The sequence below is a fragment of the Ammospiza caudacuta genome, chromosome 30, assembly GCF_027887145.1.
Source record: "Ammospiza caudacuta isolate bAmmCau1 chromosome 30, bAmmCau1.pri, whole genome shotgun sequence".
Taxonomy (NCBI): domain Eukaryota; kingdom Metazoa; phylum Chordata; class Aves; order Passeriformes; family Passerellidae; genus Ammospiza; species Ammospiza caudacuta.
In genome coordinates this window covers 5,672,917-5,745,005 of record NC_080622.1, presented here as the reverse complement: position 1 = coordinate 5,745,005, position 72,089 = coordinate 5,672,917, and the positions used below count along the sequence as shown (strand labels likewise).

Here is a 72,089-nt window from a genome sequence, read left to right as displayed (position 1 = left end):
CCTACCAAATCTCTATGTTTATGCATACAGTAAACAAAACCAAAATCCCAGTAATACCTATCAGAAGTCTGTGAAAGAAACCTCTTGAAATTGATCCTACCTCAAATACAAAACAACCCAAGCAAAGTTAGCTTGACTCAATAAACAATTTACACAGAGCTAATAACACCAAGAAATAAAACAGCACACCATATACCACCAAAGAATATAATAGTGAAGAAAAAAGAAACCACTTTTTTTTTTTTTTTTTAAAGCTTTTGCCAGGACTCCAACAACAACTTCTTCTCCTTCTGAAATGTCCCTTCTCCTTCCCAAATTCCTTACAACTTCTGAGTTTACATCCAAGCAAAAAGCAAAATTCGTGCACTTGTGCGTTCGATGCTCCTGCCAGATTCTCTGTTTCCCTCCACATCTTCTTACACTTTCAGTCTTCACTCTGTCCTGCCGTGATGAGTTTGACGGACGAATTGGTAAACGTTAAGAGAGGATTTCCCTGCCTCCCTCCCCAGAGCTGGTTTCCTTAGTGCATTTCACTCAATCCCAGGCCGGCAACGATGCACGCTCACCTCAAGCGTGCAAGGCTCACAGCTGCTCGGCTAAATGCGGCTGTAATCGGCTAAACTCGGCCATTGTCATCTGCATTCGGCTGGACTCGACCCTTCGGCACGGATCGCCTCGCTTCGGCCGAACTCGGAGCCGCTCTCTGCGCCCGGCGCGGCTCGGCTCGCTTCGGCCGAACTCGGAGCCGATCAGTGCGCCCGGCGCGCCTCGGCTCGCTTCGGCCGAACTCGGAGCCTCTCTGTGCGCCCGGCGCGGCTCGGCTCGCTTCGGCCGAACTCGGAGCCGCTCTCTGCGCTCGGCGCGCCTCGGCGCTCTTCGGCCGAACTCGGAGCCGCTCTGTGCGCCCGGCGCGGCTCGGCTCGCTTCGGCCGAACTCGGAGCCGCTCTCTGCGCTCGGCGCGGCTCGGCTCGCTTCGGTCGATCTCGGAGCCGCTCTCTGCGCCCGGCGCGGCTCGGCTCGCTTCGGCCGAACTCGGAGCCGCTCTCTGCGCTCGGCGCGCCTCGGCTCGCTTCGGCCGAACTCGGAGCCGCTCTCTGCGCTCGGCGCGGCTCGGCTCGCTTCGGCCGAACTCGGAGCCGCTCTCTGTGCGCCCGGCGCGGCTCGGCTCGCTTCGGCCCAACTCGGAGCCGCTCTCTGCGCCCGGCGCGGCTCGGCTCGCTTCGGCCGAACTCGGAGCCGCTCTCTGCGCCCGGCGCGGCTCGGCTCGCTTCGGCCGAACTCGGAGCCTCTCTGTGCGCCCGGCGCGGCTCGGCTCGCTTCGGCCGAACTCGGAGCCGCTCTCTGCGCTCGGCGCGCCTCGGCTCGCCTCGGCCGAACTCGGAGCCGATCAGTGCGCCCGGCGCGGCTCGGCTCGCTTCGGCCCAACTCGGAGCCGCTCTCTGCGCTCGGCGCGGCTCGGCTCGCTTCGGTCGAACTCGGAGCCACTCTCTGCGCGGCCCGGCTCGCCTCGGCCGAACTCGGAGCCGATCAGTGCGCTCGGCGCGCCTCGGCTCTCTTCGGCCCAACTCGGAGCCGCTCTCTCCGCGTTCGGCTGAGCTCGCCTCGGCTCGGCTCCCTGACGGCGGGCAAGCGGCGCCGCCTCACGTTAAACTCGCCCGGCTCGGGGCTCTCCTGCTGCCGCGTCCCGCGGGCGGCCCGGCCATCGCACGGACACGATCGGGAGCGCGGCGTGGCACAGGAGCTCATTGGGCAGTGACCGCACTCGCGCTAATTAGCGCGCACGAGAGCAGCGGGCTCGGTTCGGCTGAGCTCGGCTCCGTTCAGGCAGCCTCGCAAGCCTGGCCTCGGTTCGCTCGAGGCCGTCAGGTTCCGCCGGTCTCGCCTTGGTTCGGCCGAAGGAGGCGTCGTTCGCTCGTGTTTTTACAAATATCTTTCTATATTGACTGTATATTTCTATATTTAATTTTATACTTCTATAATACTTCCATTATTCCAAATAAAAACCCCGTCTCTAACCAAATAAATAAAAAAACCCTTCTTTTAAAGGATACTGAAATATTTTTTATTTATACTTTGTATAATTATACATTCATATTTTAATTTATCGTTTCTTTGGATGTATTACACTAATAATGATATATTATATATATAAAATTTTAAAATAGATTTAAATCATTATTTAAATTATGTATAATATCTACTGCTACAACTAATTTTTTCTGATATTTTAAATTTTTATATTTATCTGTATGTATTTATTATATATTTCTAAACTTAGATTTCTACCTTTATATTATTTGCATTTATAATTTTTACAATCAAAACACTGCCTATTGACCAATAAAGAAAACCCGCTTTATTTAAGTATTTTAAAAATATTTTCATGTTTATAATTTTCATATTTATATTTATAATTTGTTCAATATTACATGAGAACACACCTGCTCCTGCACCGCAGTGGGGCCCCCTCTCCTGGGGACCTTGGGGTGCCCCAACGGCATCAGAGCCCCGAGTCTTCACCCCCTTCTCCTCTATTTAGAAACTACACTGGAACTTTTTTCTGGAAATAAAGACATTACCTAAATCCTCTCCCCGTGTCCTAGACAGATGGATATTCAGTTATTAGTTGGCTGGGCAGCAGTTTCTTAAATAGAATGATAAACAAGATGTGAACATTTCAGCTACAAGCAAATAGGCAAATCTGAACAAGGTACTGGTGGGCGACCACTGAAGTTATTTTGAAGGAATTTTTTAAACAATAAAATATTGATACCACAAAAATAAAGCAAAAAGCTAACTACTGGCTAAGAAAAAATTAACTTTTGACAGCAACAACATTCCAACCACACAGGCTTTTTCCCGATGTCATACCTTATAACTACCTCTCTTGGGAATTCTCATCATGTATCCCAAAAGGAATAAATACCTCAGAGCGTCCTAAAGCAAAAAGTAGCACACATGAGCTCCTCACACTCCCGGGAGGCCTGCACAGCGTGCACTGAGTCTGCAACAAATTCTGCTCAGTGAGAGTCTGCAAACAAAGGTTCAATTGATGAATTGAACTGATTGTAAAGGGAGGTTTTCTAAGCACAGAAGCACAACAAAGAACAAGCAAAAACAATTCTTAAAAAAAACCTGCAAGTTTTATTTAGCATATATGCGACTGATTTCCACCCTGTGGCTTCTCACTTTGATTCGCGTCTGTAGGTTCAGGAAGATGACAATGCACACTCTGCCCTCCCTGAGCCCCCCACAGCAGCTGAGCGCTGCTCCGTGCGCTCAGATCGTCAGGAACTGGATTGCCCGCATGGACTGGAACTGCTCTGCTGCAGATTCAGGAGAGAGAGGCTGGCTGAGGCGTCGTCCCAATTCCATTTCTGTGTGACGAGAAGCGGTTTGTTCCCAACGGGTGCAACAATCCCCAGCTCGCTTCCATGGTGAGTACCGATGGCACACAAATGGCAGCCTGAGGAAATCGTGTTCTGGGCTCTAAGTGGTCGGGACAGGGTCTGATTTTTTGTTTTGCATCTGTATGATGATTAGTACGACAGGGCCCTGATCGATGACATGGCAGCACAGAATTAAAAACTCCTCAATAGGATTACATCGACTTCTAGGAAAAGACAAAAGCCTAGGACCCTTCTGAAATCTATTTTTAATGCGAAGCACACGGATTGTCACTATGCTGTGCCTTCCAGCTTTTCAAAGCAGCTTACCTCTGAAGACCAGAAAACATTTATTTCTACAGAAACAATGGGCAACCCCCAGGCTAATCTCAGCGCTACTGTTTAATAGGGGATCTGCCAGCGTGCCAGTCCAGCTTCAAGTGTGCTTTATTTCAGTCTAACATCCCCTCAAAATTCTTCTCACATCTCCCAACCCTGACATCTTATTTTTCCCTAAAGCTTCTCATCATTAGCAATTTCCAAGTAACATGGTATTTTTACAACATTCAAAAATGTCATGCTGGACTGTGCTAGAGAGTAATTTGCAAATATAAGCTTAGCAAAGTTTGAATTGCCTTGTCCAGAGAAAAAACCTACAAGTGAACACCTACACCTGCCTACAAAGAGCTAACAAGCCCCTGGCAGCTGCCAGCATCAAAGCACAGCGAATGTTTCTAATACAGGGTAAGGATAACAATATCACCTTTTGTTCTCTCCAGCTTGTTTTCCCTGCAGTCATATTTTGCTTCTTATGATTTTTTTAGTCTCTGCATCTTCTTGGACAGCACCGAGCCCGACGACAAGGATACGAGAGTCTTTCCCTGCCGTAGGGAGAGAACCAGGAAAACAGTTAAAATAAGAACAGGGTAGTTTGAAATTCATACTTCCAATGAGAAGCAGCGCCTAACAAACAGAACAAAAGTAAACAAAGCATGGTACCTCCCTGGGGACAGAAGACTTACAAACTCTCCAGGATTTACAATTCTAGCGACCAACCCCTTCAGGACGGCAGCCAAGTGTCCCATGAGGTGGTGCTGCACCAAAGAACCATCTGAGAGGTTCCAAAGAGTGAAACGCACAATATTTTGCAAAGCCGTAAAATCTTGCAAAATAACAAAAATACAATAGATGTAAACTACAGGGTAAGAGTACAAGTGTTCACTTTAAGAGCTGGAACCATCCAGGTGAGCACCTGATAACTGGATCCTCACCAGAGTTTGAACCCTTCAGGACACAGAAGGGTTTTCCCCAGAAATTTCACAGACTGAGTTTTGATACAAGTATACTTGCCAGACCCTCAGAAACATCACCCATTCTCCAGGTGTCTGGAGAGAACTGCAAATGGCTCTCACGTAGTTTGAGCTAGCTCTGTAAGGTCTCAGGGTGAATTTCACCAGATGCAACCAAACTGGGCAACTCCCAGTGGGACAGAAGGAACCCAAAGCTTGGGTTCGCAGAGCTGCAGCAAATACTGAGGAAACAAACATAACAGCGTAAAAAATAATAAACCATCCTTTTTTTTTCTCTTGCTTTTGTTTTTTTCTTATTCAGATCAGCATAGCAATTAAAGAGAAGGTGAAAAACTCACCATTACTGAACATTTCATCATCTGTAGGCTGAGCATCCTTAGCACAGAGGACTCCAAAGTTAAAATTCACCGATCCCTGGGAAATAAAACCAAATATTGTATGATAAACAATCAAACAGCAGACGTAAAAATTTGTTTCCTCTAAGGACTTTCGGGTACGTATGTACCTTTGCATACATCCAACACATTGGAACATACACTTTATACCATCTCCTAATAAGTAAAAATTTACCTTTAAACTTTGATAGTACAGCATAAAATTATGAACTTAAATTGGTGATCTGTTATTATTAAGTTGGTGCCTAAAGTTATTTCTGCTGTCAGGTTCAAAAAAACATTAATTTTTTTTACTGGAATGAGCAATTGATTTCAAAGTCATCACAAGCCCACCAAAACACAAAGCAGTATTCACTGGATGGGTCTGTGAGCTAGAAGTAGTTAGGCTTGTACTTCCCTCTTGCTATTCCAGAACCAATAAATCCTGTCAACAAAACCAGGATCTATAGCCCACTGCTGTGAAAGATTCTACGAGGATGATGGTTTGATTTGTGTTTAGAAGTTTTGATTTGAAATGGCCAGTTCAATGGATAAAGACAGTTTAGGTAGTATTACATTGCTATTATTATTATTTCTATTATTATTTTTACTATTACTACTGCTATTGTTATCATCTGCTACTGGAAGAAACAAACCAGTAGTACCTATACTTAATTACTTTTATTTCCAGGAAATAATAAAGAAAAAGAACCAAACCAAAAAAAGTCACTTCCTACCTTTTATATCAAGGGATGAAAAATTTCTCTTGGGCTCTTCTCCAATTTATCAAGACTCATAGCACTGAAAGGCAAACAAAACAGTGCTTTATAGAAGGGCAAGTGCACATTTCAAGGCTGAACCACCAACTGATTGCAGTGACAGCAGTTACAACATGAATCCTTCCTAGAGCCTCTGTTAAATGGAATGTTCTGTGGAACTGCCGTTTCTTTCCCAAAACACTAACTTCCAACACTTCCTAATAATATTTTGTATTTTAAAACAAAAGAAGTTAGTGAGACTCTGTGCGGAGGTCAGGTTTAAATTTATTTCCTTCTAAAGCACAGAGCTCTGTTCCATCACCCTTCACTTCGGCTCTACACTGAATCGTGGTGAGCATTTGAGGAGTGCTCAATAATCAATTCTATTTCTCTCTTTTTCTAGCTCTCTCTATTCCTAAATCATTCCAGACAAGTCAAATGAAAAATGAAAAAAACAAGTTCAGCATCAAAGTCACACTTTTTCCCGTTGTCTGGTCAAGAACAGGCTCTAAATCCACTTACTGCTGCCTTCAACGATTCAGACTTGCAAAAGCATTCTTACATATTTTACAGGTTTATCATAAAACCCACAGAACGCAAGCTCTGAATTACAGGAAAAGGTACACAGGCAAATATCTAAAGGGATCACTTATTAGTAAATACATACCTTGGTAGAGATCGCACTGAGAACCTTTCTGAGGGACTCTAAGGGACGCATGTTTTCTGAGCACCCTATAAACAAGAAAAGCTAGGATATAGTACAGGACATCCCCACTTTTTCTACATATTCAAATAGTATTTTTAATAAAAACAATTCAGTTAAAAAAGAAGGAAGAAAACCAAGCTAATTTTACTCAGCTGTATTTACTGCCGATTTAGAGAAAAATGCCGGGCAGCGTCGGCCGTTGCGTCACACGTCGCGCCGGCAGCAGGGCCTGCCGGGAGTTGGAGTCTCGGGCTGGTAGCCACTCATGTGCCGCGATAGCCGTTGCGTCACACGCCGCGCCGGCAGCAGGGCCTGCCGGGAGTTGTAGTCTCGGGCTGACAGCCACGGCTCCGTCCCCCGCCACCGGGAGCTGCAGTCCCTCCCGGGCATCAAACGGGTCCTTCGCCCCAGGGCGGGGAAGGACCTGAGGCAGGACCGCTCCTCCCGAATGCCCTCTCTTTTCCCCTCCAACTCTTTTTCTTTTTTTAACGCTGTTTTTCACCCCTTTCCCTTCCCTTCTGCTCTCCTGCTTTCTTTCCTTTCCTTTCCTTTTTTTCCCCTTCCCTTTCCCTTTCCCTTTCTTTTTCTTGTATTTGTAATCTTGGTTTTCCTTCCTAGCTTTAGAATCAAAAAGCAGCAGTAGTAACTTTCAGGCTACCTGGGAGTAAAAAAAACCCCAAAACTATAATGATTGAAAGAAAACTATTTATTCCCTGGGAGCCTGAAATTTTCTACTGCTGCACATGACACAGAGCTTTTTATTCCTTCTTATATACAGTTGATATTTTATACTCGCTTTATACACCGCCCCCTGCCGTCTGCACCGGCGCTCTGCAGGCAGAGTGCTGCGGCGTCGTTCGGTTCTGTTTAAATAAACTCGGCTAAATTAGGCTTGGTTCGGCTTAGGTCTAAAATCGTTTCGGTTCGGCTTTTCGTCTAAATTCGGCTTTTCCGGCTCTTCGGCTGAACTCGGCCCGGTTGGGCTAAAGTCGGTCATATTCGGCTCTTTGTCTAAATGCGGCCAATGTCGGCTACAGTCGGCTATCGGTTACACTCGGCTATCATCGGCTCTTCGTCTCAAGTCGGCTGTGTTCGGCTACACTCGGCTCTTCGGCTCAAGTCGGCTGTGTTCGGCCACACTCGGCTCTTCGTCTCAAGTCGGCTATTTTCGGCCACACTCGGCTCTTCGGTGAAACTCGGCTGTTTTCGGCTACACTCGGCTCTTCGGGGAAACTCGGCTGTTTTCGCCCACACTCGGCTCTTCGGCTCTTCGGAACTATTCGGCCCGGCTCGGCTCCCTCAGGGCGGGAAGGCGCCCGTGAGAGGACTCCGGCACAGCGAGGCGTTTCCCCACATGCCTGTCACAAACCCGCCGAAATACGCCCGCCCGCGGCGCCGCTGAGACCACAGCATGTGTCGGGTACACTTGAAACGTCACAGAAAATACCACCGGGGCCGCGCCGGGGTCGGTATTCCATGCAGGCAGTCCAGTGACACCCACCCCGGTCCTCCACTTCCCCGCCCTTTTCGCCGCCCTGTTGAGAAGGTCAACCAAAAGTCCGCGACATCCGCGACGCGCCCAAGGTGGCGGCCTCTCGGCGCAGGGCTGCAGTACCGCGCTCTGTCCACAAGGCGGCAGCACTGCCGCCCGCCCCAGCCGGGGGCGCAGCGCGCCTCGGGGCTGCGGGCAGGCAAGGTGGCAAAAAAGAACAGGGGCGACCCCCGCCAAAAACTGCTCTGAAATAAATGCCAAAAACCTGCCTCTTACCCCACCAGAATCAAACAAGGCCCCTTGCTTTAAAGCCATGTTTAAATAATTTTTTTATTTCCATTTTTCGTATTTATATTCACATGCATAGCTATAGTGGACATTGATGTAGCATGTAATTTATATAACATTATTCTATTTCTATTATTTATATTTACTTATGTTTTGTGCTTTTATAAATATCTTTCCACATTGATTGCATATTTCTATGTCTAAAATTACATTTCTATCATGCTTTCACTATTTAAAATACAAATCCCATCCTAACTAAATAAATACAAAAAAGCTCTATTCTTTTAAACTACATTGAAATATTTTTATATTTATAGCGCTCATGACTATATTCACATTTATATTTGCAGTTTATACTTAAGTATTATATTAATCATTATGTATAACATGTATCCTATTCAAATAAGAGATAAATTATTTTCCTAATTATGTACCATATCTACTGCTACAACTTATTTTTTCTTACATTTTTAATTTTTATATTAACCTTCAGCTATTTATGATCTATTTCTATTCTTAGATTTCTACCTTTATATTATTTGTATTTATAATGTTTATACTAAAACACCTGCTTTTGCCAAATAAAAAAAAAAATCCCCTTTATTTTAAACTACTTAAAAAAACCTAGAGTATATCAATCTGGTATAACATATAACAAATGATAGATATGATAGATGTAAAATTGATATAAATATTGTAGTGTATTATAGGAAATAAATAAAAATCAATATGATCCATAACACAAGTAATACTGTATAAATGTTATATTTATGTTATTTTATATTTCAAATAATTTAACATTTCTTTATATATTTGCATATACTTGACAAACATTTCTATATTTATACTTGGGTTGCGATTTTTTTCTGGGGGTTTTCTGGGTCTTTTCTTGCCCTTCTTCGAATTTTTTTCTGGGTTATTTCTTGTCCATCTTGGGGGTTTTTTCTGGGTTTTTTCTTGCCCATCTTCAGACTTTTTTCTGGTTTTTTTCTTGCCCATCTCAGAGTTTTTTTTTGGGGGTTTTTTTCTGGGTTTTTTTCTTGCCCATCTTGGGTGATTTTCTGGGGTTTTTCTACGTTTTTTTCTTGCCCATCTGGGATTATTTTCTGGGGTTTTTTTCTCGTTGCTTTCTTGCCCATCCTGGGCTTTTTCTGGGTTTTTTTCTTGTCCATCATGTGGTTTTTTTCTGGTTTTTTCCTGCTCATCTTCGTCTGGTTTTCTGGGTTTTAAGCCAAAATCGGTACATATCATGTCAGTTCATGCAATACAACCCGGCTGGGGATTTTTTATTCTAAATTTAACAAGGAGTCGCAAAACCTGGAAAGCAAAAGTCACACACACAAGGTTAAATCCAGTCAGCATGCACTCACACACGCAGAGACGAGCAGACACAGACACAGCCACGTGCTCTCACACACGCTCACACAATCTTTCCACTTAAATGCTCACTGCGGCCCTTACTCGAGATGCTGAAGAACGTGCTGTGACACATCTTCTGGCTGCCGCTCCTTGAGGTAAAATGGCAGATCCTGGGGAAATCAGCAGCCTCGGGGACCTGTGAGACGACAGGAAGGGTCAACGAGTGGCTATCTGACAGCTAGGACTTGTCTCCTCTCTGGACTGATAAATTTTCTACCCAAAATCCAATAGAAGACAGATGTATAGGTACATAGAACATAAGCCACCATAGGCAGATACAATACAAGCCAGGACTTGCAAAAATTCTCTGGAAGATGAATTCTTGCGCCCTATTCCCTTTCAGAAGAAGGAACCTACACAACTACTGCAGTCATCTGAGGAGGTGCATCTGAAAAAAAAGTTAGGACAACAGTCAGACGGTTCAATGAGAACTGAAGAGCTCCAGATATCCTGTGTCCATCTACAAAACCCATCTAGAGTCCAACTACACCCCACACTGCACATTACAAATCCCCGGGCCCTCTCCTATTGCACCAGGCTATGCGGCAGGGCAGAGCAGCTCGGGCACAAATGTGTGCTGAGAGCCGTGACACAGGATGGACAGGACAGGACAGACAATGGGGACACAACACAGACAGAAAATTCTAGGCAAGGAAAATGGCTGCAAGGACTGAGAGAATGCAAAAGGAGATGACCGAGTTCAAACTGATGGTGAGCTGATGAGGCTCAGAGAACCCCGAAGGAAGAAGATGATAACTGAATGATTTCTTCTAAGAACTGCAAAGATGGATGCCTAGGAATCCTACGGTCAGAATCCTCTACCTAACCTCATATTACGCCAAGTCCTAATCCACCAAAATGGATCCAGGTGGGGGCATAGCTGTCCCTACAGCTCAGAACAAGACCTGACAAGGCACCTGACTGGATGCTTCCAAAGAGGTAACTTTTGACTGGGGAGCTCAGACAGGTATCAGAAACTCATATATGGCCTGGGTGCCAGGCCAGGGAATGCAGAGATCAGAGATGCTAACAATGATGCCAGGGGTACTGACAGGGCCCTCCAAAGGTAAAAGACATGGGATACACAAACAACACATAATGCACAACAGACAAGTGACACGAGACACACCGGGACTGCTCTGCCCTGCACACCTCAACACTGTGATCAAAAGTGAGACTTTGCTTTTATGAGGCCTAAGGGGCCACCTCATGAACATCCCCCACCTCCAAAGCTGAATCAAAAACTCCACCCAGTATTTCCCGAAACAGCACCATGACTTCATCCCCACTGTGGGTCGTAGCCCTCTACTTATCTCTCATACAGCTGGGGATGCGGGTCTCGGGTGCAAAGAAAGCTCACCTTGTCAAACGGGAAGGTCCTGCTGGCACCGGGCTGGTGTCTCTGAGACAGCTAGAGTAAAGAGAACCAAACATCAGTGCCTGATCTTGGCACCGCATTGGCCAAAACCCCACCACTCTGCTACTCACCGCGCTCCTAAGAAGGCCCGGCACCTCCTAACCCTGACCCTCTGCCACACGTGGAATGCATCTGCACCTGAAAGAAAGTTAGAACACATGTCAAACATCACCAGGATAACTCACAAGCTGCAAACACCATATGTCAATCTAGGAACAACATCTAGAGCCCAAGTACAGCCCACATTACAAATTTCAACTCCCCAAGGCTCGTCCTATTGCAGCAGGCCATGCGGCAGGGCAGAACAGCTCCGGCAAAAAATGTGTGCACACACCCGTGACACAGAAAGTGACAAACAGGGGGGACATGAAACACGACACATCATGCTTGTGGTGAGGGCCTCGAGGGGAAAAGGCAAAAGGGACCCCAAAGACACACCAGGGAGCACGGCACACCGGACAACAGGACACAGATCGGAGCTGTTCTGCACTGCCCGCCTGAAAGCTGCCATCAAAAGTAGAGCCTCTCCCTTTAGCTGTCCTAAGAGGCCCTTGGAGAAGATTGCTTTCCCCTCTGCTCATTTTTGAATCTGTCCCAAGAACTCCCAATCTGCTACTCCGCCATCTCCAGACCGTGGCCCCCGACTTATCTTTTGGATGATCGGTGAGGGGAATCCACGCTGCACCTGAAATGAGTCTGCCTTGGAGGGCTCTGTGACGGCCTGTGAGCCTCTCGGTCAGCTGCAATAAAGAAAACCAAAACCAAAGTATGAGTCCAGAGTTATGTGGGCCAAATCCCTGCAAGTCAGCTACTTGCCCTCTCCTGAGTGTGCCTGGCTCCTTCAGGCTCCAGCTTCATCCTGATTCCAAGGCTGTGGCCTTCATTAGGAGTGGCACCTGGGTTACAGAAAGGCAAAGTTAAATGGCATTCCTCTGAGTGCAGTGGATCACCTTGTATGCTGTAAGCCATGGGAATGCCTCTGCTAGGCTTCTGAACAGCCTTGTGTGGGGGTGCCCTCAAATAAACACCCTTTCTCACCCTGCTGCTTGCAAACCCCCTCCTAAGAACTCCTAAACTGGATACCTGATCACCCTCCCTCTCCCAGTCACCATCCTCAACTCACCTGAAGCCTCAATCTCAAACATCATCCTTGACACTGGGCAAATCCCTCTTGTGACACGACGAATCTGCTGAAAAATTGTTGTGCTTGAGAGCTGAGCAATAACAGCCAATTCTCTCCACTGCTCACCTTGACTGCTGGCATCCAGATTGACTTCCTGAAAAGAAAGACAAAGAACAGAGCTGTAACACAGTCACCATACACACTTCTGCTGCAGAGACAAATGGGGCCTCACCTGCTCGGGGCAATCCCCTCACCCGGGATGGGGCCCTCTGGCACACATTTAATCCATCTGAATCTGAAAAAAAAGTTAGGACAAGAGTCACACTCTTGTAGGATAACTGATGAGCTCCAGATGCCCTGTGCCCATCCACAGATCCCATTCTAGTGTCCAACTACACCCCACATTACACATTCCAAGTGTCCAAGACTTCTCATATCGCACCAGGCTGTGCAGCACGGCAGAGCAGCCCCATCCCCAAATGTGTGCAGACACCCGTGACACAGGACAGACAGGACAGACAACAACAGGGGACACAACAGGAAAAGAAATCTCTTGGCAAGGAAAATGGCTGCAAGGACTGAGAGAATGCAAAAGGAGATGAGTGAGCTGAGACCGATGGTGAGCTGATGAGGCTCAGAAAACCCTGGGGGACGAAGATGATAACTGAATGATTAATTCCAAGAACAGCAAAGATGGATGCCTAGGAATCCTACGGTCAAAATCCTCTACCTAACCTCATATTATTACAAGTCCTAATCCACCACAATGGATCCAGGTGGGGGCATAGCTGTCCATACAGCTCAGAACAAGACCTGACAAGGCACCTGACTGGATGCTTCCAAAGAGGTAACTTTTGACTGGGGAGCTCAGACAGGTATCAGAAACTCATATATGGCCTGGGTGCCGGGCCAGGGAATGCAGAGATCAGAGATGCTAACAATGATGCCAGGGGTACTGACAGGGCCCTCCAAAGGTAAAAGACATGGGATACACAAACAACACATAATGCACAACAGACAAGTGACACGAGACACACCGGGACTGCTCTGCCCTGCACACCTCAACACTGTGATCAAAAGTGAGACTTGGCTTTTATGAGGCCTAAGGGGCCACCTCATGAACATCCCCCACCTCCAAAGCTGAATCAAAAACTCCACCCAGTATTTCCCGAAACAGCACCATGACTTCATCCCCACTGTGGGTCGTAGCCCTCTACTTATCTCTCATACAGCTGGGGATGCGGGTCTCGGGTACAAAGAAAGGCCACCTCATCAGATGGGAAGGTCCTGCTGGCATCGGGCTGGTGTCTCTCAGACAGCTAGATTAAAGAGAACCAAACATCAGTACCTGATCTTGGCACCGCATCGGCCAAAACCCCACCACTCAGCTACTCACCGCGCTCCTAAGAAGGCCTGGCACCTCCTAACCCTGACCCTCTGCCACACGTGGAATGCATCTGCACCTGAAAGAAAGTTAGAACATATGTCAAACACCACCAGGGTTACTCACAAGCTGCAAACACCTTATGTCAATCTAGGAATAGCATCTAGAGCCCAAGTACAGCCAACATTACAAATTCCCCCTCCCTATGGTTCGTCTTATTGCAGCAGGCCATGCGGCAGGGAAGAACAGCTCTGGCACAAATCTGTGCACACACCCGTGACACAGAAAGTGACAAACAGGGGGACATGAAACACGACACATCATGCTTGTGGTGAGGGTCTCGAGGGGAGAAGGCAAAAGGGACCCCAAAGACACACTAGGGAACACAGCACACCGGACAACAGGATACAGACCGGAGCTGTTCTGCACTGCCCGCCTGAAAGCTGCCATCAAAAGTAGAGCCTCTCCCTTTAGCTGTCCTAAGAGGCCTTTGGAGAAGATTGCTTTCCCCACTGCCAATTTTTAAATCTGGCCAAAGAACTGCCAACCTGATACTCTCTCATCGTCTCATCTCCAGACCGCGGCCCCCGACTTATCTTTTAGATGATCGGTGAGGGGAATCCACGCTGCACCTGAAATGAGCCTGCCTCGGAGGGCTCTGTGATGGCCTGTGAGCCTCTCGGTCAGCTGCAATAAAGAAAACCAAAACCAAAGTATGAGTCCAGAGTTATGTGGGCCAAATCCCTGCAAGTCAGCTACTTGCCCTCTCCTAAGTGTGCCTGGCTCCTTCAGGCTCCAGCTTCATCCTGATTCCAAGGCTGTGGCCTTTATTAGGAGTGGCACCTGGGTTAGAGAAAGGCAAAGTTAAATGGCATTCCTCTGAGTGCAGTGGATCACCTTGTGTGCTCTAAGACATGGCAATGCCTCTGCTAGGCTTCTGAACAGCCTTGTGTGGGGGTGCCCTCAAATAAACACCTTTTCTCACCCTGCTGCTTGCAAACCCCCTCCTAAGAACTCCTAAACTGGATACCTGATCACCCTCCCTCTCCCAGTCACCATCCTCAACTCACCTGAAGCCTCAATCTCAAACATCATCCTTGACACTGGGCAGATCCCTCTTGTGACACGATGAATCTGCTGAAAAATTGTTGTGCTTGAGAGCTGAGCAATAACAGCCAGTTCTGTCCACTGCTCACCTTGACTGCTGGCATCCAGATTGACATCCTGAAAAGAAAGACAAAGAACAGAGCTGTAACACACTCACCATACACACTTCTGCTGCAGAGACAAATGGGGCCTCACCGGCTCGGGGCAATCCCCTCACCCGGGATGGGGCCCTCTGGCACACATTTAATCCATCTGAATCTGAAAAATAGTTAGGACAAGAGTCACACTGTGGCAGGATAACTGATGAGCTCCAGATGTCCTGTGTCCATCTACAAATCCCATCTAGAGTCCAACTACACCCCACATTACAAACTCCAAGTCTCCAAGACTTCTCCTATCGCACCAGGCTGTGCAGCACGGCAGAGCAGCCCCATCCCAAAAGTGTGCAGACACCCGTGACACAGGACAGGACGTGACAAACAATAGGCACAAGACACAGACAGAAATCTCTTGGCAAGGAAAATGGCTGCAAGGACTGAGAGAATGCAAAAGGAGATGAGTGAGCTGAGACCGATGGTGAGCTGATGAGGCTCAGAGAACTCTGAAGGAAGAAGATGATTACTGAATGATTAATTCCAAGAACAGCAAAGACGGATGCCTAGGAATCCTACAGTCAAAATCCTCTACCTAACCTCGTAATATTACAAGTCCTAATCCACCATAATGGATCCAGGTGGGGCACAGCTGTCCATACAGCTCAGAACAAGACCTGAAAAGACGTCTGACTGGATGCTTCCAAAGAGAGAAGAGAGTCTGATGCCTGTCTGAGCTCGCGAGTCAAAAGCTCTGTGGCCCGGGTGCCAGACCAGGGAATGCAGAGATTACAGACGCTAACAATGATGCCAGGGGTACTGACAGGGCCCTCAAAGGCCTAAGGTAGAAGACAGGAGATACACAAAACAACACACAATGCACAACAGACAAGTGACACGATGCACACGGGGACTGCTCTGCCCTGCACACCTCAGCACTGTGATCAAAAGTGAGACTTGGCTTTCATGGGGCCTCACGAGCCGTTTAATGAACACCCCCCGCTCCAAACTGGACTCAAAAACCCCTCCCAGGAATTCCCAAACAAGCACCATGCCTTCATCCCCACTGTGGGTCGCAGCCCTCTACTTATCTCTCAGACATCTGGGGATGCCAGTCTGTGTCAGGTGCAAAGAAAGGCCACCTCGTCAGCTGGGAAGGTCCTGCTGGCACCGGGCTGGTGTCTCTCAGACAGCTAGATTAAAGAGAACCAAACATCAGGGCCTGATCTTGGCACCGCATCGGCCAAAACCCCACCACTCTGCTACTCACCCCGCTCCTAAGAAGGCCCGGCACCTCCTAACCCTGACCCTCTGCCACACGTGGAATGCATCTGCACCTGAAAGAAAGTTACAACATATGTCAAACACCACCAGGGTAACTCACAAGCTGCAAACATCTTATGTCAATCTAGGAACAACATCTAGAGCCCAAGTACAGCCCACATTACAAATTCCCCCTCCCTATGGTTCGTCCTACTGCAGGAGGCCATGCGGCAGGGCAGAACATCTCCGGCAAAAAATGTGTGCACACACCCGTGACACAGAACGTGACAAACAGGGGGACATGAAACACGACACATCATGCTTGTGGTGAGGGTCTCGAGGGGAGAAGGCAAAAGGGACCCCAAAGACACACTAGGGAACACAGCACACCGGACAACAGGATACAGACTGGAGCTGTTCTGCACTGCCCGCCTGAAAGCTGCCATCAAAAGTAGAGCCTCTCCCTTTAGCTGTCCTAAAAGGCCTTTGGAGAAGATTGCTTTCCTCTCTGCTCATTTTTGAATCTGTCCCAAAAACTCCCAACCTGCTACTCCACCATCTCCAGGCTGTGGCCCCCGACTTATCTTTTGGATGATCGGTGAGGGGAATCCACGCTGCACCTGAAATGAGTCTGCCTTGGAGGGCTCTGTGATGGCCTGTGAGCCTCTCGGTCAGCTGCAATCAAGAAAACCAAAACCAAAGTATGAGTCCAGAGTTATGTGGGCCAAATCCCTGCAAGTCAGCTACTTGCCCTCTCCTGAGTGTGCCTGGCTCCTTCAGGCTCCAGCTTCATCCTGATTCCAAGGCTGTGGCCTTCATTAGCAGTGGCACCTGGGTTACAGAAAGACAAAGTTAAATGGCATTCCTCTGAGTGCAGTGGATCACCTTGTATGCTGTAAGCCATGGGAATGCCTCTGCTAGGCTTCTGAGACACCTTGGGAGGGGCTCTCAAATAAACAAATAAAGACCCTTTCTCACCCTGCTGCCTGCAAACCCCCTCTCAAGAACTCCTAACTGGATGCCTGCTCACCCTCCCTCTCCCAGTAACCATCCTCAACCCACCTGAAGCCTCAATCTCAAACATCATCCTTGACACTGGGCAGATCCCTCTTGTGACACGATGAATCTGCTGCAAAATTGTTGTGCTTGAGAGCTGAGCAATAACAGCCAATTCTCTCGACTGCTCACCTTGACTGCTGGCATCCAGATTGACTTCCTGAAAAGAAAGACAAAGAACAGAGCTGTAACACACTCACCATACACACTTCTGCTGCAGAGACAAATGGGGCCTCACCTGCTCGGGGCAATCCCCTCACCCGGGATGGGGCCCTCTGGCACACATTTAATCCATCTGAATCTGAAAAAAAAGTTAGGACAAGAGTCACACTCTTGTAGGATAACTGATGAGCTCCAGATGCCCTGTGCCCATCCACAGATCCCATCTAGTGTCCAACTACACCCCACATTACACATTCCAAGTCTCCAAGACTTCTCCTATCGCACCAGGCTGTGCAGCACGGCAGAGCAGCTCGGGCACAAATGTGTGCTGAGAGCCATGACACAGGATAGGACAGACAACGGGGACACAACAGGAACAGAAATCTCTTGGCAAGGAAAACGGCTGCAAGGACTGAGAGAATGCAAAAGGAGATGAGTGAGCTGAGACCGATGGTGAGCTGATGAGGCTCAGAGAACCCTGGAGGAAGAAGATGATTACTGAATGATTTATTCCAAGAACAGCAAAGACTGATGCCTAGGAATCCTACAGTCAAAATCCTCTACCTAACCTCGTAATATTACAAGTCCTAATCCACCATAATGGATCCAGGTGGGGCACAGCTGTCCATACAGCTCAGAACAAGACCTGAAAAGACGTCTGACTGGATGCTTCCAAAGAGAGAAGAGAGTCTGATGCTTGTCTGAGCTCCCTAGTCAAAAGCTCTGTGGCCTGGGCGCCAGGCCAAGGAGTGCAGAGATCACAGAGGCTAACAATGATGCCAGGGTTTCTCACAGGCCCCCCTAAGTGAAAGATATGGCATACGCAAACAACACATAATGCACAATAGACAAGTGACACGATGCACACCGGGACTGCTCTGCCCTGCTGCACACCTCAGCACTGCAATCAAAAGTGAGACTTGGCTTTTATGGGGCCTAAGGGGCCACTTCATGAACACACCACACCCCCCCCCCCCCAAAACTGGACTCAAAATCCCCTCCCAGGAATTCCCAAACCAGCACCCTGCTTTCATCCCCTCTGTGGGTCACAGCCCTCTACTTATCTCTCAGACATCTGGGGATGCTGGTCCCTGTCAGGTGCAAAGAAAGGCCACCTCGTCAGCTGGGAAGGTCCTGCTGGCACTGGGCTGGTGTCTCTGAGACAGCTAGAGTAAAGAGAACCAAACATCAGTCCCTGATCTTGGCACCGCATCGGCCAAAACCCCACCACTCAGTTACTCACCGCACTCCTAAGAAGGCCCGACACCTCCTAACTCTGACCCCCTGCCACACATGGAATGCGTCTGCACCTGAAAGAAAGTTACAACATATGCCAAACACCACCAGGATAACTCACAAGCTGCAAACACCTTATGTCAATCTAGGAATAGCATCTAGAGCCCAAGTACAGCCAGCATTACAAATTCCAACGCCCCACGGTTTCTCCTACTGCAGCAGGCCATGCGGCAGGGCAGAACATCTCCGGCAAAAAATGTGTGCACACACCCGTGACACAGAACGTGGCAAACAGGGGGGACATGAAACACGACACATCATGCTTGTGGTGAGGGTCTCGAGGGGAGAAGGCAAAAGGGACCCCAAAGACACACTAGGGAACACAGAACACTGGACAACACAACACAGACCAGAGCTGTTCTGCACTGCCCGCCTGAAAGCTGCCATCAAAAGGAGAGCCTCTCCCTTTAGCTGTCCTAAGAGGCCCTTGGAGAAGATTGCTTTTCCGGCTGCCAATTTTCAAATCTGCCCCAAGAACTCCCAACCCACTATTCTCTCATCTCCAGGCCAAGGCCCTCGACTTATCTTTTGGATGATCGGTGATGGGAATCCACGCTGCACCTGAAATGAGTCTGCCTCGGAGGGCCTCGTGATGGCCTGTGAGCCTCTCGGTGAGCTACAATAAAGAAAACCAAAACCAAAGTATGAGTCCAGAGTTATGTGGGCCAAATCCCACCAAGGCAGCTACTTGCTCTCTCCTGAGTGTGCCTGGCTCCTTCAGGCTCCAGCTTCATCATGATTCCAAGGCCTTCATTAGGAGTGGCACCTGGGTTAGAGAAAGGCAAAGTTAAATGGCATTCCCCTGAGTGCAGTGGATGACCTTGTGTGCTGTAAGACATGGGAATGCCTCTGCTAGGCTTCTGAGAAGCCTTGTGTGGGGGAGGCCTCAAATAAACAAATAAAGACCCTTTCTCACCCTGCTGCCTGCAAACTCCCTCCCAAGAACTCCTAACTGCTCACCCTCCCTCTCCCAGTCACAATCCTCAACTCACCTGAAGCCTCAATCTCAAACATCATCTTGGACCTTGGGCGGATCCCTCTTGTGACATGATCAATCTGCTGAATAAAATGTTGTGCTTGACACAGCTTGGAATTTCAGGGAGTTGCACTCCTCAATTAAAAAAAAACAAAACAAAACAAAAAAAACCCAACAAAACCAATCCCAAAAACAAACAAAGAAAAAAACCAAACAAACAAAACCCACACAAACAATAAATCCCAAAACACCTAACTCCCCACAGAAACAAAAAAACCACAGAAAACATCAAAAAATCCAAAACCCCCACAAAAACCAACTAAAAACCCCAAAATGAAAACCAAAAAAAACCAAAAATTCCACCAAAAGAAATCCAACCAAAAAAACAACCAGAGCAAAACTACAAATTACAAAAGCACCTTACCACTCCTAAACACAAAACCCAAAATCACAAACCTAAATACTCCCTGTATTCCATGCTGTTTTCTTCACAGAATCTTCCAAGCCTCTGTGCTTTAGATGCCCAGAAACACCTGCTGAAAAGATGCTGAGACGGGCTGAAAAAGCCTCTTCACTGAAATGAGGAGAGCTCTTAACCCAGCACATCCCAGAGAGGGAATGAAGCCCCTCAGCCACGGCTGGGGTTAATATACCCCTGATTGTGCCCGCCTCTCGTTCCCATGGCACCCAGGAAAAGGGAGGGGGCGAATCCCACCAAGCCCTCAGAGCAGCTGCAGCTGTTTGGCTCCTCTGACTCACATTCAAGGGCAGTAAAGGGCTTGTTATAGAAGAAAACTTTTCAGAAAAGGAACAGTGCTTTCTTTTTTTGCAACAACTACTTGGAGCAGAAGAACAGAAAACTGGCAAGATATAAAACTTTGTGGTAAGGTTACATAGCTAGATCAATTGGGTAATTGGGTAATTTGCTGTTACCTTACATAATTATTCTGTGTTTAACAAAAGCCATCTAATAAATTCACACCCAAAACTCCAGCAGCCCAGCTGGCCCTACCAAATCTCTATGTTTATGCATACAGTAAACAAAACCAAAATCCCAGTAATACCTATCAGAAGTCTGTGAAAGAAACCTCTTGAAATTGATCCTACCTCAAATACAAAACAACCCATGCAAAGTTAGCTTGACTCAATAAACAATTTACACAGAGCTAATAACACCAAGAAATAAAACAGCACACCATATACCACCAAAGAATACAATAGTGAAGAAAAAAGAAACCACTTTTTTTTTTTTTTTTTAAGCTTTTGCCAGGACTCCAACAACAACTTCTTCTCCTTCTGAAATGTCCCTTCTCCTTCCCAAATTCCTTACAACTTCTGAGTTTACATCCAAGCAAAAAGCAAAATTCGTGCACTTGTGCGTTCGATGCTCCTGCCAGATTCTCTGTTTCCCTCCACATCTTCTTACACTTTCAGTCTTCACTCTGTCCTGCCGTGATGAGTTTGACGGACGAATTGGTAAACGTTAAGAGAGGATTTCCCTGCCTCCCTCCCCAGAGCTGGTTTCCTTAGTGCATTTCACTCAATCCCAGGCCGGCAACGATGCACGCTCACCTCAAGCGTGCAAGGCTCACAGCTGCTCGGCTAAACTCGGCTCTAATCGGCTAAACTCGGCCATTGTCATCTGCATTCGGCTGGACTCGACCCTTCGGCACGGATCGCCTCGCTTCGGCCGAACTCGGAGCCGCTCTCTGCGCTCGGCGCGCCTCGGCTCGCTTCGGCCGAACTCGGAGCCGATCAGTGCGCCCGGCGCGGCTCGGCTCGCTTCGGTCGAACTCGGAGCCGCTCTCTGCGCTCGGCGCGCCTCGGCGCTCTTCGGCCGAACTCGGAGCCTCTCTGTGCGCCCGGCGCGCCTCGGCTCGCTTCGGCCGAACTCGGAGCCGCTCTCTGCGCTCGGCGCGGCTCGGCTCTCTTTGGCCGAACTCGGAGCCGCTCTCTGCGCCCGGCGCGGCTCGGCTCTCTTCGGCCGAACTCGGAGCCGCTCTCTGCGCTCGGCGCGCCTCGGCTCGCTTCGGCCGAACTCGGAGCCGCTCTCTGCGCTCGGCGCGGCTCGGCTCGCTTCGGCCGAACTCGGAGCCGCTCTCTGTGCGCCCGGCGCGGCTCGGCTCGCTTCGGCCGAACTCGGAGCCGCTCTCTGCGCCCGGCGCGGCTCGGCTCGCTTCGGCCGAACTCGGAGCCGATCAGTGCGCCCGGCGCGGCTCGGCTCGCTTCGGCCGAACTCGGAGCCGATCAGTGCGCCCGGCGCGGCTCGGCTCGCTTCGGCCGAACTCGGAGCCGCTCTCTGCGCTCGGCGCGGCTCGGCTCGCTTCGGCCGAACTCGGAGCCTCTCTGTGCGCCCGGCGCGGCTCGGCTCGCTTCGGCCGAACTCGGAGCCGCTCTCTGCGCTCGGCGCGGCTCGGCTCGCTTCGGTCGAACTCGGAGCCACTCTCTGCGCGGCCCGGCTCGCCTCGGCCGAACTCGGAGCCGATCAGTGCGCTCGGCGCGCCTCGGCTCTCTTCGGCCGAACTCGGAGCCGCTCTCTGCCCTCGGCGCGGCTCGGCTCGCTTCGGCCCAACTCGGAGCCGCTCTCTCCGCGTTCGGCTGAGCTCGCCTCGGCTCGGCTCCCTGACGGCGGGCAAGCGGCGCCGCCTCACGTTAAACTCGCCCGGCTCGGGGCTCTCCTGCTGCCGCGTCCCGCGGGCGGCCCGGCCATCGCACGGACACGATCGGGAGCGCGGCGTGGCACAGGAGCTCATTGGGCAGTGACCGCACTCGCGCTAATTAGCGCGCACGAGAGCAGCGGGCTCGGTTCGGCTGAGCTCGGCTCGGTTCAGGCAGCCTCGCAAGCCTGGCCTCGGTTCGCTCGAGGCCGTCAGGTTCCGCCGGTCTCGCCTTGGTTCGGCCGAAGGAGGCGTCGTTCGCTCGTGTTTTTACAAATATCTTTCTATATTGACTGTATATTTCTATATTTAATTTTATACTTCTATAATACTTCCATTATTCCAAATAAAAACCCCGTCTCTAACCAAATAAATAAAAAAACCCTTCTTTTAAAGGATACTGAAATATTTTTTATTTATACTTTGTATAATTATACATTCATATTTTAATTTATCGTTTCTTTGGATGTATTACATTAATAATGATATATTATATATATAAAATTTTAAAATAGATTTAAATTATTATTTAAATTATGTATAATATCTACTGCTACAACTAATTTTTTCTGATATTTTAAATTTTTATATTTATCTGTATGTATTTATTATATATTTCTAAACTTAGATTTCTACCTTTATATTATTTGCATTTATAATTTTTACAATCAAAACACTGCCTATTGACCAATAAAGAAAACCCGCTTTATTTAAGTATTTTAAAAATATTTTCATGTTTATAATTCTCATATTTATATTTATAATTTGTTCAATATTACATGAGAACACACCTGCTCCTGCACCGCAGTGGGGCCCCCTCTCCTGGGGACCTTGGGGTGCCCCAACGGCATCAGAGCCCCGAGTCTTCACCCCCTTCTCCTCTATTTAGAAACTACACTGGAACTTTTTTCTGGAAATAAAGACATTACCTAAATCCTCTCCCCGTGTCCTAGACAGATGGATATTCAGTTATTAGTTGGCTGGGCAGCAGTTTCTTAAATAGAATGATAAACAAGATGTGAACATTTCAGCTACAAGCAAATAGGCAAATCTGAACAAGGTACTGGTGGGCGACCACTGAAGTTATTTTGAAGGAATTTTTTAAACAATAAAATATTGATACCACAAAAATAAAGCAAAAAGCTAACTACTGGCTAAGAAAAAATTAACTTTTGACAGCAACAACATTCCAACCACACAGGCTTTTTCCCGATGTCATACCTTATAACTACCTCTCTTGGGAATTCTCATCATGTATCCCAAAAGGAATAAATACCTCAGAGCGTCCTAAAGCAAAAAGTAGCACACATGAGCTCCTCACACTCCCGGGAGGCCTGCACAGCGTGCACTGAGTCTGCAACAAATTCTGCTCAGTGAGAGTCTGCAAACAAAGGTTCAATTGATGAATTGAACTGATTGTAAAGGGAGGTTTTCTAAGCACAGAAGCACAACAAAGAACAAGCAAAAACAATTCTTAAAAAAAACCTGCAAGTTTTATTTAGCATATATGCGACTGATTTCCACCCTGTGGCTTCTCACTTTGATTCGCGTCTGTAGGTTCAGGAAGATGACAATGCACACTCTGCCCTCCCTGAGCCCCCCACAGCAGCTGAGCGCTGCTCCGTGCGCTCAGATCGTCAGGAACTGGATTGCCCGCATGGACTGGAACTGCTCTGCTGCAGATTCAGGAGAGAGAGGCTGGCTGAGGCGTCGTCCCAATTCCATTTCTGTGTGACGAGAAGCGGTTTGTTCCCAACGGGTGCAACAATCCCCAGCTCGCTTCCATGGTGAGTACCGATGGCACACAAATGGCAGCCTGAGGAAATCGTGTTCTGGGCTCTAAGTGGTCGGGACAGGGTCTGATTTTTTGTTTTGCATCTGTATGATGATTAGTACGACAGGGCCCTGATCGATGACATGGCAGCACAGAATTAAAAACTCCTCAATAGGATTACATCGACTTCTAGGAAAAGACAAAAGCCTAGGACCCTTCTGAAATCTATTTTTAATGCGAAGCACACGGATTGTCACTATGCTGTGCCTTCCAGCTTTTCAAAGCAGCTTACCTCTGAAGACCAGAAAACATTTATTTCTACAGAAACAATGGGCAACCCCCAGGCTAATCTCAGCGCTACTGTTTAATAGGGGATCTGCCAGCGTGCCAGTCCAGCTTCAAGTGTGCTTTATTTCAGTCTAACATCCCCTCAAAATTCTTCTCACATCTCCCAACCCTGACATCTTATTTTTCCCTAAAGCTTCTCATCATTAGCAATTTCCAAGTAACATGGTATTTTTACAACATTCAAAAATGTCATGCTGGACTGTGCTAGAGAGTAATTTGCAAATATAAGCTTAGCAAAGTTTGAATTGCCTTGTCCAGAGAAAAAACCTACAAGTGAACACCTACACCTGCCTACAAAGAGCTAACAAGCCCCTGGCAGCTGCCAGCATCAAAGCACAGCGAATGTTTCTAATACAGGGTAAGGATAACAATATCACCTTTTGTTCTCTCCAGCTTGTTTTCCCTGCAGTCATATTTTGCTTCTTATGATTTTTTTAGTCTCTGCATCTTCTTGGACAGCACCGAGCCCGACGACAAGGATACGAGAGTCTTTCCCTGCCGTAGGGAGAGAACCAGGAAAACAGTTAAAATAAGAACAGGGTAGTTTGAAATTCATACTTCCAATGAGAAGCAGCGCCTAACAAACAGAACAAAAGTAAACAAAGCATGGTACCTCCCTGGGGACAGAAGACTTACAAACTCTCCAGGATTTACAATTCTAGCGACCAACCCCTTCAGGACGGCAGCCAAGTGTCCCATGAGGTGGTGCTGCACCAAAGAACCATCTGAGAGGTTCCAAAGAGTGAAACGCACAATATTTTGCAAAGCCGTAAAATCTTGCAAAATAACAAAAATACAATAGATGTAAACTACAGGGTAAGAGTACAAGTGTTCACTTTAAGAGCTGGAACCATCCAGGTGAGCACCTGATAACTGGATCCTCACCAGAGTTTGAACCCTTCAGGACACAGAAGGGTTTTCCCCAGAAATTTCACAGACTGAGTTTTGATACAAGTATACTTGCCAGACCCTCAGAAACATCACCCATTCTCCAGGTGTCTGGAGAGAACTGCAAATGGCTCTCACGTAGTTTGAGCTAGCTCTGTAAGGTCTCAGGGTGAATTTCACCAGATGCAACCAAACTGGGCAACTCCCAGTGGGACAGAAGGAACCCAAAGCTTGGGTTCGCAGAGCTGCAGCAAATACTGAGGAAACAAACATAACAGCGTAAAAAATAATAAACCATCCTTTTTTTTTCTCTTGCTTTTGTTTTTTTCTTATTCAGATCAGCATAGCAATTAAAGAGAAGGTGAAAAACTCACCATTACTGAACATTTCATCATCTGTAGGCTGAGCATCCTTAGCACAGAGGACTCCAAAGTTAAAATTCACCGATCCCTGGGAAATAAAACCAAATATTGTATGATAAACAATCAAACAGCAGACGTAAAAATTTGTTTCCTCTAAGGACTTTCGGGTACGTATGTACCTTTGCATACATCCAACACATTGGAACATACACTTTATACCATCTCCTAATAAGTAAAAATTTACCTTTAAACTTTGATAGTACAGCATAAAATTATGAACTTAAATTGGTGATTTGTTATTATTAAGTTGGTGCCTAAAGTTATTTCTGCTGTCAGGTTCAAAAAAACATTAATTTTTTTTACTGGAATGAGCAATTGATTTCAAAGTCATCACAAGCCCACCAAAACACAAAGCAGTATTCACTGGATGGGTCTGTGAGCTAGAAGTAGTTAGGCTTGTACTTCCCTCTTGCTATTCCAGAACCAATAAATCCTGTCAACAAAACCAGGATCTATAGCCCACTGCTGTGAAAGATTCTACGAGGATGATGGTTTGATTTGTGTTTAGAAGTTTTGATTTGAAATGGCCAGTTCAATGGATAAAGACAGTTTAGGTAGTATTACATTGCTATTATTATTATTTCTATTATTATTTTTACTATTACTACTGCTATTGTTATCATCTGCTACTGGAAGAAACAAACCAGTAGTACCTATACTTAATTACTTTTATTTCCAGGAAATAATAAAGAAAAAGAACCAAACCAAAAAAAGTCACTTCCTACCTTTTATATCAAGGGATGAAAAATTTCTCTTGGGCTCTTCTCCAATTTATCAAGACTCATAGCACTGAAAGGCAAACAAAACAGTGCTTTATAGAAGGGCAAGTGCACATTTCAAGGCTGAACCACCAACTGATTGCAGTGACAGCAGTTACAACATGAATCCTTCCTAGAGCCTCTGTTAAATGGAATGTTCTGTGGAACTGCCGTTTCTTTCCCAAAACACTAACTTCCAACACTTCCTAATAATATTTTGTATTTTAAAACAAAAGAAGTTAGTGAGACTCTGTGCGGAGGTCAGGTTTAAATTTATTTCCTTCTAAAGCACAGAGCTCTGTTCCATCACCCTTCACTTCGGCTCTACACTGAATCGTGGTGAGCATTTGAGGAGTGCTCAATAATCAATTCTATTTCTCTCTTTTTCTAGCTCTCTCTATTCCTAAATCATTCCAGACAAGTCAAATGAAAAATGAAAAAAACAAGTTCAGCATCAAAGTCACACTTTTTCCCGTTGTCTGGTCAAGAACAGGCTCTAAATCCACTTACTGCTGCCTTCAACGATTCAGACTTGCAAAAGCATTCTTACATATTTTACAGGTTTATCATAAAACCCACAGAACGCAAGCTCTGAATTACAGGAAAAGGTACACAGGCAAATATCTAAAGGGATCACTTATTAGTAAATACATACCTTGGTAGAGATCGCACTGAGAACCTTTCTGAGGGACTCTAAGGGACGCATGTTTTCTGAGCACCCTATAAACAAGAAAAGCTAGGATATAGTACAGGACATCCCCACTTTTTCTACATATTCAAATAGTATTTTTAATAAAAACAATTCAGTTAAAAAAGAAGGAAGAAAACCAAGCTAATTTTACTCAGCTGTATTTACTGCCGATTTAGAGAAAAATGCCGGGCAGCGTCGGCCGTTGCGTCACACGTCGCGCCGGCAGCAGGGCCTGCCGGGAGTTGGAGTCTCGGGCTGGTAGCCACTCATGTGCCGCGATAGCCGTTGCGTCACACGCCGCGCCGGCAGCAGGGCCTGCCGGGAGTTGTAGTCTCGGGCTGACAGCCACGGCTCCGTCCCCCGCCACCGGGAGCTGCAGTCCCTCCCGGGCATCAAACGGGTCCTTCGCCCCAGGGCGGGGAAGGACCTGAGGCAGGACCGCTCCTCCCGAATGCCCTCTCTTTTCCCCTCCAACTCTTTTTCTTTTTTTAACGCTGTTTTTCACCCCTTTCCCTTCCCTTCTGCTCTCCTGCTTTCTTTCCTTTCCTTTCCTTTTTTTCCCCTTCCCTTTCCCTTTCCCTTTCTTTTTCTTGTATTTGTAATCTTGGTTTTCCTTCCTAGCTTTAGAATCAAAAAGCAGCAGTAGTAACTTTCAGGCTACCTGGGAGTAAAAAAAACCCCAAAACTATAATGATTGAAAGAAAACTATTTATTCCCTGGGAGCCTGAAATTTTCTACTGCTGCACATGACACAGAGCTTTTTATTCCTTCTTATATACAGTTGATATTTTATACTCGCTTTATACACCGCCCCCTGCCGTCTGCACCGGCGCTCTGCAGGCAGAGTGCTGCGGCGTCGTTCGGTTCTGTTTAAATAAACTCGGCTAAATTAGGCTTGGTTCGGCTTAGGTCTAAAATCGTTTCGGTTCGGCTTTTCGTCTAAATTCGGCTTTTCCGGCTCTTCGGCTGAACTCGGCCCGGTTGGGCTAAAGTCGGTCATATTCGGCTCTTTGTCTAAATGCGGCCAATGTCGGCTACAGTCGGCTATCGGTTACACTCGGCTATCATCGGCTCTTCGTCTCAAGTCGGTTGTGTTCGGCTACACTCGGCTCTTCGGCTCAAGTCGGCTGTGTTCGGCCACACTCGGCTCTTCGTCTCAAGTCGGCTATTTTCGGCTACACTCGGCTCTTCGGGGAAACTCGGCTGTTTTCGGCTACACTCGGCTCTTCGGGGAAACTCGGCTGTTTTCGCCCACACTCGGCTCTTCGGCTCTTCGGAACTATTCGGCCCGGCTCGGCTCCCTCAGGGCGGGAAGGCGCCCGTGAGAGGACTCCGGCACAGCGAGGCGTTTCCCCACATGCCTGTCACAAACCCGCCGAAATACGCCCGCCCGCGGCGCCGCTGAGACCACAGCATGTGTCGGGTACACTTGAAACGTCACAGAAAATACCACCGGGGCCGCGCCGGGGTCGGTATTCCATGCAGGCAGTCCAGTGACACCCACCCCGGTCCTCCACTTCCCCGCCCTTTTCGCCGCCCTGTTGAGAAGGTCAACCAAAAGTCCGCGACATCCGCGACGCGCCCAAGGTGGCGGCCTCTCGGCGCAGGGCTGCAGTACCGCGCTCTGTCCACAAGGCGGCAGCACTGCCGCCCGCCCCAGCCGGGGGCGCAGCGCGCCTCGGGGCTGCGGGCAGGCAAGGTGGCAAAAAAGAACAGGGGCGACCCCCGCCAAAAACTGCTCTGAAATAAATGCCAAAAACCTGCCTCTTACCCCACCAGAATCAAACAAGGCCCCTTGCTTTAAAGCCATGTTTAAATAATTTTTTTATTTCCATTTTTCGTATTTATATTCACATGCATAGCTATAGTGGACATTGATGTAGCATGTAATTTATATAACATTATTCTATTTCTATTATTTATATTTACTTATATTTTGTGCTTTTATAAATATCTTTCCACATTGATTGCATATTTCTATGTCTAAAATTACATTTCTATCATGCTTTCACTATTTAAAATACAAATCCCATCCTAACTAAATAAATACAAAAAAGCTCTATTCTTTTAAACTACATTGAAATATTTTTATATTTATAGCGCTCATGACTATATTCACATTTATATTTGCAGTTTATACTTAAGTATTATATTAATCATTATGTATAACATGTATCCTATTCAAATAAGAGATAAATTATTTTCCTAATTATGTACCATATCTACTGCTACAACTTATTTTTTCTTACATTTTTAATTTTTATATTAACCTTCAGCTATTTATGATCTATTTCTATTCTTAGATTTCTACCTTTATATTATTTGTATTTATAATGTTTATACTAAAACACCTGCTTTTGCCAAATAAAAAAAAAAATCCCCTTTATTTTAAACTACTTAAAAAAACCTAGAGTATATCAATCTGGTATAACATATAACAAATGATAGATATGATAGATGTAAAATTGATATAAATATTGTAGTGTATTATAGGAAATAAATAAAAATCAATATGATCCATAACACAAGTAATACTGTATAAATGTTATATTTATGTTATTTTATATTTCAAATAATTTAACATTTCTTTATATATTTGCATATACTTGACAAACATTTCTATATTTATACTTGGGTTGCGATTTTTTTCTGGGGGTTTTCTGGGTCTTTTCTTGCCCTTCTTCGAATTTTTTTCTGGGTTATTTCTTGTCCATCTTGGGGGTTTTTTCTGGGTTTTTTCTTGCCCATCTTCAGACTTTTTTCTGGTTTTTTTCTTGCCCATCTCAGAGTTTTTTTTTGGGGGTTTTTTTCTGGGTTTTTTTCTTGCCCATCTTGGGTGATTTTCTGGGGTTTTTCTACGTTTTTTTCTTGCCCATCTGGGATTATTTTCTGGGGTTTTTTTCTCGTTGCTTTCTTGCCCATCCTGGGCTTTTTCTGGGTTTTTTTCTTGTCCATCATGTGGTTTTTTTCTGGTTTTTTCCTGCTCATCTTCGTCTGGTTTTCTGGGTTTTAAGCCAAAATCGGTACATATCATGTCAGTTCATGCAATACAACCCGGCTGGGGATTTTTTATTCTAAATTTAACAAGGAGTCGCAAAACCTGGAAAGCAAAAGTCACACACACAAGGTTAAATCCAGTCAGCATGCACTCACACACGCAGAGACGAGCAGACACAGACACAGCCACGTGCTCTCACACACGCTCACACAATCTTTCCACTTAAATGCTCACTGCGGCCCTTACTCGAGATGCTGAAGAACGTGCTGTGACACATCTTCTGGCTGCCGCTCCTTGAGGTAAAATGGCAGATCCTGGGGAAATCAGCAGCCTCGGGGACCTGTGAGACGACAGGAAGGGTCAACGAGTGGCTATCTGACAGCTAGGACTTGTCTCCTCTCTGGACTGATAAATTTTCTACCCAAAATCCAATAGAAGACAGATGTATAGGTACATAGAACATAAGCCACCATAGGCAGATACAATACAAGCCAGGACTTGCAAAAATTCTCTGGAAGATGAATTCTTGCGCCCTATTCCCTTTCAGAAGAAGGAACCTACACAACTACTGCAGTCATCTGAGGAGGTGCATCTGAAAAAAAAGTTAGGACAACAGTCAGACGGTTCAATGAGAACTGAAGAGCTCCAGATATCCTGTGTCCATCTACAAAACCCATCTAGAGTCCAACTACACCCCACACTGCACATTACAAATCCCCGGGCCCTCTCCTATTGCACCAGGCTATGCGGCAGGGCAGAGCAGCTCGGGCACAAATGTGTGCTGAGAGCCGTGACACAGGATGGACAGGACAGGACAGACAATGGGGACACAACACAGACAGAAAATTCTAGGCAAGGAAAATGGCTGCAAGGACTGAGAGAATGCAAAAGGAGATGACCGAGTTCAAACTGATGGTGAGCTGATGAGGCTCAGAGAACCCCGAAGGAAGAAGATGATAACTGAATGATTTCTTCTAAGAACTGCAAAGATGGATGCCTAGGAATCCTACGGTCAGAATCCTCTACCTAACCTCATATTACGCCAAGTCCTAATCCACCAAAATGGATCCAGGTGGGGGCATAGCTGTCCCTACAGCTCAGAACAAGACCTGACAAGGCACCTGACTGGATGCTTCCAAAGAGGTAACTTTTGACTGGGGAGCTCAGACAGGTATCAGAAACTCATATATGGCCTGGGTGCCAGGCCAGGGAATGCAGAGATCAGAGATGCTAACAATGATGCCAGGGGTACTGACAGGGCCCTCCAAAGGTAAAAGACATGGGATACACAAACAACACATAATGCACAACAGACAAGTGACACGAGACACACCGGGACTGCTCTGCCCTGCACACCTCAACACTGTGATCAAAAGTGAGACTTTGCTTTTATGAGGCCTAAGGGGCCACCTCATGAACATCCCCCACCTCCAAAGCTGAATCAAAAACTCCACCCAGTATTTCCCGAAACAGCACCATGACTTCATCCCCACTGTGGGTCGTAGCCCTCTACTTATCTCTCATACAGCTGGGGATGCGGGTCTCGGGTGCAAAGAAAGCTCACCTTGTCAAACGGGAAGGTCCTGCTGGCACCGGGCTGGTGTCTCTGAGACAGCTAGAGTAAAGAGAACCAAACATCAGTGCCTGATCTTGGCACCGCATTGGCCAAAACCCCACCACTCTGCTACTCACCGCGCTCCTAAGAAGGCCCGGCACCTCCTAACCCTGACCCTCTGCCACACGTGGAATGCATCTGCACCTGAAAGAAAGTTAGAACACATGTCAAACATCACCAGGATAACTCACAAGCTGCAAACACCATATGTCAATCTAGGAACAACATCTAGAGCCCAAGTACAGCCCACATTACAAATTTCAACTCCCCAAGGCTCGTCCTATTGCAGCAGGCCATGCGGCAGGGCAGAACAGCTCCGGCAAAAAATGTGTGCACACACCCGTGACACAGAAAGTGACAAACAGGGGGGACATGAAACACGACACATCATGCTTGTGGTGAGGGCCTCGAGGGGAAAAGGCAAAAGGGACCCCAAAGACACACCAGGGAGCACGGCACACCGGACAACAGGACACAGATCGGAGCTGTTCTGCACTGCCCGCCTGAAAGCTGCCATCAAAAGTAGAGCCTCTCCCTTTAGCTGTCCTAAGAGGCCCTTGGAGAAGATTGCTTTCCCCTCTGCTCATTTTTGAATCTGTCCCAAGAACTCCCAATCTGCTACTCCGCCATCTCCAGACCGTGGCCCCCGACTTATCTTTTGGATGATCGGTGAGGGGAATCCACGCTGCACCTGAAATGAGTCTGCCTTGGAGGGCTCTGTGACGGCCTGTGAGCCTCTCGGTCAGCTGCAATAAAGAAAACCAAAACCAAAGTATGAGTCCAGAGTTATGTGGGCCAAATCCCTGCAAGTCAGCTACTTGCCCTCTCCTGAGTGTGCCTGGCTCCTTCAGGCTCCAGCTTCATCCTGATTCCAAGGCTGTGGCCTTCATTAGGAGTGGCACCTGGGTTACAGAAAGGCAAAGTTAAATGGCATTCCTCTGAGTGCAGTGGATCACCTTGTATGCTGTAAGCCATGGGAATGCCTCTGCTAGGCTTCTGAACAGCCTTGTGTGGGGGTGCCCTCAAATAAACACCCTTTCTCACCCTGCTGCTTGCAAACCCCCTCCTAAGAACTCCTAAACTGGATACCTGATCACCCTCCCTCTCCCAGTCACCATCCTCAACTCACCTGAAGCCTCAATCTCAAACATCATCCTTGACACTGGGCAAATCCCTCTTGTGACACGACGAATCTGCTGAAAAATTGTTGTGCTTGAGAGCTGAGCAATAACAGCCAATTCTCTCCACTGCTCACCTTGACTGCTGGCATCCAGATTGACTTCCTGAAAAGAAAGACAAAGAACAGAGCTGTAACACAGTCACCATACACACTTCTGCTGCAGAGACAAATGGGGCCTCACCTGCTCGGGGCAATCCCCTCACCCGGGATGGGGCCCTCTGGCACACATTTAATCCATCTGAATCTGAAAAAAAAGTTAGGACAAGAGTCACACTCTTGTAGGATAACTGATGAGCTCCAGATGCCCTGTGCCCATCCACAGATCCCATTCTAGTGTCCAACTACACCCCACATTACACATTCCAAGACTTCTCATATCGCACCAGGCTGTGCAGCACGGCAGAGCAGCCCCATCCCCAAATGTGTGCAGACACCCGTGACACAGGACAGACAGGACAGACAACAACAGGGGACACAACAGGAAAAGAAATCTCTTGGCAAGGAAAATGGCTGCAAGGACTGAGAGAATGCAAAAGGAGATGAGTGAGCTGAGACCGATGGTGAGCTGATGAGGCTCAGAAAACCCTGGGGGACGAAGATGATAACTGAATGATTAATTCCAAGAACAGCAAAGATGGATGCCTAGGAATCCTACGGTCAAAATCCTCTACCTAACCTCATATTATTACAAGTCCTAATCCACCACAATGGATCCAGGTGGGGGCATAGCTGTCCATACAGCTCAGAACAAGACCTGACAAGGCACCTGACTGGATGCTTCCAAAGAGGTAACTTTTGACTGGGGAGCTCAGACAGGTATCAGAAACTCATATATGGCCTGGGTGCCGGGCCAGGGAATGCAGAGATCAGAGATGCTAACAATGATGCCAGGGGTACTGACAGGGCCCTCCAAAGGTAAAAGACATGGGATACACAAACAACACATAATGCACAACAGACAAGTGACACGAGACACACCGGGACTGCTCTGCCCTGCACACCTCAACACTGTGATCAAAAGTGAGACTTGGCTTTTATGAGGCCTAAGGGGCCACCTCATGAACATCCCCCACCTCCAAAGCTGAATCAAAAACTCCACCCAGTATTTCCCGAAACAGCACCATGACTTCATCCCCACTGTGGGTCGTAGCCCTCTACTTATCTCTCATACAGCTGGGGATGCGGGTCTCGGGTACAAAGAAAGGCCACCTCATCAGATGGGAAGGTCCTGCTGGCATCGGGCTGGTGTCTCTCAGACAGCTAGATTAAAGAGAACCAAACATCAGTACCTGATCTTGGCACCGCATCGGCCAAAACCCCACCACTCAGCTACTCACCGCGCTCCTAAGAAGGCCTGGCACCTCCTAACCCTGACCCTCTGCCACACGTGGAATGCATCTGCACCTGAAAGAAAGTTAGAACATATGTCAAACACCACCAGGGTTACTCACAAGCTGCAAACACCTTATGTCAATCTAGGAATAGCATCTAGAGCCCAAGTACAGCCAACATTACAAATTCCCCCTCCCTATGGTTCGTCTTATTGCAGCAGGCCATGCGGCAGGGAAGAACAGCTCTGGCACAAATCTGTGCACACACCCGTGACACAGAAAGTGACAAACAGGGGGACATGAAACACGACACATCATGCTTGTGGTGAGGGTCTCGAGGGGAGAAGGCAAAAGGGACCCCAAAGACACACTAGGGAACACAGCACACCGGACAACAGGATACAGACCGGAGCTGTTCTGCACTGCCCGCCTGAAAGCTGCCATCAAAAGTAGAGCCTCTCCCTTTAGCTGTCCTAAGAGGCCTTTGGAGAAGATTGCTTTCCCCACTGCCAATTTTTAAATCTGGCCAAAGAACTGCCAACCTGATACTCTCTCATCGTCTCATCTCCAGACCGCGGCCCCCGACTTATCTTTTAGATGATCGGTGAGGGGAATCCACGCTGCACCTGAAATGAGCCTGCCTCGGAGGGCTCTGTGATGGCCTGTGAGCCTCTCGGTCAGCTGCAATAAAGAAAACCAAAACCAAAGTATGAGTCCAGAGTTATGTGGGCCAAATCCCTGCAAGTCAGCTACTTGCCCTCTCCTAAGTGTGCCTGGCTCCTTCAGGCTCCAGCTTCATCCTGATTCCAAGGCTGTGGCCTTTATTAGGAGTGGCACCTGGGTTAGAGAAAGGCAAAGTTAAATGGCATTCCTCTGAGTGCAGTGGATCACCTTGTGTGCTCTAAGACATGGCAATGCCTCTGCTAGGCTTCTGAACAGCCTTGTGTGGGGGTGCCCTCAAATAAACACCTTTTCTCACCCTGCTGCTTGCAAACCCCCTCCTAAGAACTCCTAAACTGGATACCTGATCACCCTCCCTCTCCCAGTCACCATCCTCAACTCACCTGAAGCCTCAATCTCAAACATCATCCTTGACACTGGGCAGATCCCTCTTGTGACACGATGAATCTGCTGAAAAATTGTTGTGCTTGAGAGCTGAGCAATAACAGCCAGTTCTGTCCACTGCTCACCTTGACTGCTGGCATCCAGATTGACATCCTGAAAAGAAAGACAAAGAACAGAGCTGTAACACACTCACCATACACACTTCTGCTGCAGAGACAAATGGGGCCTCACCGGCTCGGGGCAATCCCCTCACCCGGGATGGGGCCCTCTGGCACACATTTAATCCATCTGAATCTGAAAAATAGTTAGGACAAGAGTCACACTGTGGCAGGATAACTGATGAGCTCCAGATGTCCTGTGTCCATCTACAAATCCCATCTAGAGTCCAACTACACCCCACATTACAAACTCCAAGTCTCCAAGACTTCTCCTATCGCACCAGGCTGTGCAGCACGGCAGAGCAGCCCCATCCCAAAAGTGTGCAGACACCCGTGACACAGGACAGGACGTGACAAACAATAGGCACAAGACACAGACAGAAATCTCTTGGCAAGGAAAATGGCTGCAAGGACTGAGAGAATGCAAAAGGAGATGAGTGAGCTGAGACCGATGGTGAGCTGATGAGGCTCAGAGAACTCTGAAGGAAGAAGATGATTACTGAATGATTAATTCCAAGAACAGCAAAGACGGATGCCTAGGAATCCTACAGTCAAAATCCTCTACCTAACCTCGTAATATTACAAGTCCTAATCCACCATAATGGATCCAGGTGGGGCACAGCTGTCCATACAGCTCAGAACAAGACCTGAAAAGACGTCTGACTGGATGCTTCCAAAGAGAGAAGAGAGTCTGATGCCTGTCTGAGCTCGCGAGTCAAAAGCTCTGTGGCCCGGGTGCCAGACCAGGGAATGCAGAGATTACAGACGCTAACAATGATGCCAGGGGTACTGACAGGGCCCTCAAAGGCCTGAGGTAGAAGACAGGAGATACACAAAACAACACACAATGCACAACAGACAAGTGACACGATGCACACGGGGACTGCTCTGCCCTGCACACCTCAGCACTGTGATCAAAAGTGAGACTTGGCTTTCATGGGGCCTAACGAGCCGTTTAATGAACACCCCCCGCTCCAAACTGGACTCAAAAACCCCTCCCAGGAATTCCCAAACAAGCACCATGCCTTCATCCCCACTGTGGGTCGCAGCCCTCTACTTATCTCTCAGACATCTGGGGATGCCAGTCTGTGTCAGGTGCAAAGAAAGGCCACCTCGTCAGCTGGGAAGGTCCTGCTGGCACCGGGCTGGTGTCTCTCAGACAGCTAGATTAAAGAGAACCAAACATCAGGGCCTGATCTTGGCACCGCATCGGCCAAAACCCCACCACTCTGCTACTCACCCCGCTCCTAAGAAGGCCCGGCACCTCCTAACCCTGACCCTCTGCCACACGTGGAATGCATCTGCACCTGAAAGAAAGTTAGAACATATGTCAAACACCACCAGGGTAACTCACAAGCTGCAAACATCTTATGTCAATCTAGGAACAACATCTAGAGCCCAAGTACAGCCCACATTACAAATTCCCCCTCCCTATGGTTCGTCCTACTGCAGGAGGCCATGCGGCAGGGCAGAACATCTCCGGCAAAAAATGTGTGCACACACCCGTGACACAGAACGTGACAAACAGGGGGACATGAAACACGACACATCATGCTTGTGGTGAGGGTCTCGAGGGGAGAAGGCAAAAGGGACCCCAAAGACACACTAGGGAACACAGCACACCGGACAACAGGATACAGACTGGAGCTGTTCTGCACTGCCCGCCTGAAAGCTGCCATCAAAAGTAGAGCCTCTCCCTTTAGCTGTCCTAAAAGGCCTTTGGAGAAGATTGCTTTCCTCTCTGCTCATTTTTGAATCTGTCCCAAAAACTCCCAACCTGCTACTCCACCATCTCCAGGCTGTGGCCCCCGACTTATCTTTTGGATGATCGGTGAGGGGAATCCACGCTGCACCTGAAATGAGTCTGCCTTGGAGGGCTCTGTGATGGCCTGTGAGCCTCTCGGTCAGCTGCAATCAAGAAAACCAAAACCAAAGTATGAGTCCAGAGTTATGTGGGCCAAATCCCTGCAAGTCAGCTACTTGCCCTCTCCTGAGTGTGCCTGGCTCCTTCAGGCTCCAGCTTCATCCTGATTCCAAGGCTGTGGCCTTCATTAGCAGTGGCACCTGGGTTACAGAAAGACAAAGTTAAATGGCATTCCTCTGAGTGCAGTGGATCACCTTGTATGCTGTAAGCCATGGGAATGCCTCTGCTAGGCTTCTGAGACACCTTGGGAGGGGCTCTCAAATAAACAAATAAAGACCCTTTCTCACCCTGCTGCCTGCAAACCCCCTCTCAAGAACTCCTAACTGGATGCCTGCTCACCCTCCCTCTCCCAGTAACCATCCTCAACCCACCTGAAGCCTCAATCTCAAACATCATCCTTGACACTGGGCAGATCCCTCTTGTGACACGATGAATCTGCTGCAAAATTGTTGTGCTTGAGAGCTGAGCAATAACAACCAATTCTCTCCACTGCTCACGTTGACTGCTGGCATCCAGATTTACTTCCTATAAGAAAGACAAAGAACAGCAGTGTAACAGAGTCAGTTGAGAGGTGTAACAGAGTCTGCTGCAGAGGCAAATGGGGCCTCACCTACTCAGGAGAATCCCCACACCTGGCATGGGGCCCTCTGGCACACATTTAATCCATCTGAACCTGAAAAAAAAGTTAGGACAAGAGTCACACTGTGGCAGGATAACTGATGAGCTCCAGATATGATGTGCCCATCTACAAATCCCATCTAGAGTCCAACTACACCCCACATTACAAACTCCAAGTCCCTGGGACTTCTCCTATCGCACCAGGCTGTGCAGCACGGCAGAGCAGCTCGGGCACAAATGTGTGCTGAGAGCCATGACACAGGATAGGACAGACAACGGGGACACAACAGGAACAGAAATCTCTTGGCAAGGAAAACGGCTGCAAGGACTGAGAGAATGCAAAAGGAGATGAGTGAGCTGAGACCGATGGTGAGCTGATGAGGCTCAGAGAACCCTGGAGGAAGAAGATGATTACTGAATGATTTATTCCAAGAACAGCAAAGACTGATGCCTAGGAATCCTACAGTCAAAATCCTCTACCTAACCTCGTAATATTACAAGTCCTAATCCACCATAATGGATCCAGGTGGGGCACAGCTGTCCATACAGCTCAGAACAAGACCTGAAAAGACGTCTGACTGGATGCTTCCAAAGAGAGAAGAGAGTCTGATGCTTGTCTGAGCTCCCTAGTCAAAAGCTCTGTGGCCTGGGCGCCAGGCCAAGGAGTGCAGAGATCACAGAGGCTAACAATGATGCCAGGGTTTCTCACAGGCCCCCCTAAGTGAAAGATATGGCATACGCAAACAACACATAATGCACAATAGACAAGTGACACGATGCACACCGGGACTGCTCTGCCCTGCTGCACACCTCAGCACTGCAATCAAAAGTGAGACTTGGCTTTTATGGGGCCTAAGGGGCCACTTCATGAACACACCACACCCCCCCCCCCCCAAAACTGGACTCAAAATCCCCTCCCAGGAATTCCCAAACCAGCACCCTGCTTTCATCCCCTCTGTGGGTCACAGCCCTCTACTTATCTCTCAGACATCTGGGGATGCTGGTCCCTGTCAGGTGCAAAGAAAGGCCACCTCGTCAGCTGGGAAGGTCCTGCTGGCACTGGGCTGGTGTCTCTCAGACAGCTAGATTAAAGAGAACCAAACATCAGGGCCTGATCTTGGCACCGCATCGGCCAAAACCCCACCACTCAGTTACTCACCGCACTCCTAAGAAGGCCCGACACCTCCTAACTCTGACCCCCTGCCACACATGGAATGCGTCTGCACCTGAAAGAAAGTTACAACATATGCCAAACACCACCAGGATAACTCACAAGCTGCAAACACCTTATGTCAATCTAGGAATAGCATCTAGAGCCCAAGTACAGCCAGCATTACAAATTCCAACGCCCCACGGTTTCTCCTACTGCAGCAGGCCATGCGGCAGGGCAGAACAGCTCCGGCAAAAAATGTGTGCACACACCCGTGACACAGAACGTGGCAAACAGGGGGGACATGAAACACGACACATCATGCTTGTGGTGAGGGTCTCGAGGGGAGAAGGCAAAAGGGACCCCAAAGACACACTAGGGAACACAGAACACTGGACAACACAACACAGACCAGAGCTGTTCTGCACTGCCCGCCTGAAAGCTGCCATCAAAAGGAGAGCCTCTCCCTTTAGCTGTCCTAAGAGGCCCTTGGAGAAGATTGCTTTTCCGGCTGCCAATTTTCAAATCTGCCCCAAGAACTCCCAACCCACTATTCTCTCATCTCCAGGCCAAGGCCCTCGACTTATCTTTTGGATGATCGGTGATGGGAATCCACGCTGCACCTGAAATGAGTCTGCCTCGGAGGGCCTCGTGATGGCCTGTGAGCCTCTCGGTGAGCTACAATAAAGAAAACCAAAACCAAAGTATGAGTCCAGAGTTATGTGGGCCAAATCCCACCAAGGCAGCTACTTGCTCTCTCCTGAGTGTGCCTGGCTCCTTCAGGCTCCAGCTTCATCATGATTCCAAGGCCTTCATTAGGAGTGGCACCTGGGTTAGAGAAAGGCAAAGTTAAATGGCATTCCCCTGAGTGCAGTGGATGACCTTGTGTGCTGTAAGACATGGGAATGCCTCTGCTAGGCTTCTGAGAAGCCTTGTGTGGGGGAGGCCTCAAATAAACAAATAAAGACCCTTTCTCACCCTGCTGCCTGCAAACTCCCTCCCAAGAACTCCTAACTGCTCACCCTCCCTCTCCCAGTCACAATCCTCAACTCACCTGAAGCCTCAATCTCAAACATCATCTTGGACCTTGGGCGGATCCCTCTTGTGACATGATCAATCTGCTGAATAAAATGTTGTGCTTGACACAGCTTGGAATTTCAGGGAGTTGCACTCCTCAATTAAAAAAAAACAAAACAAAACAAAAAAAACCCAACAAAACCAATCCCAAAAACAAACAAAGAAAAAAACCAAACAAACAAAACCCACACAAACAATAAATCCCAAAACACCTAACTCCCCACAGAAACAAAAAAACCACAGAAAACATCAAAAAATCCAAAACCCCCACAAAAACCAACTAAAAACCCCAAAATGAAAACCAAAAAAAACCAAAAATTCCACCAAAAGAAATCCAACCAAAAAAACAACCAGAGCAAAACTACAAATTACAAAAGCACCTTACCACTCCTAAACACAAAACCCAAAATCACAAACCTAAATACTCCCTGTATTCCATGCTGTTTTCTTCACAGAATCTTCCAAGCCTCTGTGCTTTAGATGCCCAGAAACACCTGCTGAAAAGATGCTGAGACGGGCTGAAAAAGCCTCTTCACTGAAATGAGGAGAGCTCTTAACCCAGCACATCCCAGAGAGGGAATGAAGCCCCTCAGCCACGGCTGGGGTTAATATACCCCTGATTGTGCCCGCCTCTCGTTCCCATGGCACCCAGGAAAAGGGAGGGGGCGAATCCCACCAAGCCCTCAGAGCAGCTACAGCTGTTTGGCTCCTCTGACTCACATTCAAGGGCAGTAAAGGGCTTGTTATAGAAGAAAACTTTTCAGAAAAGGAACAGTGCTTTCTTTTTTTGCAACAACTACTTGGAGCAGAAGAACAGAAAACTGGCAAGATATAAAACTTTGTGGTAAGGTTACATAGCTAGATCAATTGGGTAATTGGGTAATTTGCTGTTACCTTACATAATTATTCTGTGTTTAACAAAAGCCATCTAATAAATTCACACCCAAAACTCCAGCAGCCCAGCTGGCCCTACCAAATCTCTATGTTTATGCATACAGTAAACAAAACCAAAATCCCAGTAATACCTATCAGAAGTCTGTGAAAGAAACCTCTTGAAATTGATCCTACCTCAAATACAAAACAACCCATGCAAAGTTAGCTTGACTCAATAAACAATTTACACAGAGCTAATAACACCAAGAAATAAAACAGCACACCATATACCACCAAAGAATACAATAGTGAAGAAAAAAGAAACCACTTTTTTTTTTTTTTTTTAAGCTTTTGCCAGGACTCCAACAACAACTTCTTCTCCTTCTGAAATGTCCCTTCTCCTTCCCAAATTCCTTACAACTTCTGAGTTTACATCCAAGCAAAAAGCAAAATTCGTGCACTTGTGCGTTCGATGCTCCTGCCAGATTCTCTGTTTCCCTCCACATCTTCTTACACTTTCAGTCTTCACTCTGTCCTGCCGTGATGAGTTTGACGGACGAATTGGTAAACGTTAAGAGAGGATTTCCCTGCCTCCCTCCCCAGAGCTGGTTTCCTTAGTGCATTTCACTCAATCCCAGGCCGGCAACGATGCACGCTCACCTCAAGCGTGCAAGGCTCACAGCTGCTCGGCTAAACTCGGCTCTAATCGGCTAAACTCGGCCATTGTCATCTGCATTCGGCTGGACTCGACCCTTCGGCACGGATCGCCTCGCTTCGGCCGAACTCGGAGCCGCTCTCTGCGCTCGGCGCGCCTCGGCTCGCTTCGGCCGAACTCGGAGCCGATCAGTGCGCCCGGCGCGCCTCGGCTCGCTTCGGCCGAACTCGGAGCCGATCAGTGCGCCCGGCGCGGCTCGGCTCGCTTCGGTCGAACTCGGAGCCGCTCTCTGCGCTCGGCGCGCCTCGGCGCTCTTCGGCCGAACTCGGAGCCTCTCTGTGCGCCCGGCGCGCCTCGGCTCGCTTCGGCCGAACTCGGAGCCGCTCTCTGCGCTCGGCGCGGCTCGGCTCTCTTTGGCCGAACTCGGAGCCGCTCTCTGCGCCCGGCGCGGCTCGGCTCTCTTCGGCCCAACTCGGAGCCGCTCTCTCCGCGTTCGGCTGAGCTCGCCTCGGCTCGGCTCCCTGACGGCGGGCAAGCGGCGCCGCCTCACGTTAAACTCGCCCGGCTCGGGGCTCTCCTGCTGCCGCGTCCCGCGGGCGGCCCGGCCATCGCACGGACACGATCGGGAGCGCGGCGTGGCACAGGAGCTCATTGGGCAGTGACCGCACTCGCGCTAATTAGCGCGCACGAGAGCAGCGGGCTCGGTTCGGCTGAGCTCGGCTCCGTTCAGGCAGCCTCGCAAGCCTGGCCTCGGTTCGCTCGAGGCCGTCAGGTTCCGCCGGTCTCGCCTTGGTTCGGCCGAAGGAGGCGTCGTTCGCTCGTGTTTTTACAAATATCTTTCTATATTGACTGTATATTTCTATATTTAATTTTATACTTCTATAATACTTCCATTATTCCAAATAAAAACCCCGTCTCTAACCAAATAAATAAAAAAACCCTTCTTTTAAAGGATACTGAAATATTTTTTATTTATACTTTGTATAATTATACATTCATATTTTAATTTATCGTTTCTTTGGATGTATTACATTAATAATGATATATTATATATATAAAATTTTAAAATAGATTTAAATTATTATTTAAATTATGTATAATATCTACTGCTACAACTAATTTTTTCTGATATTTTAAATTTTTATATTTATCTGTATGTATTTATTATATATTTCTAAACTTAGATTTCTACCTTTATATTATTTGCATTTATAATTTTTACAATCAAAACACTGCCTATTGACCAATAAAGAAAACCCGCTTTATTTAAGTATTTTAAAAATATTTTCATGTTTATAATTCTCATATTTATATTTATAATTTGTTCAATATTACATGAGAACACACCTGCTCCTGCACCGCAGTGGGGCCCCCTCTCCTGGGGACCTTGGGGTGCCCCAACGGCATCAGAGCCCCGAGTCTTCACCCCCTTCTCCTCTATTTAGAAACTACACTGGAACTTTTTTCTGGAAATAAAGACATTACCTAAATCCTCTCCCCGTGTCCTAGACAGATGGATATTCAGTTATTAGTTGGCTGGGCAGCAGTTTCTTAAATAGAATGATAAACAAGATGTGAACATTTCAGCTACAAGCAAATAGGCAAATCTGAACAAGGTACTGGTGGGCGACCACTGAAGTTATTTTGAAGGAATTTTTTAAACAATAAAATATTGATACCACAAAAATAAAGCAAAAAGCTAACTACTGGCTAAGAAAAAATTAACTTTTGACAGCAACAACATTCCAACCACACAGGCTTTTTCCCGATGTCATACCTTATAACTACCTCTCTTGGGAATTCTCATCATGTATCCCAAAAGGAATAAATACCTCAGAGCGTCCTAAAGCAAAAAGTAGCACACATGAGCTCCTCACACTCCCGGGAGGCCTGCACAGCGTGCACTGAGTCTGCAACAAATTCTGCTCAGTGAGAGTCTGCAAACAAAGGTTCAATTGATGAATTGAACTGATTGTAAAGGGAGGTTTTCTAAGCACAGAAGCACAACAAAGAACAAGCAAAAACAATTCTTAAAAAAAACCTGCAAGTTTTATTTAGCATATATGCGACTGATTTCCACCCTGTGGCTTCTCACTTTGATTCGCGTCTGTAGGTTCAGGAAGATGACAATGCACACTCTGCCCTCCCTGAGCCCCCCACAGCAGCTGAGCGCTGCTCCGTGCGCTCAGATCGTCAGGAACTGGATTGCCCGCATGGACTGGAACTGCTCTGCTGCAGATTCAGGAGAGAGAGGCTGGCTGAGGCGTCGTCCCAATTCCATTTCTGTGTGACGAGAAGCGGTTTGTTCCCAACGGGTGCAACAATCCCCAGCTCGCTTCCATGGTGAGTACCGATGGCACACAAATGGCAGCCTGAGGAAATCGTGTTCTGGGCTCTAAGTGGTCGGGACAGGGTCTGATTTTTTGTTTTGCATCTGTATGATGATTAGTACGACAGGGCCCTGATCGATGACATGGCAGCACAGAATTAAAAACTCCTCAATAGGATTACATCGACTTCTAGGAAAAGACAAAAGCCTAGGACCCTTCTGAAATCTATTTTTAATGCGAAGCACACGGATTGTCACTATGCTGTGCCTTCCAGCTTTTCAAAGCAGCTTACCTCTGAAGACCAGAAAACATTTATTTCTACAGAAACAATGGGCAACCCCCAGGCTAATCTCAGCGCTACTGTTTAATAGGGGATCTGCCAGCGTGCCAGTCCAGCTTCAAGTGTGCTTTATTTCAGTCTAACATCCCCTCAAAATTCTTCTCACATCTCCCAACCCTGACATCTTATTTTTCCCTAAAGCTTCTCATCATTAGCAATTTCCAAGTAACATGGTATTTTTACAACATTCAAAAATGTCATGCTGGACTGTGCTAGAGAGTAATTTGCAAATATAAGCTTAGCAAAGTTTGAATTGCCTTGTCCAGAGAAAAAACCTACAAGTGAACACCTACACCTGCCTACAAAGAGCTAACAAGCCCCTGGCAGCTGCCAGCATCAAAGCACAGCGGATGTTTCTAATACAGGGTAAGGATAACAATATCACCTTTTGTTCTCTCCAGCTTGTTTTCCCTGCAGTCATATTTTGCTTCTTATGATTTTTTTAGTCTCTGCATCTTCTTGGACAGCACCGAGCCCGACGACAAGGATACGAGAGTCTTTCCCTGCCGTAGGGAGAGAACCAGGAAAACAGTTAAAATAAGAACAGGGTAGTTTGAAATTCATACTTCCAATGAGAAGCAGCGCCTAACAAACAGAACAAAAGTAAACAAAGCATGGTACCTCCCTGGGGACAGAAGACTTACAAACTCTCCAGGATTTACAATTCTAGCGACCAACCCCTTCAGGACGGCAGCCAAGTGTCCCATGAGGTGGTGCTGCACCAAAGAACCATCTGAGAGGTTCCAAAGAGTGAAACGCACAATATTTTGCAAAGCCGTAAAATCTTGCAAAATAACAAAAATACAATAGATGTAAACTACAGGGTAAGAGTACAAGTGTTCACTTTAAGAGCTGGAACCATCCAGGTGAGCACCTGATAACTGGATCCTCACCAGAGTTTGAACCCTTCAGGACACAGAAGGGTTTTCCCCAGAAATTTCACAGACTGAGTTTTGATACAAGTATACTTGCCAGACCCTCAGAAACATCACCCATTCTCCAGGTGTCTGGAGAGAACTGCAAATGGCTCTCACGTAGTTTGAGCTAGCTCTGTAAGGTCTCAGGGTGAATTTCACCAGATGCAACCAAACTGGGCAACTCCCAGTGGGACAGAAGGAACCCAAAGCTTGGGTTCGCAGAGCTGCAGCAAATACTGAGGAAACAAACATAACAGCGTAAAAAATAATAAACCATCCTTTTTTTTTCTCTTGCTTTTGTTTTTTTCTTATTCAGATCAGCATAGCAATTAAAGAGAAGGTGAAAAACTCACCATTACTGAACATTTCATCATCTGTAGGCTGAGCATCCTTAGCACAGAGGACTCCAAAGTTAAAATTCACCGATCCCTGGGAAATAAAACCAAATATTGTATGATAAACAATCAAACAGCAGACGTAAAAATTTGTTTCCTCTAAGGACTTTCGGGTACGTATGTACCTTTGCATACATCCAACACATTGGAACATACACTTTATACCATCTCCTAATAAGTAAAAATTTACCTTTAAACTTTGATAGTACAGCATAAAATTATGAACTTAAATTGGTGATCTGTTATTATTAAGTTGGTGCCTAAAGTTATTTCTGCTGTCAGGTTCAAAAAAACATTAATTTTTTTTACTGGAATGAGCAATTGATTTCAAAGTCATCACAAGCCCACCAAAACACAAAGCAGTATTCACTGGATGGGTCTGTGAGCTAGAAGTAGTTAGGCTTGTACTTCCCTCTTGCTATTCCAGAACCAATAAATCCTGTCAACAAAACCAGGATCTATAGCCCACTGCTGTGAAAGATTCTACGAGGATGATGGTTTGATTTGTGTTTAGAAGTTTTGATTTGAAATGGCCAGTTCAATGGATAAAGACAGTTTAGGTAGTATTACATTGCTATTATTATTATTTCTATTATTATTTTTACTATTACTACTGCTATTGTTATCATCTGCTACTGGAAGAAACAAACCAGTAGTACCTATACTTAATTACTTTTATTTCCAGGAAATAATAAAGAAAAAGAACCAAACCAAAAAAAGTCACTTCCTACCTTTTATATCAAGGGATGAAAAATTTCTCTTGGGCTCTTCTCCAATTTATCAAGACTCATAGCACTGAAAGGCAAACAAAACAGTGCTTTATAGAAGGGCAAGTGCACATTTCAAGGCTGAACCACCAACTGATTGCAGTGACAGCAGTTACAACATGAATCGTTCCCAGAGCCTCTGTTAAATGGAATGTTCTGTGGAACTGCCGTTTCTTTCCCAAAACACTAACTTCCAACACTTCCTAATAATATTTTGTATTTTAAAACAAAAGAAGTTAGTGAGACTCTGTGCGGAGGTCAGGTTTAAATTTATTTCCTTCTAAAGCACAGAGCTCTGTTCCATCACCCTTCACTTCGGCTCTACACTGAATCGTGGTGAGCATTTGAGGAGTGCTCCATAATCAATTCTATTTCTCTCTTTTTCTAGCTCTCTCTATTCCTAAATCATTCCAGACAAGTCAAATGAAAAATGAAAAAAACAAGTTCAGCATCAAAGTCACACTTTTTCCCGTTGTCTGGTCAAGAACAGGCTCTAAATCCACTTACTGCTGCCTTCAACGATTCAGACTTGCAAAAGCATTCTTACATATTTTACAGGTTTATCATAAAACCCACAGAACGCAAGCTCTGAATTACAGGAAAAGGTACACAGGCAAATATCTAAAGGGATCACTTATTAGTAAATACATACCTTGGTAGAGATCGCACTGAGAACCTTTCTGAGGGACTCTAAGGGACGCATGTTTTCTGAGCACCCTATAAACAAGAAAAGCTAGGATATAGTACAGGACATCCCCACTTTTTCTACATATTCAAATAGTATTTTTAATAAAAACAATTCAGTTAAAAAAGAAGGAAGAAAACCAAGCTAATTTTACTCAGCTGTATTTACTGCCGATTTAGAGAACAATCCCGGGCAGCGTCGGCCGTTGCGGCACACGTCGCGCCGGCAGCAGGGCCTGCCGGGAGTTGGAGTCTCGGGCTGGTAGCCACTCATGTGCCGCGATAGCCGTTGCGTCACACGCCGCGCCGGCAGCAGGGCCTGCCGGGAGTTGTAGTCTCGGGCTGACAGCCACGGCTCCGTCCCCCGCCACCGGGAGCTGCAGTCCCTCCCGGGCATCAAACGGGTCCTTCGCCCCAGGGCGGGGAAGGACCTGAGGCAGGACCGCTCCTCCCGAATGCCCTCTCTTTTCCCCTCCAACTCTTTTTCTTTTTTTAACGCTGTTTTTCACCCCTTTCCCTTCCCTTCCCTTCTGCTCTCCTGCTTTCTTTCCTTTCCTTTTTTTCCCCTTCCCTTTCCCTTTCTTTTTCTTGTATTTGTAATCTTGGTTTTCCTTCCTAGCTTTAGAATCAAAAAGCAGCAGTAGTAACTTTCAGGCTACCTGGGAGTAAAAAAAACCCCAAAACTATAATGATTGAAAGAAAACTATTTATTCCCTGGGAGCCTGAAATTTTCTACTGCTGCACATGACACAGAGCTTTTTATTCCTTCTTATATACAGTTGATATTTTATACTCGCTTTATACACCGCCCCCTGCCGTCTGCACCGGCGCTCTGCAGGCAGAGTGCTGCGGCGTCGTTCGGTTCTGTTTAAATAAACTCGGCTAAATTAGGCTTGGTTCGGCTTAGGTCTAAAATCGTTTCGGTTCGGCTTTTCGTCTAAATTCGGCTTTTCCGGCTCTTCGGCTGAACTCGGCCCGGTTGGGCTAAAGTCGGTCATATTCGGCTCTTTGTCTAAATGCGGCCAATGTCGGCTACAGTCGGCTATCGGTTACACTCGGCTATCATCGGCTCTTCGTCTCAAGTCGGCTGTGTTCGGCTACACTCGGCTCTTCGGCTCAAGTCGGCTGTGTTCGGCCACACTCGGCTCTTCGTCTCAAGTCGGCTATTTTCGGCTACACTCGGCTCTTCGGCTCAAGTCGGCTGTGTTCGGCCACACTCGGCTCTTCGTCTCAAGTCGGCTATTTTCGGCCACACTCGGCTCTTCGGTGAAACTCGGCTGTTTTCGGCTACACTCGGCTCTTCGGGGAAACTCGGCTGTTTTCGCCCACACTCGGCTCTTCGGCTCTTCGGAACTATTCGGCCCGGCTCGGCTCCCTCAGGGCGGGAAGGCGCCCGTGAGAGGACTCCGGCACAGCGAGGCGTTTCCCCACATGCCTGTCACAAACCCGCCGAAATACGCCCGCCCGCGGCGCCGCTGAGACCACAGCATGTGTCGGGTACACTTGAAACGTCACAGAAAATACCACCGGGGCCGCGCCGGGGTCGGTATTCCATGCAGGCAGTCCAGTGACACCCACCCCGGTCCTCCACTTCCCCGCCCTTTTCGCCGCCCTGTTGAGAAGGTCAACCAAAAGTCCGCGACATCCGCGACGCGCCACTCCCAAGGTGGCGGCCTCTCGGCGCAGGGCTGCAGTACCGCGCTCTGTCCACAAGGCGGCAGCACTGCCGCCCGCCCCAGCCGGGGGCGCAGCGCGCCTCGGGGCTGCGGGCAGGCAAGGTGGCAAAAAAGAACAGGGGCGACCCCCGCCGAAAACTGCTCTGAAATAAATGCCAAAAACCTGCCTCTTACCCCACCAGAATCAAACAAGGCCCCTTGCTTTAAAGCCATGTTTAAATAAATTTTTTATTTCCATTTTTCGTATTTATATTCACATGCATAGCTATAGTGGACATTGATGTAGCATGTAATTTATATAACATTATTCTATTTCTATTATTTATATTTACTTATATTTTGTGCTTTTATAAATATCTTTCCACATTGATTGCATATTTCTATGTCTAAAATTACATTTCTATCATGCTTTCACTATTTAAAATACAAATCCCATCCTAACTAAATAAATACAAAAAAGCTCTATTCTTTTAAACTACATTGAAATATTTTTATATTTATAGCGCTCATGACTATATTCACATTTATATTTGCAGTTTATACTTAAGTATTATATTAATCATTATGTATAACATGTATCCTATTCAAATAAGAGATAAATTATTTTCCTAATTATGTACCATATCTACTGCTACAACTTATTTTTTCTTACATTTTTAATTTTTATATTAACCTTCAGCTATTTATGATCTATTTCTATTCTTAGATTTCTACCTTTATATTATTTGTATTTATAATGTTTATACTAAAACACCTGCTTTTGCCAAATAAAAAAAAAAATCCCCTTTATTTTAAACTACTTAAAAAAACCTAGAGTATATCAATCTGGTATAACATATAACAAATGATAGATATGATAGATGTAAAATTGATATAAATATTGTAGTGTATTATAGGAAATAAATAAAAATCAATATGATCCATAACACAAGTAATACTGTATAAATGTTATATTTATGTTATTTTATATTTCAAATAATTTAACATTTCTTTATATATTTGCATATACTTGACAAACATTTCTATATTTATACTTGGGTTGTGATTTTTTTCTGGGGGTTTTCTGGGTCTTTTCTTGCCCTTCTTCGAATTTTTTTCTGGGTTATTTCTTGTCCATCTTGGGGGTTTTTTCTGGGTTTTTTCTTGCCCATCTTCAGACTTTTTTCTGGTTTTCTTCTTGCCCATCTCAGAGTTTTTTTTTTGGGTTTTTTTCTGGGTTTTTTTCTTGCCCATCTTGGGTGATTTTCTGGGGTTTTTCTACGTTTTTTTCTTGCCCATCTGGGATTATTTTCTGGGGTTTTTTTCTCGTTGCTTTCTTGCCCATCCTGGGCTTTTTCTGGGTTTTTTTCTTGTCCATCATGTGGTTTTTTTCTGGTTTTTTCCTGCTCATCTTCGTCTGGTTTTCTGGGTTTTAAGCCAAAATCGGTACATATCATGTCAGTTCATGCAATACAACCCGGCTGGGGATTTTTTATTCTAAATTTAACAAGGAGTCGCAAAACCTGGAAAGCAAAAGTCACACACACAAGGTTAAATCCAGTCAGCATGCACTCACACACGCAGAAACGAGCAGACACAGACAGACACAGCCACGTGCTCTCACACACGCTCACACAATCTTTCCACTTAAATGCTCACTGCGGCCCTTACTCGAGATGCTGAAGAACGTGCTGTGACACATCTTCTGGCTGCCGCTCCTTGAGGTAAAATGGCAGATCCTGGGGAAATCAGCAGCCTCGGGGACCTGTGAGACGACAGGAAGGGTCAACGAGTGGCTATCTGACAGCTAGGACTTGTCTCCTCTCTGGACTGATAAATTTTCTACCCAAAATCCAATAGAAGACAGATGTATAGGTACATAGAACATAAGCCACCATAGGCAGATACAATACAAGCCAGGACTTGCAAAAATTCTCTGGAAGATGAATTCTTGCGCCCTATTCCCTTTCAGAAGAAGGAACCTACACAACTACTGCAGTCATCTGAGGAGGTGCATCTGAAAAAAAAGTTAGGACAACAGTCAGACGGTTCAATGAGAACTGAAGAGCTCCAGATATCCTGTGTCCATCTACAAATCCCATCTAGAGTCCAACTACACCCCACACTGCACATTACAAATCCCCGGGCCCTCTCCTATTGCACCAGGCTATGCGGCAGGGCAGAGCAGCTCGGGCACAAATGTGTGCTGAGAGCCGTGACACAGGATGGACAGGACAGGACAGACAACAGGGACACAACACAGACAGAAAATTCTAGGCAAGGAAAATGGCTGCAAGGACTGAGAGAATGCAAAAGGAGATGACCGAGTTCAAACTGATGGTGAGCTGATGAGGCTCAGAGAACCCCGAAGGAAGAAGATGATAACTGAATGATTTCTTCTAAGAACTGCAAAGATGGATGCCTAGGAATCCTACGGTCAGAATCCTCTACCTAACCTCATATTACGCCAAGTCCTAATCCACCAAAATGGATCCAGGTGGGGGCATAGCTGTCCATACAGCCCAGACCAAGACCTGACAAGACATCAGATGCGATGCTTCCAAAGACAGAAGAGAGTCTGACGCCTGTCTGAGCTCCCCAGTCAAAAGTTCTGTGGCCTGGGTGCCAGGACAGGGAATGCAGAGATCACAGATGCTAACAAGGATGCCAAGATTAATGACAGGCACCCCTAAGGTAAAAGACATGGGATACACAAACAACACACAATTCACAACAGACAAGTGACACGAGACACACCGGGACTGCTCTGCCCTGCTGCACACCTCAGCACTGTGATCAAAAGTGAGACTTGGCTTCTATGGGGCCTAAGGGGCCACTTCATTAACACCCCCCCACCTCCAAACTGGACTCAAAACCCCCTCCCTGTAATCCCCAAACCAGCACCGTGCTTTCAGCCCCTCTGTGGGTCATGGCCCTCTACTTATCTCTCATACATCTGGGGATGCTGGTCCCTGTCAGGTGCAAAGAAAGGCCACCTCATCAGATGGGATGGTCCTGCTGGCACCGGGCTGGTGTCTCTCAGACAGCTAGATTAAAGAGAACCAAACATCAGGGCCTGATCTTGGCACCGCATCGGCCAAAACCCCACCACTCTGCTACTCACCGCGCTCCTAAGAAGGCCCGGCACCTCCTAACCCTGACCCTCTGCCACACGTGGAATGCATCTGCACCTGAAAGAAAGTTAGAACACATGTCAAACATCACCAGGATAACTCACAAGCTGCAAACACCATATGTCAATCTAGGAACAACATCTAGAGCCCAAGTACAGCCCACATTACAAATTTCAACTCCCCAAGGCTTGTCCTATTGCAGCAGGCCATGTGGCAGGGCAGAACAGCTCCGGCAAAAAATGTTTGCACACACCCGTGACACAGAAAGTGACAAACAGGGGGGACATGAAACACGACACATCATGCTTGTGGTGAGGGCCTCGAGGGGAAAAGGCAAAAGGGACCCCAAAGACACACGAGGGAGCACGGCACACCGGACAACACGACACAGACCGGAGCTGTTCTGCATTGCCCGCCTGAAAGCTGCCATCAAAAGTAGAGCCTCTCCCTTTAGCTGTCCTAAGAGGCCTTTGGAGAAGATTGCTTTCCCCTCTGCTCATTTTTGAATCTGTCCCAAGAACTCCCAATCTGCTACTCCGCCATCTCCAGACCGTGGCCCCCGACTTATCTTTTGGATGATCGGTGAGGGGAATCCACGCTGCACCTGAAATGAGTCTGCCTTGGAGGGCTCTGTGATGGCCTGTGAGCCTCTCGGTCAGCTGCAATCAAGAAAACCAAAACCAAAGTATGAGTCCAGAGTTATGTGGGCCAAATCCCTGCAAGTCAGCTACTTGCCCTCTCCTGAGTGTGCCTGGCTCCTTCAGGCTCCAGCTTCATCCTGATTCCAAGGCTGTGGCCTTCATTAGGAGTGGCACCTGGGTTACAGAAAGACAAAGTTAAATGGCATTCTTCTGAGTGCAGTGGATCACCTTGTATGCTGTAAGCCATGGGAATGCCTCTGCTAGGCTTCTGAACAGCTTTGTGTGGGGGGGCCCTCAAATAAACACCCTTTCTCACCCTGCTGCTTGCAAACCCGCTCCCAAGAAATCCTAAACTGGATACCTGATCACCCTCCCTCGCCCAGGCACCATCCTCAACTCACCTGAAGCCTCAATCTCAAACATCATCCTTGACACTGGGCAAATCCCTCTTGTGACACGACGAATCTGCTGAAAAATTGTTGTGCTTGAGAGCTGAGCAATAACAGCCAATTCTCTCCACTGCTCACCTTGACTGCTGGCATCCAGATTGACTTCCTGAAAAGAAAGACAAAGAACAGAGCTGTAACACACTCACCATACACACTTCTGCTGCAGAGACAAATGGGGCCTCACCTGCTCGGGGCAATCCCCTCACCCGGGATGGGGCCCTCTGGCACACATTTAATCCATCTGAATCTGAAAAAAAAGTTAGGACAAGAGTCACACTCTTGTAGGATAACTGATGAGCTCCAGATGCCCTGTGCCCATCCACAGATCCCATCTAGTGTCCAACTACACCCCACATTACACATTCCAAGTCTCCAAGACTTCTCCTATCGCACCAGGCTGTGCAGCACGGCAGAGCAGCCCCATCCCAAAAGTGTGCAGACACCCGTGACACAGGACAGACAACAACAGGGGACACAACAGGAAAAGAAATCTCTTGGCAAGGAAAATGGCTGCAAGGACTGAGAGAATGCAAAAGGAGATGAGTGAGCTGAGACCGATGGTGAGCTGATGAGGCTCAGAAAACCCTGGGGGACGAAGATGATAACTGAATGATTAATTCCAAGAACAGCAAAGATGGATGCCTAGGAATCCTACGGTCAGAATGCTGTACCTAACCTCATATTATTACAAGTCCTAATCCACCACAATGGATCCAGGTGGGGCATAGCTGTCCATACAGCTCAGAACTAGACCTGACAAGAAATCTGACTGGATGCTTCCAAAGAGGTAACTTTTGACTGGGGAGCTCAGACAGGTATCAGAAACTCATATATGGCCTGGGTGCCAGGCCATGGAATGCAGAGATCAGAGATGCTAACAATGATGCCAGGGGTACTGACAGGGCCCTCCAAAGGTAAAAGACATGGGATACACAAACAACACATAATGCACAACAGACAAGTGACACGAGACACACCGGGACTGCTCTGCCCTGCACACCTCAACACTGTGATCAAAAGTGAGACTTTGCTTTTATGAGGCCTAAGGGGCCACCTCATGAACATCCCCCACCTCCAAAGCTGAATCAAAAACTCCACCCAGTATTTCCCGAAACAGCACCATGACTTCATCCCCACTGTGGGTCGTAGCCCTCTACTTATCTCTCATACAGCTGGGGATGCGGGTCTCGGGTGCAAAGAAAGCTCACCTTGTCAAACGGGAAGGTCCTGCTGGCACCGGGCTGGTGTCTCTGAGACAGCTAGAGTAAAGAGAACCAAACATCAGTACCTGATCTTGGCACCGCATTGGCCAAAACCCCACCGCTCTGCTACTCACCGCGCTCCTAAGAAGGCCCGGCACCTCCTAACCCTGACCCTCTGCCACACGTGGAATGCATCTGCACCTGAAAGAAAGTTACAACATATGCCAAACACCACCAGGGTTACTCACAAGCTGCAAACACCTTATGTCAATCTAGGAATAGCATCTAGAGCCCAAGTACAGCCAACATTACAAATTCCCCCTCCCTATGGTTCGTCTTATTGCAGCAGGCCATGCGGCAGGGAAGAACAGCTCTGGCACAAATCTGTGCACACACCCGTGACACAGAATGTGACAAACAGGGGGACATGAAACACGACACATCATGCTTGTGGTGAGGGGATTGAGGGGAGAAGGCAAAAGGGACCCCAAAGACACACTAGGGAACACAGCACACCGGACAACAGGATACAGACTGGAGCTGTTCTGCACTGCCCGCCTGAAAGCTGCCATCAAAAGTAGAGCCTCTCCCTTTAGCTGTCCTAAGAGGCCTTTGGAGAAGATTGCTTTCCCCACTGCCAATTTTTAAATCTGGCCAAAGAACTGCCAACCTGATACTCTCCCATCGTCTCATCTCCAGACCGCGGCCCCCGACTTATCTTTTAGATGATCGGTGAGGGGAATCCACGCTGCACCTGAAATGAGTCTGCCTTGGAGGGCTCTGTGATGGCCTGTGAGCCTCTCGGTCAGCTGCAATCAAGAAAACCAAAACCAAAGTATGAGTCCAGAGTTATGTGGGCCAAATCCCACCAAGGCAGCTACTTGCTCTCTCCTGAGTGTGCCTGGCTCCTTCAGGCTCCAGCTTCATCCTGATTCCAAGGCTGTGGCCTTCATTAGGAGTGGCACCTGGGTTACAGAAAGACAAAGTTAAATGGCATTCTTCTGAGTGCAGTGGATCACCTTGTGTGCTCTAAGACATGGCAATGCCTTTGCTAGGCTTCTCACCCTTGTGTGGGGTGCCCTCAAATAAACACCCTTTCTCACCCTGCTGCTTGCAAACCCCCTCCTAAGAACTCCTAAACTGGATACCTGATCACCCTCCCTCTCCCAGTCACCATCCTCAACTCACCTGAAGCCTCAATCTCAAACATCATCCTTGACACTGGGCAGATCCCTCTTGTGACACGATGAATCTGCTGAAAAATTGTTGTGCTTGAGAGCTGAGCAATAACAGCCAGTTCTGTCCACTGCTCACCTTGACTGCTGGCATCCAGATTGACATCCTGAAAAGAAAGACAAAGAACAGAGCTGTAACACACTCACCATACACACTTCTGCTGCAGAGACAAATGGGGCCTCACCGGCTCGGGGCAATCCCCTCACCCGGGATGGGGCCCTCTGGCACACATTTAATCCATCTGAATCTGAAAAAAAAGTTAGGACAAGAGTCACACTGTGGCAGGATAACTGATGAGCTCCAGATGTCCTGTGTCCATCTACAAATCCCATCTAGAGTCCAACTACACCCCACATTACAAACTCCAAGTCTCCAAGACTTCTCCTATCGCACCAGGCTGTGCAGCACAGCAGAGCAGCCCCATCCCAAAAGTGTGCAGACACCCGTGACACAGGACAGGACGTGACAAACAATAGGCACAAGACACAGACAGAAATCTCTTGGCAAGGAAAATGGCTGCAAGGACTGAGAGAATGCAAAAGGAGATGAGTGAGCTGAGACCGATGGTGAGCTGATGAGGCTCAGAGAACTCTGAAGGAAGAAGATGATTACTGAATGATTAATTCCAAGAACAGCAAAGACGGATGCCTAGGAATCCTACAGTCAAAATCCTCTACCTAACCTCGTAATATTACAAGTCCTAATCCACCATAATGGATCCAGGTGGGGCACAGCTGTCCATACAGCTCAGAACAAGACCTGAAAAGACATCTGACTGGATGCTTCCAAAGAGAGAAGAGAGTCTGATGCCTGTCTGAGCTCGCGAGTCAAAAGCTCTGTGGCCCGGGTGCCAGACCAGGGAATGCAGAGATTACAGACGCTAACAATGATGCCAGGGGTACTGACAGGGCCCTCAAAGGCCTAAGGTAGAAGACAGGAGATACACAAAACAACACACAATGCACAACAGACAAGTGACACGATGCACACGGGGACTGCTCTGCCCTGCACACCTCAGCACTGTGATCAAAAGTGAGACTTGGCTTTCATGGGGCCTAACGAGCCATTTAATGAACACCCCCCGCTCCAAACTGGACTCAAAAACCCCTCCCAGGAATTCCCAAACAAGCACCATGCCTTCATCCCCACTGTGGGTCGCAGCCCTCTACTTATCTCTCAGACATCTGGGGATGCCAGTCTGTGTCAGGTGCAAAGAAAGACCACCTCGTCAGCTGGGAAGGTCCTGCTGGCATCGGGCTGGTGTCTCTCAGACAGCTAGATTAAAGAGAACCAAACATCAGGGCCTGATCTTGGCACCGCATTGGCCAAAACCCCACCACTCTGCTACTCACCGCGCTCCTAAGAAGGCCCGGCACCTCCTAACCCTGACCCTCTGCCACACGTGGAATGCATCTGCACCTGAAAGAAAGTTAGAACATATGTCAAACACCACCAGGGTTACTCACAAGCTGCAAACACCTTATGTCAATCTAGGAACAACATCTAGAGCCCAAGTACAGCCCACATTACAAATTCCCCCTCCCTATGGTTCGTCCGACTGCAGGAGGCCATGCGGCAGGGCAGAACAGCTCTGGCAAAAAATGTGTGCACACACCCGTGACACAGAAAGTGACAAACAGGGGGGACATGAAACACGACACATCATGCTCGTGGTGAGGGCCTCGAGGGGAAAAGGCAAAAGGGACCCCAAAGACACGCTAGGGAACACAGCACACCGGAAAACACGACAGACCGGAGCTGTTCTGCACTGCCCGCCTGAAAGCTGCCATCAAAAGTAGAGCCTCTCCCTTTAGCTGTCCTAGAAGGCCTTTGGAGAAGATTGCTTTCCTCTCTGCTCATTTTTGAATCTGTCCCAAAAACTCCCAACCTGCTACTCCACCATCTCCAGGCTGTGGCCCCCGACTTATCTTTTGGATGATCGGTGAATGGAATCCACATTGCACCTGAAATGAGTCTGCCTTGGAGGGCTCTGTGATGGCCTGTGAGCCTCTCGGTCAGCTGCAATCAAGAAAACCAAAATCAAAGAGTGAGTCCAGAGTTATGTGGGCCAAATCCCTGCAAGTCAGCTACTTGCCCTCTCCTGAGTGTGCCTGGCTCCTTCAGGCTCCAGCTTCATCCTGATTCCAAGGCTGTGGCCTTCATTAGCAGTGGCACCTGGGTTACAGAAAGACAAAGTTAAATGGCATTCCTCTGAGTGCAGTGGATCACCTTGTATGCTGTAAGCCATGGGAATGCCTCTGCTAGGCTTCTGAGACACCTTGGGAGGGGCTCTCAAATAAACAAATAAAGACCCTTTCTCACCCTGCTGCCTGCAAACCCCCTCTCAAGAACTCCTAACTGAATGCCTGCTCACCCTCCCTCTCCCAGTAACCATCCTCAACCCACCTGAAGCCTCAATCTCAAACATCATCCTTGACACTGGGCAGATCCCTCTTGTGACACGATGAATCTGCTGAAAAATTGTTGTGCTTGAGAGCTGAGCAATAACAACCAATTCTCTCCACTGCTCACGTTGACTGCTGGCATCCAGATTTACTTCCTAAAAGAAAGACAAAGAACAGCAGTGTAACAGAGTCAGTTGAGAGGTGTAACAGAGTCTGCTGCAGAGGCAAATGGGGCCTCACCTACTCAGGAGAATCCCCACACCTGGCATGGGGCCCTCTGGCACACATTTAATCCATCTGAACCTGAAAAAAAAGTTAGGACAAGAGTCACACTGTGGCAGGATAACTGATGAGCTCCAGATATGATGTGCCCATCTACAAATCCCATCTAGAGTCCAACTACACCCCACATTACAAACTCCAAGTCCCTGGGACTTCTCCTATCGCACCAGGCTGTGCAGCAGGGCAGAGCAGCTCCGGCACAAATGTGTGCTGAGAGCCATGACACAGGATAGGACAGACAACGGGGACACAACAGGAACAGAAATCTCTTGGCTAGGAAAACGGCTGCAAGGACTGAGAGAATGCAAAAGGAGATGAGTGAGCTGAGACCGATGGTGAGCTGATGAGGCTCAGAGAACTCTGAAGGAAGAAGATGATTACTGAATGATTAATTCCAAGAACAGCAAAGACGGATGCCTAGGAATCCTACAGTCAAAATCCTCTACCTAACCTCGTAATATTACAAGTCCTAATCCACCATAATGGATCCAGGTGGGGCACAGCTGTCCATACAGCTCAGAACAAGACCTGAAAAGACATCTGACTGGATGCTTCCAAAGAGAGAAGAGAGTCTGATGCCTGTCTGAGCTCGCGAGTCAAAAGCTCTGTGGCCCGGGTGCCAGACCAGGGAATGCAGAGATTACAGACGCTAACAATGATGCCAGGGGTACTGACAGGGCCCTCAAAGGCCTAAGGTAGAAGACAGGAGATACACAAAACAACACACAATGCACAACTGACAAGTGACACGATGCACACGGGGACTGCTCTGCCCTGCACACCTCAGCACTGTGATCAAAAGTGAGACTTGGCTTTCATGGGGCCTCACGAGCCGTTTAATGAACACCCCCCGCTCCAAACTGGACTCAAAAACCCCTCCCAGGAATTCCCAAACCAGCACCGTGCTTTCATCCCCTCTGTGGGTCACAGCCCTCTACTTATCTCTCAGACATCTGGGGATGCCAGTCTGTGTCAGGTGCAAAGAAAGGCCACCTCGTCAGCTGGGAAGGTCCTGCTGGCATCGGGCTGGTGTCTCTCAGACAGCTAGATTAAAGAGAACCAAACATCAGGGCCTGATCTTGGCACCGCATTGGCCAAAACCCCACCACTCTGCTACTCACCGCGCTCCTAAGAAGGCCCGACACCTCCTAACCCTGACCCTCTGCCACACGTGGAATGCATCTGCACCTGAAAGAAAGTTAGAACATATGTCAAACACCACCAGGGTTACTCACAAGCTGCAAACACCTTATGTCAATCTAGGAATAGCATCTAGAGCCCAAGTACAGCCAACATTACAAATTCCCCCTCCCTATGTTTCGTCTTATTGCAGCAGGAGGCCATGCGGCAGGGCAGAACAGCTCTGGCACAAATCTGTGCACACACCCGTGACACAGAAAGTGACAAACAGGGGGACATGAAACACGACACATCATGCTTGTGGTGAGGGTCTCGAGGGGAGAAGGCAAAAGGGACCCCAAAGACACACTAGGGAACACAGCACACCGGACAACAGGATACAGACTGGAGCTGTTCTGCACTGCCCGCCTGAAAGCTGCCATCAAAAGTAGAGCCTCTCCCTTTAGCTGTCCTAAAAGGCCTTTGGAGAAGATTGCTTTCCTCTCTGCTCATTTTTGAATCTGTCCCAAAAACTCCCAACCTGCTACTCCACCATCTCCAGGCTGTGGCCCCCGACTTATCTTTTGGATGATCGGTGAGGGGAATCCACGCTGCACCTGAAATGAGTCTGCCTTGGAGGGCTCTGTGATGGCCTGTGAGCCTCTCGGTCAGCTGCAATCAAGAAAACCAAAATCAAAGAGTGAGTCCAGAGTTATGTGGGCCAAATCCCTGCAAGGCAGCTACTTGCCCTCTCCTGAGTGTGCCTGGCTCCTTCAGGCTCCAGCTTCATCCTGATTCCAAGGCTGTGGCCTTCATTAGCAGTGGCACCTGGGTTACAGAAAGACAAAGTTAAATGGCATTCCTCTGAGTGCAGTGGATCACCTTGTATGCTGTAAGCCATGGGAATGCCTCTGCTAGGCTTCTGAGACACCTTGGGAGGGGCTCTCAAATAAACAAATAAAGACCCTTTCTCACCCTGCTGCCTGCAAACCCCCTCTCAAGAACTCCTAACTGGATGCCTGCTCACCCTCCCTCTCCCAGTAACCATCCTCAACTCACCTGAAGCCTCAATCTCAAACATCATCCTTGACACTGGGCAGATCCCTCTTGTGACACGATGAATCTGCTGCGAAATTGTTGTGCTTGAGAGCTGAGCAATAACAACCAATTCTCTCCACTGCTCACGTTGACTGCTGGCATCCAGATTTACTTCCTAAAAGAAAGACAAAGAACAGCAGTGTAACAGAGTCAGTTGAGAGGTGTAACAGAGTCTGCTGCAGAGGCAAATGGGGCCTCACCTACTCAGGAGAATCCCCACACCTGGCATGGGGCCCTCTGGCACACATTTAATCCATCTGAACCTGAAAAAAAAGTTAGGACAAGAGTCACACTGTGGCAGGATAACTGATGAGCTCCAGATATGATGTGCCCATCTACAAATCCCATCTAGAGTCCAACTACACCCCACATTACAAACTCCAAGTCCCTGGGACTTCTCCTATCGCACCAGGCTGTGCAGCACGGCAGAGCAGCTCGGGCACAAATGTGTGCTGAGAGCCATGACACAGGATAGGACAGACAACGGGGACACAACAGGAACAGAAATCTCTTGGCAAGGAAAACGGCTGCAAGGACTGAGAGAATGCAAAAGGAGATGAGTGAGCTGAGACCGATGGTGAGCTGATGAGGCTCAGAGAACCCTGGAGGAAGAAGATGATTACTGAATGATTTATTCCAAGAACAGCAAAGACTGATGCCTAGGAATCCTACAGTCAAAATCCTCTACCTAACCTCGTAATATTACAAGTCCTAATCCACCATAATGGATCCAGGTGGGGCACAGCTGTCCATACAGCTCAGAACAAGACCTGAAAAGACGTCTGACTGGATGCTTCCAAAGAGAGAAGAGAGTCTGATGCTTGTCTGAGCTCCCTAGTCAAAAGCTCTGTGGCCTGGGCGCCAGGCCAAGGAGTGCAGAGATCACAGAGGCTAACAATGATGCCAGGGTTTCTCACAGGCCCCCCTAAGTGAAAGATATGGCATACGCAAACAACACATAATGCACAATAGACAAGTGACACGATGCACACCGGGACTGCTCTGCCCTGCTGCACACCTCAGCACTGCAATCAAAAGTGAGACTTGGCTTTTATGGGGCCTCACGAGCCGTTTAATGAACACCCCCCCCTCCAAAATTGGACTCAAAACCCCCTCCCAGGAATTCCCAAACCAGCACCGTGCTTTCATCCCCTCTGTGGGTCACAGCCCTCTACTTATCTCTCAGACATCTGGGGATGCTGGTCCCTGTCAGGTGCAAAGAAAGGCCACCTCGTCAGCTGGGAAGGTCCTGCTGGCACCAGGCTGGTGTCTCTCAGGTAGCTGTATTAAAGAGAACCAAACATCAGTCCCTGATCTTGGCACCGCATCGGCCAAAACCCCACCACTCAGCTACTCACCGCACTCCTAAGAAGGCCCGACACCTCCTAACTCTGACCCCCTGCCACACATGGAATGCGTCTGCACCTGAAAGAAAGTTACAACATATGCCAAACACCACCAGGATAACTCAAAAGGTGCAAACACCTTATGTCAATCTAGGAATAGCATCTAGAGCCCAAGTACAGCCAGCATTACAAATTCCAACGCCCCACGGTTTCTCCTACTGCAGCAGGCCATGCGGCAGGGCAGAACAGCTCCGGCACAAATGTGTGCACACACCCGTGACACAGAAAGTGGCAAACAGGGGGGACATGAAACACGACACATCATGCTTGTGGTGAGGGTCTCGAGGGGAGAAGGCAAAAGGGACCCCAAAGACACACTAGGGAACACAGAACACTGGACAACACAACACAGACCGGAGCTGTTCTGCACTGCCCGCCTGAAAGCTGCCATCAAAAGGAGAGCCTCTCCCTTTAGCTGTCCTAAGAGGCCCTTGGAGAAGATTGCTTTTCCGGCTGCCAATTTTCAAATCTGCCCCAAGAACTCCCAACCCACTATTCTCTCATCTCCAGGCCAAGGCCCTCGACTTATCTTTTGGATGATCGGTGATGGGAATCCACGTTGCACCTGAAATGAGTCTGTCTCGGAGGGCCTCGTGATGGCCTGTGAGCCTCTCGGTGAGCTACAATAAAGAAAACCAAAACCAAAGTATGAGTCCAGAGTTATGTGGGCCAAATCCCACCAAGGCAGCTACTTGCCCTCTCCTGAGTGTGCCTGGCTCCTTCAGGCTCCAGCTTCATCATGATTCCAAGGCCTTCATTAGGAGTGGCACCTGGGTTAGAGAAAGGCAAAGTTAAATGGCATTCCCCTGAGTGCAGTGGATGACCTTGTGTGCTGTAAGACATGGGAATGCCTCTGCTAGGCTTCTGAGAAGCCTTGTGTGGGGGAGGCCTCAAATAAACAAATAAAGACCCTTTCTCACCCTGCTGCCTGCAAACTCCCTCCCAAGAACTCCTAACTGCTCACCCTCCCTCTCCCAGTCACAATCCTCAACTCACCTGAAGCCTCAATCTCAAACATCATCTTGGACCTTGGGCGGATCCCTCTTGTGACATGATCAATCTGCTGAATAAAATGTTGTGCTTGACACAGCTTGGAATTTCAGGGAGTTGCACTCCTCAATTAAAAAAAAAAACAAAACAAAAAAAACCCAACAAAACCAATCCCAAAAACAAACAAAGAAAAAAAACCAAACAAACAAAACCCACACAAACAATAAATCCCAAAACACCTAACTCCCCACAGAAACAAAAAAACCACAGAAAACATCAAAAAATCCAAAACCCCCACAAAAACCAACTAAAAACCCCAAAATGAAAACCAAAAAAAACCAAAAATTCCACCAAAAGAAATCCAACCAAAAAAACAACCAGAGCAAAACTACAAATTACAAAAGCACCTTACCACTCCTAAACACAAAACCCAAAATCACAAACCTAAATACTCCCTGTATTCCATGCTGTTTTCTTCACAGAATCTTCCAAGCCTCTGTGCTTTAGATGCCCAGAAACACCTGCTGAAAAGATGCTGAGACGGGCTGAAAAAGCCTCTTCACTGAAATGAGGAGAGCTCTTAACCCAGCACATCCCAGAGAGGGAATGAAGCCCCTCAGCCACGGCTGGGGTTAATATACCCCTGATTGTGCCCGCCTCTCGTTCCCATGGCACCCAGGAAAAGGGAGGGGGCGAATCCCACCAAGCCCTCAGAGCAGCTGCAGCTGTTTGGCTCCTCTGACTCACATTCAAGGGCAGTAAAGGGCTTGTTATAGAAGAAAACTTTTCAGAAAAGTAACAGTGCTTTCTTTTTTTGCAACAACTACTTGGAGCAGAAGAACAGAAAACTGGCAAGATATAAAACTTTGTGGTAAGGTTACATAGCTAGATCAATTGGGTAATTGGGTAATTTGCTGTTACCTTACATAATTATTCTGTGTTTAACAAAAGCCATCTAATAAATTCACACCCAAAACTCCAGCAGCCCAGCTGGCCCTACCAAATCTCTATGTTTATGCATACAGTAAACAAAACCAAAATCCCAGTAATACCTATCAGAAGTCTGTGAAAGAAACCTCTTGAAATTGATCCTACCTCAAATACAAAACAACCCATGCAAAGTTAGCTTGACTCAATAAACAATTTACACAGAGCTAATAACACCAAGAAATAAAACAGCACACCATATACCACCAAAGAATATAATAGTGAAGAAAAAAGAAACCACTTTTTTTTTTTTTTTTAAAGCTTTTGCCAGGACTCCAACAACAACTTCTTCTCCTTCTGAAATGTCCCTTCTCCTTCCCAAATTCCTTACAACTTCTGAGTTTACATCCAAGCAAAAAGCAAAATTCGTGCACTTGTGCGTTCGATGCTCCTGCCAGATTCTCTGTTTCCCTCCACATCTTCTTACACTTTCAGTCTTCACTCTGTCCTGCCGTGATGAGTTTGACGGACGAATTGGTAAACGTTAAGAGAGGATTTCCCTGCCTCCCTCCCCAGAGCTGGTTTCCTTAGTGCATTTCACTCAATCCCAGGCCGGCAACGATGCACGCTCACCTCAAGCGTGCAAGGCTCACAGCTGCTCGGCTAAATGCGGCTGTAATCGGCTAAACTCGGCCATTGTCATCTGCATTCGGCTGGACTCGACCCTTCGGCACGGATCGCCTCGCTTCGGCCGAACTCGGAGCCGCTCTCTGCGCCCGGCGCGGCTCGGCTCGCTTCGGCCGAACTCGGAGCCGATCAGTGCGCCCGGCGCGCCTCGGCTCGCTTCGGCCGAACTCGGAGCCGCTCTCTGCGCCCGGCGCGCCTCGGCTCGCTTCGGCCGAACTCGGAGCCTCTCTGTGCGCCCGGCGCGGCTCGGCTCGCTTCGGCCGAACTCGGAGCCTCTCTGTGCGCCCGGCGCGGCTCGGCTCGCTTCGGCCGAACTCGGAGCCGATCAGTGCGCCCGGCGCGCCTCGGCTCGCTTCGGCCGAACTCGGAGCCTCTCTGTGCGCCCGGCGCGGCTCGGCTCGCTTCGGCCGAACTCGGAGCCGCTCTCTGCGCTCGGCGCGGCTCGGCTCGCTTCGGTCGAACTCGGAGCCGCTCTCTGCGCCCGGCGCGGCTCGGCTCGCTTCGGCCGAACTCGGAGCCGCTCTCTGCGCTCGGCGCGCCTCGGCTCGCTTCGGCCGAACTCGGAGCCTCTCTGTGCGCCCGGCGCGGCTCGGCTCGCTTCGGCCGAACTCGGAGCCGCTCTCTGCGCCCGGCGCGGCTCGGCTCGCTTCGGCCGAACTCGGAGCCTCTCTGTGCGCCCGGCGCGGCTCGGCTCGCTTCGGCCGAACTCGGAGCCTCTCTGTGCGCCCGGCGCGGCTCGGCTCGCTTCGGCCGAACTCGGAGCCGATCAGTGCGCCCGGCGCGCCTCGGCTCGCTTCGGCCGAACTCGGAGCCTCTCTGTGCGCCCGGCGCGGCTCGGCTCGCTTCGGCCGAACTCGGAGCCGCTCTCTGCGCTCGGCGCGGCTCGGCTCGCTTCGGTCGAACTCGGAGCCACTCTCTGCGCGGCCCGGCTCGCCTCGGCCGAACTCGGAGCCGATCAGTGCGCTCGGCGCGCCTCGGCTCTCTTCGGCCGAACTCGGAGCCGCTCTCTGCCCTCGGCGCGGCTCGGCTCGCTTCGGCCCAACTCGGAGCCGCTCTCTCCGCGTTCGGCTGAGCTCGCCTCGGCTCGGCTCCCTGACGGCGGGCAAGCGGCGCCGCCTCACGTTAAACTCGCCCGGCTCGGGGCTCTCCTGCTGCCGCGTCCCGCGGGCGGCCCGGCCATCGCACGGACACGATCGGGAGCGCGGCGTGGCACAGGAGCTCATTGGGCAGTGACCGCACTCGCGCTAATTAGCGCGCACGAGAGCAGCGGGCTCGGTTCGGCTGAGCTCGGCTCCGTTCAGGCAACCTCGCAAGCCTGGCCTCGGTTCGCTCGAGGCCGTCAGGTTCCGCCGGTCTCGCCTTGGTTCGGCCGAAGGAGGCGTCGTTCGCTCGTGTTTTTACAAATATCTTTCTATATTGACTGTATATTTCTATATTTAATTTTATACTTCTATAATACTTCCATTATTCCAAATAAAAACCCCGTCTCTAACCAAATAAATAAAAAAACCCTTCTTTTAAAGGATACTGAAATATTTTTTATTTATACTTTGTATAATTATACATTCATATTTTAATTTATCGTTTCTTTGGATGTATTACATTAATAATGATATATTATATATATAAAATTTTAAAATAGATTTAAATTATTATTTAAATTATGTATAATATCTACTGCTACAACTAATTTTTTCTGATATTTTAAATTTTTATATTTATCTGTATGTATTTATTATATATTTCTAAACTTAGATTTCTACCTTTATATTATTTGCATTTATAATTTTTACAATCAAAACACTGCCTATTGACCAATAAAGAAAACCCGCTTTATTTAAGTATTTTAAAAATATTTTCATGTTTATAATTTTCATATTTATATTTATAATTTGTTCAATATTACATGAGAACACACCTGCTCCTGCACCGCAGTGGGGCCCCCTCTCCTGGGGACCTTGGGGTGCCCCAACGGCATCAGAGCCCCGAGTCTTCACCCCCTTCTCCTCTATTTAGAAACTACACTGGAACTTTTTTCTGGAAATAAAGACATTACCTAAATCCTCTCCCCGTGTCCTAGACAGATGGATATTCAGTTATTAGTTGGCTGGGCAGCAGTTTCTTAAATAGAATGATAAACAAGATGTGAACATTTCAGCTACAAGCAAATAGGCAAATCTGAACAAGGTACTGGTGGGCGACCACTGAAGTTATTTTGAAGGAATTTTTTAAACAATAAAATATTGATACCACAAAAATAAAGCAAAAAGCTAACTACTGGCTAAGAAAAAATTAACTTTTGACAGCAACAACATTCCAACCACACAGGCTTTTTCCCGATGTCATACCTTATAACTACCTCTCTTGGGAATTCTCATCATGTATCCCAAAAGGAATAAATACCTCAGAGCGTCCTAAAGCAAAAAGTAGCACACATGAGCTCCTCACACTCCCGGGAGGCCTGCACAGCGTGCACTGAGTCTGCAACAAATTCTGCTCAGTGAGAGTCTGCAAACAAAGGTTCAATTGATGAATTGAACTGATTGTAAAGGGAGGTTTTCTAAGCACAGAAGCACAACAAAGAACAAGCAAAAACAATTCTTAAAAAAAACCTGCAAGTTTTATTTAGCATATATGCGACTGATTTCCACCCTGTGGCTTCTCACTTTGATTCGCGTCTGTAGGTTCAGGAAGATGACAATGCACACTCTGCCCTCCCTGAGCCCCCCACAGCAGCTGAGCGCTGCTCCGTGCGCTCAGATCGTCAGGAACTGGATTGCCCGCATGGACTGGAACTGCTCTGCTGCAGATTCAGGAGAGAGAGGCTGGCTGAGGCGTCGTCCCAATTCCATTTCTGTGTGACGAGAAGCGGTTTGTTCCCAACGGGTGCAACAATCCCCAGCTCGCTTCCATGGTGAGTACCGATGGCACACAAATGGCAGCCTGAGGAAATCGTGTTCTGGGCTCTAAGTGGTCGGGACAGGGTCTGAATTTTTGTTTTGCATCTGTATGATGATTAGTACGACAGGGCCCTGATCGATGACATGGCAGCACAGAATTAAAAACTCCTCAATAGGATTACATCGACTTCTAGGAAAAGACAAAAGCCTAGGACCCTTCTGAAATCTATTTTTAATGCGAAGCACACGGATTGTCACTATGCTGTGCCTTCCAGCTTTTCAAAGCAGCTTACCTCTGAAGACCAGAAAACATTTATTTCTACAGAAACAATGGGCAACCCCCAGGCTAATCTCAGCGCTACTGTTTAATAGGGGATCTGCCAGCGTGCCAGTCCAGCTTCAAGTGTGCTTTATTTCAGTCTAACATCCCCTCAAAATTCTTCTCACATCTCCCAACCCTGACATCTTATTTTTCCCTAAAGCTTCTCATCATTAGCAATTTCCAAGTAACATGGTATTTTTACAACATTCAAAAATGTCATGCTGGACTGTGCTAGAGAGTAATTTGCAAATATAAGCTTAGCAAAGTTTGAATTGACTTGTCCAGAGAAAAAACCTACAAGTGAACACCTACACCTGCCTACAAAGAGCTAACAAGCCCCTGGCAGCTGCCAGCATCAAAGCACAGCGGATGTTTCTAATACAGGGTAAGGATAACAATATCACCTTTTGTTCTCTCCAGCTTGTTTTCCCTGCAGTCATATTTTGCTTCTTATGATTTTTTTAGTCTCTGCATCTTCTTGGACAGCACCGAGCCCGACGACAAGGATACGAGAGTCTTTCCCTGCCGTAGGGAGAGAACCAGGAAAACAGTTAAAATAAGAACAGGGTAGTTTGAAATTCATACTTCCAATGAGAAGCAGCGCCTAACAAACAGAACAAAAGTAAACAAAGCATGGTACCTCCCTGGGGACAGAAGACTTACAAACTCTCCAGGATTTACAATTCTAGCGACCAACCCCTTCAGGACGGCAGCCAAGTGTCCCATGAGGTGGTGCTGCACCAAAGAACCATCTGAGAGGTTCCAAAGAGTGAAACGCACAATATTTTGCAAAGCCGTAAAATCTTGCAAAATAACAAAAATACAATAGATGTAAACTACAGGGTAAGAGTACAAGTGTTCACTTTAAGAGCTGGAACCATCCAGGTGAGCACCTGATAACTGGATCCTCACCAGAGTTTGAACCCTTCAGGACACAGAAGGGTTTTCCCCAGAAATTTCACAGACTGAGTTTTGATACAAGTATACTTGCCAGACCCTCAGAAACATCACCCATTCTCCAGGTGTCTGGAGAGAACTGCAAATGGCTCTCACGTAGTTTGAGCTAGCTCTGTAAGGTCTCAGGGTGAATTTCACCAGATGCAACCAAACTGGGCAACTCCCAGTGGGACAGAAGGAACCCAAAGCTTGGGTTCGCAGAGCTGCAGCAAATACTGAGGAAACAAACATAACAGCGTAAAAAATAATAAACCATCCTTTTTTTTTCTCTTGCTTTTGTTTTTTTCTTATTCAGATCAGCATAGCAATTAAAGAGAAGGTGAAAAACTCACCATTACTGAACATTTCATCATCTGTAGGCTGAGCATCCTTAGCACAGAGGACTCCAAAGTTAAAATTCACCGATCCCTGGGAAATAAAACCAAATATTGTATGATAAACAATCAAACAGCAGACGTAAAAATTTGTTTCCTCTAAGGACTTTCGGGTACGTATGTACCTTTGCATACATCCAACACATTGGAACATACACTTTATACCATCTCCTAATAAGTAAAAATTTACCTTTAAACTTTGATAGTACAGCATAAAATTATGAACTTAAATTGGTGATCTGTTATTATTAAGTTGGTGCCTAAAGTTATTTCTGCTGTCAGGTTCAAAAAAACATTAATTTTTTTTACTGGAATGAGCAATTGATTTCAAAGTCATCACAAGCCCACCAAAACACAAAGCAGTATTCACTGGATGGGTCTGTGAGCTAGAAGTAGTTAGGCTTGTACTTCCCTCTTGCTATTCCAGAACCAATAAATCCTGTCAACAAAACCAGGATCTATAGCCCACTGCTGTGAAAGATTCTACGAGGATGATGGTTTGATTTGTGTTTAGAAGTTTTGATTTGAAATGGCCAGTTCAATGGATAAAGACAGTTTAAGTAGTATTACATTGCTATTATTATTATTTCTATTATTATTTTTACTATTACTACTGCTATTGTTATCATCTGCTACTGGAAGAAACAAACCAGTAGTACCTATACTTAATTACTTTTATTTCCAGGAAATAATAAAGAAAAAGAACCAAACCAAAAAAAGTCACTTCCTACCTTTTATATCAAGGGATGAAAAATTTCTCTTGGGCTCTTCTCCAATTTATCAAGACTCATAGCACTGAAAGGCAAACAAAACAGTGCTTTATAGAAGGGCAAGTGCACATTTCAAGGCTGAACCACCAACTGATTGCAGTGACAGCAGTTACAACATGAATCGTTCCCAGAGCCTCTGTTAAATGGAATGTTCTGTGGAACTGCCGTTTCTTTCCCAAAACACTAACTTCCAACACTTCCTAATAATATTTTGTATTTTAAAACAAAAGAAGTTAGTGAGACTCTGTGCGGAGGTCAGGTTTAAATTTATTTCCTTCTAAAGCACAGAGCTCTGTTCCATCACCCTTCACTTCGGCTCTACACTGAATCGTGGTGAGCATTTGAGGAGTGCTCCATAATCAATTCTATTTCTCTCTTTTTCTAGCTCTCTCTATTCCTAAATCATTCCAGACAAGTCAAATGAAAAATGAAAAAAACAAGTTCAGCATCAAAGTCACACTTTTTCCCGTTGTCTGGTCAAGAACAGGCTCTAAATCCACTTACTGCTGCCTTCAACGATTCAGACTTGCAAAAGCATTCTTACATATTTTACAGGTTTATCATAAAACCCACAGAACGCAAGCTCTGAATTACAGGAAAAGGTACACAGGCAAATATCTAAAGGGATCACTTATTAGTAAATACATACCTTGGTAGAGATCGCACTGAGAACCTTTCTGAGGGACTCTAAGGGACGCATGTTTTCTGAGCACCCTATAAACAAGAAAAGCTAGGATATAGTACAGGACATCCCCACTTTTTCTACATATTCAAATAGTATTTTTAATAAAAACAATTCAGTTAAAAAAGAAGGAAGAAAACCAAGCTAATTTTACTCAGCTGTATTTACTGCCGATTTAGAGAACAATCCCGGGCAGCGTCGGCCGTTGCGGCACACGTCGCGCCGGCAGCAGGGCCTGCCGGGAGTTGGAGTCTCGGGCTGGTAGCCACTCATGTGCCGCGATAGCCGTTGCGTCACACGCCGCGCCGGCAGCAGGGCCTGCCGGGAGTTGTAGTCTCGGGCTGACAGCCACGGCTCCGTCCCCCGCCACCGGGAGCTGCAGTCCCTCCCGGGCATCAAACGGGTCCTTCGCCCCAGGGCGGGGAAGGACCTGAGGCAGGACCGCTCCTCCCGAATGCCCTCTCTTTTCCCCTCCAACTCTTTTTCTTTTTTTAACGCTGTTTTTCACCCCTTTCCCTTCCCTTCTGCTCTCCTGCTTTCTTTCCTTTCCTTTCCTTTTTTTCCCCTTCCCTTTCCCTTTCCCTTTCTTTTTCTTGTATTTGTAATCTTGGTTTTCCTTCCTAGCTTTAGAATCAAAAAGCAGCAGTAGTAACTTTCAGGCTACCTGGGAGTAAAAAAAACCCCAAAACTATAATGATTGAAAGAAAACTATTTATTCCCTGGGAGCCTGAAATTTTCTACTGCTGCACATGACACAGAGCTTTTTATTCCTTCTTATATACAGTTGATATTTTATACTCGCTTTATACACCGCCCCCTGCCGTCTGCACCGGCGCTCTGCAGGCAGAGTGCTGCGGCGTCGTTCGGTTCTGTTTAAATAAACTCGGCTAAATTAGGCTTGGTTCGGCTTAGGTCTAAAATCGTTTCGGTTCGGCTTTTCGTCTAAATTCGGCTTTTCCGGCTCTTCGGCTGAACTCGGCCCGGTTGGGCTAAAGTCGGTCATATTCGGCTCTTTGTCTAAATGCGGCCAATGTCGGCTACAGTCGGCTATCGGTTACACTCGGCTATCATCGGCTCTTCGTCTCAAGTCGGCTGTGTTCGGCTACACTCGGCTCTTCGGCTCAAGTCGGCTGTGTTCGGCCACACTCGGCTCTTCGTCTCAAGTCGGCTATTTTCGGCCACACTCGGCTCTTCGGTGAAACTCGGCTGTTTTCGGCTACACTCGGCTCTTCGGGGAAACTCGGCTGTTTTCGCCCACACTCGGCTCTTCGGCTCTTCGGAACTATTCGGCCCGGCTCGGCTCCCTCAGGGCGGGAAAGCGGCTGTCAGAGGACCCCGGCACAGCGAGGCGTTTCCCCACATGCCTGTCACAAACCCGCCGAAATACGCCCGCCCGCGGCGCCGCTGAGACCACAGCATGTGTCGGGTACACTTGAAACGTCACAGAAAATACCACCGGGGCCGCGCCGGGGTCGGTATTCCATGCAGGCAGTCCAGTGACACCCACCCCGGTCCTCCACTTCCCCGCCCTTTTCGCCGCCCTGTTGAGAAGGTCAACCAAAAGTCCGCGACATCCGCGACGCGCCACTCCCAAGGTGGCGGCCTCTCGGTGCAGGGCTGCAGTACCG

General features: G+C 47.6%; 3 long non-coding RNA genes across 5 annotated transcripts; all 3 read right to left on the bottom strand.

The window, feature by feature from the left end:
* Positions 1 to 23,758: 23,758 nt before the first annotated feature.
* LOC131569622 (uncharacterized) lies at positions 23,759 to 25,727 on the bottom strand. The gene is made up of 3 exons (XR_009275808.1): positions 25,652 to 25,727; positions 24,767 to 25,534; positions 23,759 to 24,172 (listed from the first exon to the last, which is right to left on the bottom strand). It is a non-coding gene; the product is annotated as an uncharacterized LOC131569622 (long non-coding RNA).
* An 18,112-nt stretch (positions 25,728 to 43,839) lies between these two features.
* Positions 43,840 to 45,808, bottom strand: LOC131569620 (uncharacterized). 2 transcript variants are annotated; one of them, XR_009275806.1, is made up of 3 exons: positions 45,733 to 45,808; positions 44,848 to 45,615; positions 43,840 to 44,253 (listed from the first exon to the last, which is right to left on the bottom strand). It is a non-coding gene; the product is annotated as an uncharacterized LOC131569620 (long non-coding RNA). The 2 variants fall into 2 exon arrangements; XR_009275807.1 differs by having other exon boundaries at positions 43,840 to 44,164.
* Positions 45,809 to 67,074: 21,266 nt separating this feature from the next.
* Positions 67,075 to 69,754, bottom strand: LOC131569534 (uncharacterized). Of its 2 annotated transcripts, none has more exons than XR_009275799.1 (4): positions 69,741 to 69,754; positions 68,968 to 69,043; positions 68,083 to 68,850; positions 67,075 to 67,488 (listed from the first exon to the last, which is right to left on the bottom strand). It is a non-coding gene; the product is annotated as an uncharacterized LOC131569534 (long non-coding RNA). The 2 variants fall into 2 exon arrangements; XR_009275798.1 differs by having other exon boundaries at positions 67,075 to 67,399.
* Between the last annotated feature and the right edge of the window lie 2,335 nt (positions 69,755 to 72,089).